The sequence below is a fragment of the Bufo gargarizans genome, chromosome 2 (genome assembly GCF_014858855.1).
Source record: "Bufo gargarizans isolate SCDJY-AF-19 chromosome 2, ASM1485885v1, whole genome shotgun sequence".
NCBI lineage: Eukaryota > Metazoa > Chordata > Amphibia > Anura > Bufonidae > Bufo > Bufo gargarizans.
The window spans coordinates 22,739,989-22,812,077 of record NC_058081.1 but is presented as its reverse complement, the minus strand read 5'-3'; the positions used below and the strand labels follow the sequence as shown (position 1 = coordinate 22,812,077).

The 72,089-nt window shown below is 46.8% G+C and overlaps 2 protein-coding genes across 2 annotated transcripts; both read left to right on the top strand.

Moving 5' to 3' along the window:
- The first annotated feature begins 43,641 nt into the window (after nucleotides 1-43,641).
- Nucleotides 43,642-44,592, top strand: LOC122925519 (olfactory receptor 6F1-like). The gene has a single exon (XM_044276876.1). The coding sequence runs from the start codon at nucleotides 43,642-43,644 to the stop codon at nucleotides 44,590-44,592; it is 951 nt and encodes a 316-aa protein (XP_044132811.1).
- Nucleotides 44,593-51,281: 6,689 nt separating this feature from the next.
- On the top strand, nucleotides 51,282-71,833 carry LOC122925518 (olfactory receptor 6F1-like). Its single transcript, XM_044276875.1, has 3 exons — nucleotides 51,282-51,396; nucleotides 70,662-70,753; nucleotides 70,880-71,833. Exons 1-3 carry the CDS (start codon nucleotides 51,282-51,284, stop codon nucleotides 71,831-71,833), a joined length of 1,161 nt encoding a protein of 386 aa, XP_044132810.1.
- The last annotated feature ends 256 nt before the right edge of the window (nucleotides 71,834-72,089 follow it).

Genomic DNA, 72,089 nt, shown 5'->3' with positions numbered 1-72,089 from the left:
GGATCAACACATGAGTACAAGCAGCACACAAACTCAAAGCCGCCATCCTCCTCCTGGTCCAGCATCTTCAGCCACCTCAACCACTGCTGTCCTACTTGCCCCCTCTCAACCACCCGCCACTCCGTCTCTCACCTTGAGCAGTTCCTGCTCATCTGCCCACAGTCAGGTGTCTGTCAAGGACATGTTTGAGCGTAAGAAGCCAATGTCACAAAGTCACCCCCTTGCCCGGCGTCTGAGAGCTGGCTTGTTTGAACTCTTAGTCCGCCGGCTTTTACCATACAAGCTGGTGGAGTCTGAGGCCTTCAAAAAATTTGTAGCTATTGGGACACCGCAGTGGAAGGTACCCGGCCGAAATTTCTTTGCACAAAAGGCAATCCACAACCTGTACTCGATTGTGCAAAAGGAAGTAATGGCATGTCTGGCACACAGTGTTGGGGCAAGGGTCCATCTGACCACTGATACCTGGTCTGCAAAGCACGGTCAGGGCAGGTATATTACCTACAGTGCGCATTGGGTAAACCTGCTGACGGCTGCCAAGCATGGAATGCGTAGTTCTGCAGAGGAGTTGGTGACACCACCACGACTTGCAGGCAGGCCTGCTGCCTGCCTGCAAGTAAGTGCACAGTGCAACATCACTGATGTTGTCTGTTCGCCCCAGTCCCCAGTATAACACAGCCCTACCGAAAAGTTGGGGTTGACTTGCCTGAAAGCAGAGAGCAGCGAAACAACATGCCAGTGAGGCGCTTGATTTGCGACAGCCCGACACGTTGAAATTCAACACTACTAATGTTCCACCGCCTGCTCCAACAAGAAAAAGCCGTCAACGAGTATTTGTATGACCGGGGTGCTAGGACAGCCTCTGCAGAGCTGGGAATTTTTTCGCCACGTTACTGGACGCTCATGCGCAATGCCTGTAGGCTCATGCATCCTTTTGAGGAGGTGACAAACCTAGTCAGTCGCACCGAAGGCACCATCAGCGAAATCATCCCATTTGTTTTCTTCCTGGAGCGTGCCCTACGAAGAGTGCTGGATCAGGCCGTAGATGAGCGTGAAGAGGAAGAGTTGTGGTCACAATCACCACCACTAGAAACAGCCTTATCAGCATAGCTTGCTGGACCTGCGGCAATGCAGGAAGAGGAGTGTGAGGAAGAGGAGTCAGAGGAGGAATGTGGCTTTGAGGAGAAGGAGGAAGACCAACCACAACAGGCATCCCAGGGTGCTCGTTGTTGTCACCTATCTGGTACCCGTGGTGTTGTACATGGCTGGGGGGAAGAACATACCTTTAGTGAGATCACTGAGGACGAGGAACGGGACATGAGTAGCTCGGCATCCAACCTTGTGCAAATGGGGTCTTTCATGCTGTCGTGACTGTTTAGGGACCCTCGTATAAAAATGCTTAAAGAGAACAACCTGTACTGGGTGTCCACACTACTAGACCCCCGGTATAAGCAGAAAGTGCCTAAAATGTTACCGAATTACCGGAAGTCGGAAAGGATGCAGCAGTTCCAAAATAAATTAAAAAGTATGCTTTACACAGCGTATAAGGGTGATGTCACAGCACAACGGGAATCTAACAGGGGAATAGGTGAAAGTAATCCTCCTCCTACCACGGCCATGCCGGCAAGGACAGGACGCTTTACAGATGTGTTGTTGATGGAGGACATGCAGACCTTTTTACGCATCGCCACAGCCCTTCAGGGTCCACCCTCAGAGAACGACTTGACCGACAGGTAGCAGACTACCTCGCCTTAACTGCAGATATCGACACTCTGAGGAGCGATGAACTCCTTGACTACTGGGTGTGCAGGCTTGACCTCTGGCCTGAGCTATTCCAATTTGCGATAGAACTTCTGGCCTGCCCCGCTTCAAGTGTCCTGTCAGAAAGGACCTTCAGTGCAGCAGGAGGTATTGTCACTGAGTAGAGAAGTCGCCTAGGTCAAAAAAGTCTAGATTAGCTCACCTTTATTAAGATGAATGAGGGATGGATCCCGAAGGGACTGACAGTGGGCGATACAGTCGACTAAAAAAGGCCTGGTGATGAGATGATCTGCCTTGGGCTAAAAATGGTCCACACACTGCTGTATTTCATCTCTGAATACCGGATGACTTGCGTGACTTCTCCGCCACCAACTAGGGTTCAAGCCGCAATGTTTTAGTGCACTTTCTGCCTGGGAAACAAACATCAATCTTTCTAGCTGGTGCTACAGCAGCGGCTGCAACAATACCTAATTTTTAAGGCATGTGTACATTTTTCTGGCCTCTGGTGCTGCACTGTGGCTTCAAAAACCAAACAAAAAAAAAGGCACATACATGTGTCAATTCCCCTTCGTGATCGTTACCTTGCTGTGGTGAAGGGGCTTGCGTATCACAATGAAGCGATCACCTCTATGAGTGTGTTGGCAATGGCAATGTTGGCACACCCCAGATGATAACGTCGTTGCTTCATTGTGAACAGACCAAAAGCGATCGGCTGGATAATTTTGCATAGAAAAAAATATTAATTTTCTTTGTGATCATCTAAGGTGATCATTAAAGCCTTCTAGGCCAACAATGGGCCCACACTGCAGAATCATTGTTTTCTGGGTCACTTAACTGTCACTGAACTACCTCAGCACGACCATAGGCTTTGAAAAACGCCTATCGCCTGCAATCTCCCAAAAACGTGGGCACGAGCACAGTCATCACTACAGCAAGATTGACCCATAGAGAAATAAAATTTATGTCATGGGAGTGTCAACTATTGACAACTCTTTGCGGTTGTCTAAAATCTATTTCATACACGTCCCCTGATAGGGGACGTAACAGGGATTAAACTGATAAGAATAGTACTACTTAACACACCGCTCATATCTGGTGGCACATTAGACTGCACGCGCAGTGCCCCAAATTTGAAGTAGGAGGACCAACCAAGCATCTTTTTCCATCTCCCAGTTCCTAAAATCAATGCCATATACAAGTCCCCTGATATGGGACGTAACAGGGATTAAACTGATAGGAATAGTACTACTTAACACTAGTGATGTCGCGAACATAAAATTTTCCATTCGCAAACAGCGAATTTCCGCAAATGTTCGCGAACGTGCGAACCGCAATAGACATCAATAGGAAGGCGAATTTGAAAACCCACAGGTACTCTTTGTGGCCACAATAGTGATGGAAAAGTTGTTTCAAGGGGACTAACACCTGGACTGTGGCATGCCGGAGTGGGATCCATGGCAAAACACCCATGGAAAATTACGTCGTTGACGCAGAGTGTGGTAAGTTGAAATCGCAATGCGATTTATAGAACTTGAATTAATCGCATTGCGATTTCAACTTTCTCAAATCCGACAGTACATTCTTGCATGGAGCCGTTCCCATGGTGATGGGGACGCTCCATGAGCACGGAAGTCGGCAGAAGCTCTAAGATGAAATTGCAATGCGATTAATTCAAGTTCTATAAATCGCATTGCGATTTCAACAGAACTTCTGCTGACTTCCGCTCCATGAGCACGGAAGTCAGCAGAAGTTCTGTTGAAATCGCAATGCGATTTATAGAACTTGAATTAATCGCATTGCAATTTCAACTTAGAGCTTCTGCCGACTTCCGTACTCATGGAGCGTCCCCATCACCATGGGAACGGCTCCATGCTAGAATGTACTGTCGGATTTGATAAAGGTTATATTAATCGCATTGCGAATTCAACTTAGAGCTGCTGGGTTCCTAATGGTTGTATTGCTAGAATATAACGAAGATTGAGAATATAGTGCAATATTCGTCATATTCGTCAATTCTAGCAATACAACCATTAGGAACCCAGCTCTAAGTTGTAATCGCAATGCGATTAATATAACCTGTATTAATCGCATTGCGATTACAACTTTGTGACACTGCAGCTTCAGAATTAATCTAAGATGGATGCTGTCCTTGCTTTTTGATAGGCGGTGGGAGGGTCTGGGAGGGAGGGTCTGCTGCTGATTGGCTGGAATGTGTCTGCTGACTGTGAGGTACAGGGTTAAAGTTTGCTCAATGATGACGTATAGGAGGCGGACCGAACATCGTATATGTTCGTTCGCCCGCAGCGGCGAACGTGAACAAGCTATGTTCGCCGGGAACTATTCACCGACGAATAGTTCGGGACATCTCTACTTAACACACCTTATAATAATACAGAGAGAGGAGTCTGAAGAAGAGGAGTCAGAGGAGGAAGGAGGCTTTGAGGAGGTGGAAGACCAAACACAGCAGGCGTCCCAGGGGGCTTGTTGTCACCTTTCGGGGACCCTTGGTGTTGTACGTGGCTGGGTGGAGGAAGAGACCGTCAATGACATCAGTGAGGACAAGGAACGGGACATGGCTAGCTTGGTATCCAACCTTGTGCAAATGGGGAGTTTGCGGTTGTGCAAATGGACTGTTTGCGGTTGTTTGCGTTGCGTTAAACAGGGAGTTTGGTCTGTCACTGTGAAGTGGGCGTAACCCTTAAACTACCTGATCGATACAACATCATACCTGATGTTTTAAAGCACGTTATTCCAAACAATTTAGGAATGTTAGGTGATTTATGCCCTTTATGGATTAAAACCCGACTCTGCGTCAACTATGTAATTTTCCATGGGAGTTTTGCCATGGATCCCCCTCCGGCATGCCACAGTCCAGGTGTTAGTCCCCTTGAAACAACTTTTCCATCACTATTGTGGCCAGAAAGAGTCTCTGTGGGTTTTAAAATTCACCTGCCCATTGAAGTCAATGGCGGTTCGCCCGTTCGCGAACATTTGCAAAAATTCGCGTTCACCGGAAAATTTTATGTTCGCGACATCTCTAGTGAACACCCAACTATCAGAGGAATGCGTCCTCTGCTACACATCCCTCTGCACCAATAGATAAGGATGACCACCCTAGTAGGTTAAGACAGTGTTTTCCAACCAGTGTGCCTCCAGCTGTTGTAAAACTACAACTCTCAGCATGCCCGCACAGCATGGACAGCAACAGCTGGAGGCACATTGGTTGGGAAACACTGGGTTAAGACATCCGAGGGGAGCTGTGGATGAAGACTTCAGATCTTTTTCTTGATGGCACGTTATCCCTGTCTACTCATATGTAATAAGGCTGATTTCCCCCTGTCATCCTGTCTTGTGGAGGCCAGCAGAATCCATGGGATAAGTCATGTCCTGGCTCTTCAGGACTCCACAACACAAAAAACACAGGCTACACTCTGCTGCCAATCACTCTGTGTCCAATGTCAATCAGAGCTGTGTTCGGACCAGAAAGTAAGTGCACAGTGCGACATCACTGATGTTGTCTGTTCGCCCCAGTCCCCCAGTCCCCAGTCACAGACTAATCTTTCCCCTTTTTGCCCTGCACAGGGCAAAATTTTGGGAGATTCTGGCCCTGACTTTGAGGAAAAGGAAAGGGCCGGCACCATTTTTTTATTTTTTTTAATGACCTGTTGCATGCCAGACATTAGCTGGGATCTTACAGCAACCTCTTCCTTCAATTTGTCTACCGTCACGTTAGTAGAGGCAGTCCGGTCCTTGAAGGCCTTGATCTCAGCATAGGACTGAGTCAACTGAGCCTCAATCTTCTCCTCCTGTTTCTGCAGCTCTACCAACTGTGACTCTATACTAGCCACCTGCGTATCTCGGTCAACGGTAGACTGTACATTCTCTGCCAGCTATGCCCGCAATGCCGAAACCTGGTTGGAATTACTGACATAGCACTGGCAATGAATGTTCGGAGGAATTGTCTCCATTGACCGAGACACCAGTGCAACTTGCTTTGGCTTGCAGATGCTAACCTCAAATGTATACACAAGTTTGGCTAGCATCGGAAGCCATTTGGTGGCCTTGTTCAACACCGTCCATTTGTTAACATATAGCTTGTCGTAACTACAAGCCTGGGCCAACAAATCGGACCACAGCATTTCTGCTGACTTGTAAGTGGTGGGGAGGATGGAATTACATGTACTGTGTCTTGCTAAGTGCTGTAGAGTGGAGTCCATACTCATGCTTTGTTGAGATGCCATCTTTTCTGGAGCTGACTTTTCCTGTCCTTGGATTGCTGCGTGGAGGAGGTCCTCTAGTACCCAGAACACCTTCTCCCGACCAGCCGGACGTCTTCTGTTCAGCTCCAATGGTGATGGTTCTCTTACAGCGACGGTATGCAATCCCCAAATCTAAAGATTTTAGGTTCTCTGCTGTAGATCTTACCTTGTGTTTAGCTCTGATTGAAAAATAAAACGCGTTACCTGTCCGAACTATCAGGCCCTGGACGCTCAGAATCCACTGTCCGCTTCACTCTTGCCTGACTAGTTCACAGAGTAAGCGATTTTCTTCACCAAAGCCAAACACGAAAGCAAATTCTTAGCAGTGGGCCTTGCTCGCCAATGTAAAATGGGATATTAATTATTGATATTTTGGGTAATCTCAATAATTAATATTCATAAATAGGTGTGAATCGTCTATTGATGACTCTGCCTATTTATACTTTAAAAGAAACTAACTCTGTTGCACTTACACTTTTTCCCTGAACTACGTGTGTTATACTACTAATGCAGCAGCGACTACTACAATAATAACTATATGCTGGAATTTATTAAAACAATTACACGTCTACAGTCTATTATTGCTATAATTATATATATTTATATCAATGGACATATAAATATATATACTTATAGTCGCACACAGTAATACATTAACAGCACTATAATAATACGCCTAACTACTCTAGCACATAATGCAATATCTTACACAACTCCACTACACAAACTATCTAAATAACACACTTACATTCACACTCACGTTATATCAGCAGCAGCCCACCCAACCTTGCTATGTACTGACCCTATGCATAAAGGGGTATAATGCCAATGCAGGGGTAGATGGTAGGAGGGCATGACAGGGCAACTAATGCAGGGCAGGGAGTATGGACAATGCCTTCAGTGGGGCTTCAGGGGTTAACTCCGCAATGGAGCTGCATGGTCCATCCTCCTCCCTTTCTTCCTGCTATGGAGCCTTAGCGCTGCCTGCGCTCTCCTTCAAGATCGGGCTGCAGGGAAAATTGGTGGTATAATGCATTGGTGGTATAGGAAATAGGGTGGCAGAGCAGGGGTTAATGATACTTAGCCAGGAATGCTCATTGTCCAAGGGTTAATTCCCGCTTGTAGATGCTTGTCTCACTGGAGATGATTCTCGTCTTCCAGCCCAGCGCAACACAGCGCAGTGCTGCCTGCGCTTTCCTCCTGGGGCTGCTAGGGTTAACCGGCTTGAGCACAGCGCCGCCGGGTTATTTAAACCCGGCTGCGCTCGCTCCCGACTTCCCACGTTGCAGGCATGCTCACGCCTGCAGCCGAGTACACGTGGGCTAGCGCAGTTATATGATGTCACCGCACCAGCCTGTGCGTTACGACACTGCCGGAGGTACGTGGCCTACAATGGCAGTGGAGCTCTTTGTTCTCCTGCCTTTGTAGTGTAGAACATCTCCAGCACTGCTGGAGGTGTCATCATGGGGCAGAAAATCTATTGTCCTTTGAAGTGACCGAAACTGGACATAAATGTCCAGTTTTTGGCACCTCACCCCTGCAGGCGCTGGTATGCGACTGCAGGAGGATTATTCAGCTTTCGGGGGGTGTGCCCGTGCTGGGGGACAGCATATTGGCTGCATATTAGGATAGTAAGTATACATAGATGCATGTACTAACAGGGGCATACATACATCTGTATATATATATATATATATATATATATATACATATATATAGATATATATATTCAAATATACACATACATATATATACAGATGTGTGCAAAATAAGGAGCATACATACATCTATATACATATAATAATAATAATCTTTATTTATATAGCGCCAACATATTCCGCAGCGCCTTACAATTCAGGGGTTCATGTACAAACAGTCATAAATAACATAGCAACAGACAAGTCGATTATTACAACAAGAGGAATGAGGGCCCTGCTCGCAAGAGCTTACAATCTATAAGGGGATAGGGGTGACACAGAAGGTGTACGATAGTCCAGCCATCTTGGGAGAATGGGGGAGCAGATATAAAGCCGCATGAGTCGGTCAGCAACCAATATATGAAGTGCTTCTGGGTGCAGTGGAGGCTCCGCTTTAGGGAATGATAAATGGGCTATGGGAGGTTAGATCAAGGGAGGTGATAGGCCACCCTGAAAAGATGTGTTTTTAGCAAATGCTTAAAACTGTGCATGTTGTGATTAAGCCTGATTTCTTTGGGTAGGGCATTCCAGAGAACCGGTGCAGCTCGGGAGAAATCTTGGAGCCAGGAGAGAGAGGTTCGGATTTTTGTGGAAGTCAGTCATAAGTAATTGGCTAAACGGAGAGCACGGGTAGGGTGGTAGACAGAGATGAGGGAATATATGTAGGGTGGTGCAGCACTGTGGAGGGCTTTGTGGGTGAGGACGAGCAGTTTGAAATGGATTCTATAGTGTATGGGTAGCCAGTGCAATGACTGACACAGGGCGGAGGCATCGAAGTAGCGGTTGGACAGATAGGTGACCCTGGCTGCTGCATTAAGAATAGATTGGAGAGGGGAGAGTCTGGGGAGGGGGAGGCCAATTAATAGTGAGTTGCAGTAATCAAGGCGGAAGTGGATCAGGGCAACAATGAGAGTTTTTGTTGTTTCCATAGTGAGAAAGGGGCGGATACGAGAGATAATTTTGAGGGGCAGGCGACATGAGCGGGAGAGAGATTGAATATAGGGGTCGAAAAAAAGATCAGTGTCTAAAGTCACCCCGAGACAGCGGGCCTGCTACCTAGGAGTGATGACGGTGTTGCACACCGAGAGACAAACATCAGGTTTAGGTAGGTTAGTAGATGGAGAAAACACAAGAAGTTCAGTTTTTGAAAGATTTCGTTTCAGATAGAGAGAGGACATAATGTTAGAGATGGCAGAGAGACTGTCACTGGTGTTCTGTAATACAGCAGGTGTGATGTCAGGGGATGAGGTGTATAGTTGTGTGTCATCAGCATAGAGATGGTACTGGAAACCAAATCTGCTGATGGTCTGTCCAATTGGTGCTGTGTACAGGGAGAAGAGGAGAGGGCCTATGACTGGACTCTTAGGAACTCCAACAGCGAGGGGGAGAGGTAAGGAAGTGGAGCCAGCGAATAATACACTGAAAGAGCGACCAGAGAGATAGGAAAAACACCAGAAGAGGGCGGTGTCCTTTAGGCCGATGGATTGGAACATGGCGAGTAGGAGATGGTGGTCTACAGTGTCAAAAGCTGCAGAGAGGTCAAGGAGAATGAGCAGAGAGTAGTTACTATTGCATTTTGCTGTCAGGAGGTCATTTGTCACTTTGGTGAGGGCAGTTTCTGTCGAATGCAGGGGGCAGAAACCAGATTGTAATGGATCGAGGAGAGAGTGATCAGAGAGATAGCGGGTAAGGCGAGAGTAGACCAGACGCTCCAGGAGTTTAGAGATGAAGGGAAGATTGGAGACTGGTCTGTAGTTAGTTTTGCAGGATGGGTCGAGACTTGAGAGATGTTTTTTTTAATTAATGGGGTAATGATAGAGTGTTTGAAAGAGGAGGGTAAGATACCAGAAGAGAGGGAGAGGTTGAAGGTTTTTGTTAGGTGAGTGGTGACAGCCAGAGAGAGAGAGTGAAGTAGGTGTGAGGGAACGGGATCAAAGGCGCAAGTGGTAGGACGAGAAGAAGAGAGAAGCCTGGAGACTTCTTCTTCCGTGACTGGGTCAAATGTGGACAGTGAGCCAGAGGATATGCGGGGGGGAGGTGGATGGTGGATGGTGGAGGTGGATGAATAGCACTTAGTGGCTGGGAGCTGATTTCATGACGGATATGTTCTATTTTCTCTGAAGTCTTCAGCAGAGAGGTCTGTGGTGGGTGCCTGAACTTTAGGACTGAGGAAGGATTGGAAAGTGTCAAAGAGTTTTTTTGGGCTGTTGGACAGTGAGGAGATTAGAGTGGTGAAGTAAGTCTGTTTAGCGAGGTTGAGGGCAGAGTTATAGGTCTGTAGCATGAATTTGTAATGGAGGAAATTCTAGGGTGTGCGAGTTTTCCTCCATAGGCGTTCAGCACTCCTGGAGCAACGCTGGAGGAAGCGAGTTTGCAGAGTAAGCCAGGGTTGCTTTGGTCTGTGTTTGAAGGTTCTGAGGGTAGGGGGCGCTACTTTGTCCAGGGTGCTTCTTAGGGTGTCATTGTAGTGATTTACAGACTTATCGGGGCAGGAAAGGGAAGAGATTGGGGACAATGATGTATGTAGAGTGTCTGTAAGTGTATGAGGGTCGATGGCCTGTAGGTTTCTGTGCATGTAAAAGGGTATTGTGGTCAGAAAGCGGGAGAGGAGAGTTATTAAAGTTGGAGATTGAGCAGAGCCGGTAGAAAACCAAGTCAAGTGTGTTACCGTCTTTGTGTGTCTGAGAGTTAGAGAGTTGAGAAAGGACAAGAGAGGAGGTTAGGGAGAGAAGCTGGGAAGCAGATGGGCAAATGGGGCCGTTTATGTGGATGTTGAAGTCTCCCAAGATAAGGGTTGGTATTTCTGAGGACAGGAAGTGTGGCAGCCAGGCAGCAAAGTGATCCAGGAACTGGGTGGGTGAGCCACGGGGAAGGTATACAACCGTTACTCTGAGGGAGAGGGGATGTTAGAGCCAGAGGGTGTGAACCTCGAAAGAAGGGAATGAGAGTGATATATATTGTGGGGATTAGCTCTGGTAGGCAGCTTAGCGGACGCAGTATAGAGGCAATCACAAAGTCTTTAACTTAAATAGTTCCGTGTTTATTCACACAAAAGGCAAAACAAAATAGTTTGCTGTATTGGTGTATGTTCACACCATGGAAAGTCCACAGAACATAAACGTTCACCTGGTTAGCAGTTTTTCATCAGCCATCCACTGCAGGCTTTAGGGTGCCTGTTTTCCAGCAATGCAGCTCTCAGCCCTTTAGCACGGCACACCTCATGCAGATCCCAAAACCACAGCGTCTCCACAGCTTCACTGTGAAGTGGAGGATAATCCACACAGCTGAGACTGCTGGCTGGGTTTTTATATCCCAAACCAAAACCTGGAACATGGGGAGGAACCACCCACCCTGCACTTTGGCTGCTCCCAGTAAGAGCCGGCTTGGATCGGCTCTACAGCCATACTAAATAACAAATAGTGTCAGTCAGCACTAACTGCCACTGACACTAAAAATTACCAGCTCTTACCTCACTGAGGCCAGGAATCTTGGTGACACATACCTTCCGTCAATGATGGACCCTTGCGCCTTCCTACATACCTCCCCCCTTTGTTTAACCCTGAAGGGGTGATCACGTGCCAGTGTACACGGGACAGGGCATCAGCATTTCCCTGTAACCTGCCTGCCCTATGTTACACAGAAAACTTAAAGTTTTGTAAAGACAAGAACCACCTGGTGACCCAAGCATTCCTCTCTTTGGCTTGGCTCATCCACTTGAGAGGGGAGTGGTCGGTCACCAGATGGAACTTTCTCCCCAACAGATAATAGCAGAGAGACTCGAGTGCCCACTTGATGGCCAGGCACTCTCTCTCCACTATACTGTATCTAGTCTCGGCTGGGGTAAGCTCTCGGCTCAGGAAAATAATGGGATGTTTCTCCCCATTGATGTCTTGAGAGAGTACAGCTCTGAGGCCTACTTCAGAGGCATCGGTCTGTACCACAAACTCCCTCTTGAAGTCGGGCGTCACCAATACCTGGGACCCACAGAGGGCCGACTTCAAAGAGGAGAAAGCCTTTTCCGCCTGCTCGTTCAACGGGACCGTCACTGACTTGCATCCCTTCAAAAGGCCTGTCAATGGGGCGGCGACTGTAGCAAAATTGGGGACAAACCTCATATAGTACCCCACCATACCCAGGAACGACTTTACTTGCCGAGTAGTGACAGGTCGGGGCCAATTCCGAATTGCCTCAATTTTGTTCACCTGAGGTTTGATAATATCACGCCCAATTACATACCCTAGGTACTTGGTCTCTTCTAACCCTATCGCGCACTTTTTTGGGTTAGCGGTTAAGCCAGCCTTCCTAAGGGAGTCAACTACAGCCTGTACTTTAGGTAGGTGACTTTCCCAGTCGGTGCTATGGACAACGATATTGTCCAGGTACGATGAAGAATACCAACGATGTGGATCGAGTGCAATGTCCATTAGCCTTTGAAACGTGGCGGGAGCGCCATGTAGACCAAAGGGTAATACCTTGTACTGATACAGCCCCTCTGGCGTGATGAAAGCCGTTTTTTCTTGGCAGCCTCCGTCAAGGGTACCTGCCAGTACCCTTTGGTGAGGTCCAACACAGAAAAATACCGGGCTTGGCCTAACTTCTCAATAAGCTCATCTACTCAGGGCATGGAATTCGCGTCAAACTTGGACACCTCATTTAGTTTGCGGAAATCGTTACAGAACCGCAATTGGTATTAAGAATATCGGACTGGCCCATTCACTTTTTGATTCCTCAATGACAACTAGCTGTAGCATTAGCTGCATTCCTCCGTGATGGTTTGTCGCTGACCCTCGGGTACCCGGTATGGTTTTAACCAGACTTTTGCCTGAGGCTCAGTAACAATGTCATGCCGGATTATGGACGTGCCTCCAGGGAGGTCAGAGAACACATCCGTGTTCCGACTAATGAACTCCCTGGCTTCTTGAGCCTGTTTAAAGGAGAGGCTGTCAGCAATTTCCACTGTGGCAGCCGCTTGCCTTACATCAGACAGAGGGGCCGAAACCGCTTCCCCTAGGAACCCTGGTTGTGGGCTGTCTTCCGTACAGGTTTCCCTATCTTTCCAGGGTTTGAGAAGATTCACATGATACACCTTATCTGGCTTTCGCCTCCCTGGCTGGTGTACCTTGTAATCTACCTCTCCAATTCTTTCAAGTACCTCGTAGAGCCCCTGCTACCTAGCTAGGAACTTACTGTCTACGGTCGGTACCAGAACCAACACCCGATCACCCGGGTTAAAGTTCCGGACCCGAGCCTGCCTATTATAGACCCTACTCTGGGCTTGCTGTGCTGCCTGCATATGCTCCCTAACCAGAGGCAACACTGTTTCCATCCGTCCCTGCATCTGGGTAAAATACTCAACAACACTTTTGTGCGGTGTGGGCTGTTGTTCCCAAGCCTCTTTGGCGACGTCTAACAGACCGCGAGGGTGTCTGCCGTATAGCAGTTCGAAGGGCGAGAACCCAGTAGAGGCCTGGGGCACTTCTTGCACTGCGAACATGAGATAGGGCAGAAGAAGGTCCCAGTCCCTCCTATCCTTAGACACCACTCTTTTTAACATAATTTTGGGTGTTTGATTAAACCTCTCTACCAGGCCATCCGTTTGCGGATGATACACGGACGTCCGTAGCTGTTTTATGTGGAGCAACTTACAGAGTTCCCTCATGACCTTGGACATAAATGGGGTCCCTTGGTCAGTCAGAACCTCATTAGACAGACCCACTTGAGAAAACATCTCCATTAACTCCTTAGCTATGAGTTTGGCTGATGTATGACGCAGTGACACCGCCTCCGGGTACCAAGTGGCATAGTCGAGGACGACTAAGATGTGTTGTTGCTCTCTAGTGGACTTCGGTACTGGGCCTATTAGACCCATAGCGATCCGCTCGAATGGAACCTCAATAATCGGGACAGAGACCAGGGGACTACCGAAATGTGGCTGGGGGCTGGTTATCTGGCAAGTTGGGCAAGACTTGCAATACTCTTCCATCTCTCTGAACACACTGGGCCAGTAGAACCGCTGTAGAATCCGTTCCTGCTTTTTCTGCTGGCCCAGGTGTCCCCCAAGAACATGTTGGTGGGCTAACTCCAACACGAGCTTGCGATACGCCTTGGGCACCACCAGCTGTTCAATATGCTCACCCCGAAGTTGATTTACCCAGTACAGCATCTCCTGTTGAACCACAAAACGGGGGAACATAGACTCGGCCCCGGTTGTTGCGGCTCACCCTCAACTACTACCACATTTTCCCAGGCTCAAGATAGAGTCGGGTCCTGGTGCTGTGCTGTACCAAAGTTATCTCCGGAGACGTTGAGGTCTGCCAACTCCGGACCCGGCGGCAAGTCCTCCACGTCTCCCACCATCACACTTAGTGGGGTTGTCTCCCCCTCTTCCACCGAAGTGGCGGTCACCCCTACCGCTGGCCCTTCGGACTCAGGTTCCCAGGGTTCTGGTCTCCCCCCTGAGCCGGGCCACTCTGCTAGGGTCACATCTGTCTCCCGGGTATCGGTAACTTTCGTATCCGGCCATAGTGCCGGGAAACCGGGGAAGTCTCTCCCAATTATTAGTTCATAGCACAACTTTGTGACGCCGGCCACCTCATGAGTCCACGTGCCGGCCACCGTGGATAGTGACACCAGGGCGGTGGGATAGTCCTTTAAGTCTCCATGGATGCACACTACACCTACTTTTCAGCTAGTATACTCGGCGGGCCGCACCAGGGCAGCTCTTAACAGGGACACCAAGCTCACTGAGTCCAGCGGCGCCACTGCCAGGGTATATCCCACTTGCATCTGGCACAGGTGACTATTGTCTATTGTCTCGGAGTTACCAGATGCACACAGACTCCTGGCTACATTGAGGGGCGGTAGCCAAAGTTAGTGTCCATGGGTTCACCCCGATGGGGACAGTCGGCCCTTATGTGTCCAGGCTTGTGACACCGCCAGCAGACCACTGGGGCTGGGTCTGCAGGGGGCACGTCCCGGGCAGTTTTGGCTGGCACCAGCCACAGGGCCTGGGGTGGAGATTTCTGGGGTTTGACTGGCCCCCTCCCAAAATAATGCCCCTGCAGATTTCTGGTGGCTTCATAGCGCTTCACCAGGTCGACCATCTCTAGGGCATTAACAGGAGACACCTGGCCGATCAAGTGCTGGAGAGGGTACGGCAAAGCTCTCCAGAACACATCCGCCAACAGGCGGTCCAGCATAGCAGTGGGACTCAGTATGTCAGGCTGCAGCCATTTTTGCAGCCGGTGTAGCAGATCATAATACTGCGGTCTACAGGGTTCAGCCGGGTTAAATTCCTATTGATGCACTCGCTGGGCCCGGACCAATACATTCACCCCCAGTCTTGCCAGAATCTCACCTTTTACGGTCAGGTAGTAGGCTGCTTGGTCAGCTGGTAGGTCAAAAAACACCTGCTGGGGTCCAGACACCAGGAACGCCAGCAATGGCCTCAGCCCATTGGTCTCGTGGCAACTTCTCCCGCACGGCCACCTTTTCGAACACCGCCAGATACGTCTCGACGTTGTCCGATTGGGCCATCTAAGGGATCGCCGCACGAACAGCTTTCCGGGCATCGTGGATGTTCTGGGACGCTCCTGCCGCTTGTAATGCCATCACATGCTGTAATAGCAGCTGGTTGGTTTACTGCTGCTGCTTGTTTGCCTCCTGCTGCTGCAAGTTAGCCTCCATGAGGGCTTTCATGACCACCTCCATTTTGTCAGGGGATACAGGTTGTAACCTTGCCGGCTTGATTAAAGACCTACACCGGTGCCTGGGGAAAAAAACAAACTTTTCGGCCTTCAAGCCAGCCTCACTGCGTTTTCCCACATCCGACACCGAATGTGGGGATTTGCTCTGGTAGGCAGCTTAGCGGACGCAGTACAGAGGCAAAAACAAAGTCTTTAACGTAAATAGTTCAGTGTTTATTCACACAAAAGGCAAAACAAAAGAACAGTTCACAGTATCGGAGTATGTTCAAATGATCGAAAGTCCACCGAACACAAACGTTCACCTGGTTAGCAGTTTTTCATCAGCCATCCACTTTTCCAGCAATGCTGCTCTCAGCTCTTTAGCACGGCACACCTCATGCAGATCCCAAAACCACAGCGTCTCCACAGCTTTACTGTGAAGTGGAGAATAATCCACACAGCTGAGACTGCTGGCTGGGTTTTTATATTCCAAACCAAAACAAGGCCTGGAACATGGGAAGCAGCCACCCACCCTGCACTTTGGCTCTACAGCCATACTAAGTAACAAATAGTGTCAGTCAGCACTAACTGCCGCTGACACCTAAAATTACCGGCTCTTACCTCACCGAGGCCAGGAATCTTGGTGACATATACCTTCCGTCAATGACAGACCCTTACGCCTTCCTACAATACATATATATATATGAGCTTCAGAGGTAGTCACCTAAAATGGTCTTCCAACAGTTTTGAAGGAGTTCCCAGAGATGCTTAGCACTTGTTGGCTCTTTTGCCTTCACTCTGTGGTCCAGCTCACCTCAAACCATCTCGATTGGGTTCAGGTCCGGTGACTGTGGAGGCCAGGTCATCTGACGCAGCACCCCATCACTCTCCTTCATGGTCAAATAGCCCTTACACAGCCTGGAGGTGTGTTTGGGGTTATTGTCCTGTAGAAAAATAAATGATGGTCCAACTAAACGCAAACCGGATGGAATAGCATGCCGCTGCAAGATGCTGTGGTAGCCATGCTGGTTCAGTATGCCTTCAATTTTGACTAAATCCCCAACAGTGTCACCAGCAAAGCACCCCCACACCATCACACCTCCTCCTCCATGCTTCACGGTGGGAACCAGGCATGTAGAGTCCATCCATTCACCTTTTCTGCGTCGCACAAAGACACGGTGGTTGGAACCAAAGATCTCAAATTTGGACTCATCAGACCAAAGCACAGATTTCCACTAGTCCATTCCTTGTGTTCTTTAGCCCAAACAAGTCTCTTCTGCTTGTTGCCTGTCCTTAGCAGTGGTTTCCTAGCAGATATTCTACCATGAAGGCCTGATTCACACAGTCTCCTCTTAACAGTTGTTCTAGAGATGTGTCTGCTGCTAGAACTCTGTGTGGCATTGACCTGGTCTCTAATCTGAGCTGCTGTTAACCTGCGATTTCTGAGGCTGGTGACTCGGATGAACTTATCCTCTGCATCAGAGGTGACTCTTGGTCTTCCTTTTCTGGGGCGGTCCGCATGTGAACCAGTTTATTTGTAGCGCTTGATGGTTTTTGTGACTGCACTTGGGGACACTTTCAAAGTTTTCCCAATTTTTCGGACTGACTGACCTTCATTTCTTAAAGTAATGATGGCCACTCGTTTTTCTTTACTTAGCTGCTTTTTTCTTGCCATAATACAAATTCTAACAGTCTATTCAGTAGGACTATCAGATGTGTATCCACCTGACTTCTCCACAACGCAACTGATGGTCCCAACCCCATTTATAAGGCAAGAAATCCCACTTATTAAACCTGACAGGGCACACCTGTGAAGTGAAAACCATTTCAGGTGACTACCTCTTGAAGCTCATTAAGAGAATGCCAAGAGTGTGCAAAGCAGTAATCAAAGCAAAAGGTTGCTACTTTGAAGAACCTAGAATATGACATATTTTCAGTTGTTTCACACTTTTTTGTTATGTATATAATTCCACGTGTTAATTCATAGTTTTGATGCCTTCAGTGTGAATCTACAATTGTCATAGTCATGAAAATAAAGATAACTCTTTGAATAAGAAGGTGTGTCCAAACTTTTGGTCTGTACTGTATATATATACAGTCAGGTCCATAAATATTGGGACATCAACACAATTCTAACACTTTTGGCTTAATACACCACCACAATGGATTTTAAATAAAACGAACAAGATGTGCTTTAACTGCAGATGGTCAGCTTTACAACGGTGTAGGATTTACAACAGTTTGCATATGTGCCTCCCACTAGTTAAGGGAGCAAAAGTAATGGGACAGAATAATAATCATAAATCAAACTTTCAATTTTTAATACTTGGTTGCAAATCCTTTGCAGTCAATTACAGCCTGAAGTCTAGAACGCATAGACATCACGAGACGCTGGGTTTCATCCCTGGTGATACTCTGCCAGGCCTCTACTGCAACTGTCTTCAGTTCCTGCTTGTTCTTGGGGCATTTTCCCTTCAGTTTTGTCTTTAGCAAGTGAAATGCATGCTCAATCGGATTCAGGTCTGGTGACTTGACTTGGCCATTGCATAACATTCCACTTCTTTCCCTTAAAAAACTCTTTGGTTTCTTTTGCAATATGCTTCGGGTCATTGTCCATCTGCACTGTGAAGCGCCGTCCAATGAGTTCTGAAGCATTTGGCTGAATATGAGCAGATAATATTGCCCGAAACACTTCAGAATTCATCCTGCTGCTTTTGTCAGCAGTCACATCATCAATAAATAGAAGCAGTTCCATTGGCAGCCATACATGCCCACGCCATGACACTACTACCACCATGCTTCACTGATGAGGTGGTATGCTTAGGATCTAAATTCTTAAATTTTATGTCCATTTGCCATGAAGCTTTGTGGAAGACCTAAAGGGTTAACGACGTTTGTAAAATCAGTTTTGAATACCTTGAGAGGTGTAGTTTCTAGAATGGGGTCATTTTTGAATGGTTTCTATTACGTAAGCCTCACAAAGTGACTTCAAACCTGAATAGGTCCATTATAAAGTGGGATTTGGAAAATTTCTGAAAAATTTCGAAATTTGCTTCTAAACTTCTAAGCTATGTAACATCCCCAAAAAATAAATCATAATTCCCAAAATGATACAAATATGAAGAAGACATATGGGGAATGTAAAGTCATCACAATTTCTGGGGGTATTACTATGTATTACAGAAGTAGAGAAACTGAAACTTTGAAATTTGCTAATTTTTCAAAATTTTGGGTAAATTTGGTATTTTTTTATGCAAAAAAATAAATTTTGACCCAATTTTAGCAGTGTCATGAAGTACAATACGTGACGAAAAAACAATCTGAGAACGGCCTGGGTAAGTCAAAGCTTTTTAAAGTTATCAGCACTTAAAGTGACACTGGTCAGATTTGCAAAAAATGGCCAAGTCCTTAAGGTTAAATAGGGCTGAGTCCTTAAGGGGTAATCATGCATGGGATAGGCATAAGGCCATCCTTCATATAAGATAGGGACGAGGACCATTCATAGTATTCAGTATATTGGGCAGATGTTTCTCATCTGCCGACACATTCTATGTTTCTATGTTTACGTAAATATATATAAACACTCACCTAAAGAATTATTAGGAGCACCTGTTCTATTTCTCATTAATGCGATTTAGTCAACCAATCACATGGCAGTTGCTTAAATGCATGTTGGGTTGTGGTCCTGGTCAAGACAATCTCCTGAACTCCAAACTGAATGTCAGAATGGGAAAGAAAGGTGGGCTACAACAGCAGAAGTCCCCATCGGGTACCACTCATCTCCACTACAAATAGGAAAAAGAGGCTACAATTTGCACAAGCTCAACAAAATTGGACTGTTGAAGACTGGAAAAATGTTGCCTGGTCTGATGAGTCTCGATTTCTGTTGAGACATTCAAATGGTAGAGTCCGAATTTGGCGTAAACAGAATGAGAACATGTATCCATCATGCCTTGTTACCACTGTGCAGGCTGGTGGTGGTGTAATGGTGTGGGGGATGTTTTCTGGGCACACTTTAGGCCCCTTAGTGCCAATTGGCCATAGTTTAAATGCCACGGGCTACCTGAGCATTGTTTCTGACCATGTCCATCACTTCATGACCACCATGTACCCATCCTCTGATGGCTACTTCCAGCAGGATAATGCACCATGTCACAAAGCTCGAATCATTTCAAATTGGTTTCTTGAACATGACAATGAGTTACTCTGTACAAAAATGGCCCCACAGTCACCAGATCTGAACCCAATAGAGCATCTTTGGGATGTGGTTGTCACGAGGGTGTCAAGAGCCACGTCTGATTCCGTTATACCCGGGGTCAGGAAGTCGCAGCGGGTGGCTGCGCGCTCTATGTCTAAAGATCATGGTGTTTCTTAGTGTTTGTTTTCTGTGTTTGCCTTGCTATCCTTTTTGTCTCACTCAGGGATCCGTAGCTTCTCCTCCTCAGCTGTTTCTTGTCTGCCACTCCCAAACTCCTTATATTCTCCTCTCACACTTCTCTTGTTGCCAGTTATAGAGCTTCCTGCCTGGACATCTATGCTGACCCACTGGAGCTGAGAATCTGGTTGTTGTTCCAGAGTGCTACCCTCCGGATCCCTGTTGGGCTTTTGTTGTCTCCAGTTGTTGCCCTCCTGGGATTATATGTTTAGTTTGTATTGTCTGTCCTCCCCTTGGTGTTTTCCTTTAGAGCTAGTGGTGCGGACTACTGTTCCCACCGCCCTGTTCACTATCTAGGGCTCATCCTAGGGAAAGCCAGGGTTTTAGGCACGTGATCGGCGTACGGGTGAGGAACCCGTCTAGGGACGACAGGGCAGCCAGGCGCCAGTCGCAAGGTGAGTCAGGGGTCACCACCTTCCCTCTCACTAGGGCAGGGCCTCCCTCTTTTCCTCCCTCCGTGTCACGTATGTGACAGTTACGCCGATCGTGATATTATAACTGGCCCTTATTTTTTTTTTGAGAAAAAAAAAATATATATATATAATTTTTTTTTTTTTTTCTCTACTTAGAATCCAATATGGATCCTATTGCTGCTTTGGCAAAACAGCTTCAAGGCCTGTCTTTGGAGGTGGCGGGATTGAAGGCGTCTGTCCTCCAACAGCAGCAGCAAATGCAGCAGACCGTAAGCCCAGCGGTTGCTATGGGTAACCAGGTTGTTAATGAACCCAAGGTTGTTCTTCCTGACAGATTCTCTGGGGGAAGGGACAAATTTGTGTTGTTCCGTGAGGCCTGCAAATTATATTTTAAGCTGCGCCCTTACTCCTCAGGTAATGAAGAACAGCGGGTGGGGATTGTTATTTCCCTGCTTCAGGGGGACCCGCAAACCTGGGCGTTCTCGTTACCCCCTGGTTCCCAGGCTCTCCGGTCAGTGGAGGGATTTTTTGGGACTTTGGGTCTCATATATGATGACCCTGACCGAGTCGCCCTGGCTGAGTCGAAGTTACGGAGACTCCTACAGGGAGATCGGCCAGCAGAGGAATATTGCTCAGAGTTCCGCAGGTGGGCTACGGATACTCAGTGGAACGACCCGGCTCTCAGGAGTCAGTTCTGCTCTGGGTTATCTGAAAGGGTTAAGGATGCGCTGGCGCTGTATGAGACCCCCCTTTCCCTTGATGCTGTTATGTCCCTCTCTATCAGGATAGATAGACGTCTTAGGGAGAGATCGAAAATTCCTGAGCAATCGGTAACCTCTCCCAAGCAGCAGTTAGTCTGTACTGACTTGGATGAGCCTATGCAGCTAGGAGGAACTTCTCGTCAGGTCCGTCCTCCTGAGGTTCGCCGTAGGTGGGGGGCTTGTTTTTTCTGTGGGGGGAAGGGTCATTTCATTAATGTCTGTCCCTCCTTTTCCCAAAAACAAAAGACCGTCGGAAAACTACTAACCCCAGGCTGTGCGGAGGATGTCAGCCGGGGGGTATACGTTTCCTCCATACGAACATCTCAATTTGTGTTGCCAGCGGTTATTGTTTTTGGTGTTAAGACGGAGTCTATTTCTTTTTTTCTAGACAGTGGTGCAGGGGTAAATTTGATAGATGCCCATTTTGCCCGCACTATGGGTTTGTCTCTCTGTACGCTGCAGAGACCCATTCCCATATTCGCTATTGACTCTGCTCCTCTGTCTCAGAGAAACCTCACTCACGTTGTCCATAACTTACATCTTCGGGTAGGGGACCACCATAAGGAGCGTCTTTCATGTTACGTTCTGGAGGGCCTTCCCTCTCCTGTGGTATTGGGTCTTCCCTGGTTGGTAGCGCACAATCCAGTGGTGGATTGGCAGGCCAGGGAGATATTGGAGTGGAGTGAGCATTGCAGAGAGAATTGCTTAAATAACAATTGCTTAATCGCCTCCATAGCTTCCCTACCTACATTTATTTCGGACTTTGAGGACGTTTTTTCTGAAAAGGGTTGTCAGAAGCTACCACCTCATCGTCCTTATGATTGCCCGGTTAACCTGATTCCCGGTGCAAAATTACCCAAGTCCAGGTTGTATAATCTTTCGGGTCCCGAGAGACAAGCCATGAAAGATTATATCTCCGAGAGTCTGGCTAAGGGACACATCAGACCCTCTTCTTCACCCGTGGCTGCAGGGTTTTTCTTTGTTAAAAAGAAAGATGGGGGCCTGCGTCCTTGCCTAGATTTCCGTGAGCTAAACCGGATAACCGTCCGAGACCCATACCCTCTTCCTCTCATTCCTGACCTTTTTAATCAGATTGCGGGTGCTAGGTGGTTCTCCAAACTTGATCTTAGGGGGGCCTACAATCTGATTCGTATCAAGGAAGGGGATGAGTGGAAGACAGCTTTTAACACCCCTGAGGGGCATTACGAAAATTTAGTCATGCCTTTCGGTCTGACCAATGCCCCTGCTGTCTTCCAACATTTCGTTAATTATATTTTTAGTCATCTCATCGGCAGGTTTGTAGTCATATACCTAGATGATATCTTAATTTATTCGGCTGATCTGAAAACACATGAAGTACATGTCAGGCAAGTACTGCAGGTCCTACGGACGAATAAATTAAATGCGAAAATTGAAAAATGTGTCTTCGCCGTTCAGGAAATACAATTCCTGGGATATCTATTATCTGCTTCAGGTTTCCGTATGGATCCTGGGAAGGTCCAGGCAATTTTAGATTGGGATCTTCCTGAGAACCTTAAAGCTCTACAACGGTTTTTGGGTTTCGCAAATTTCTACAGAAAGTTTATTAAAAATTATTCAGTGATCGTTAAACCCCTTACTGACATGACTAGGAAGGGGACTGATTTTTCTAAATGGTCTGACGCCGCTAAAATTGCATTTTCCTCTCTAAAAGAGAGATTTACCTCGGCACCTGTCCTAATTCAACCTGATGTCTCCCAGCCTTTTATTGTTGAAGTTGATGCGTCGGAGGTGGGAGTGGGGGCTGTATTGTCTCAGGGTCCGTCTCCTGGCAAATGGCGTCCTTGCGCTTTCTTTTCCAAAAAATTATCTGCAGCAGAAAAGAACTATGATATTGGAAATAGGGAACTGTTGGCGATTAAACTGGCGTTTGAAGAGTGGCGTCACTTCTTAGAGGGAGCAATCCACCCCGTCACGGTAATTACGGATCACAAAAACCTTCTGTACCTAGAATCGGCTAAGCGTCTCACCCCTAGACAAGCTAGGTGGTCGCTATTCTTTACCAGATTTAACTTTGTAATCACCTATCGTCCTGGGGCAAAAAATACCAAGGCAGACGCATTGTCTCGTAGTTTCCCTGGAGGGGGTAATGTTAGTGATCCGGTACCTATTTTACAAAGAGGAGTGGTTGTCTCTGCTGTACACTCTGTTCTAGAGGGAAAGGTGTTAGAGGCCCAGGGGGACGCCCCGGCCTCTTGCCCCTCAGAGAAAGTGTTTGTACCGTTAAACCTGCGTCTGGAGTTATTGAAGGAACATCATAATTCGGCACTTGCTGGGCACCCGGGTAGTAAAGCAACCTTGGAGCTATTGTCTCGTCGTTTTTGGTGGCCAAGGTTGCGTCAGGATGTAATAGATTTCGTGTCTACTTGTTCTACTTGTGCACGCGCAAAAGTCTCTCATACACGTCCAGCAGGGTCTTTATTGCCACTTTTCATCCCCAATAGACCATGGACACATCTATCAATGGATTTCATCACTGACTTACCTTTGTCTGCGGGTAAAACAGTTATCTTGGTAGTAGTAGACAGGTTTAGCAAAATGGTACACTTTATTGCGCTACCCGCACTTCCTAATGCTAAGACTCTTGCTCAGGTGTTTATCAGTGAAATCGTGAAGCTTCACGGGGTCCCTTCCGATGTGGTTTCGGATCGGGGAACCCAGTTTATTTCTAAGTTTTGGAAAGCTTTTTGTACCCGTTTAGGGGTACACTTATCCTTTTCCTCAGCTTTCCATCCTCAGTGGAATGGACAGACTGAGCGTACCAACCAAAACCTAGAAACATATTTAAGGTGTTTTGCGTCTGAAAACCAAGAGTTGTGGTCATCATATTTACCGTTAGCCGAGTTTGCCATAAATAATCGCTGTCAGGAATCCACTGGCAAGTCACCATTTCTTGGTGCATACGGTTTTCATCCCCAATTTTGTACTTTCAAAGAGGGGGGGTCTTCTGGGGTTCCCGAAGAGGAACGGTTTTCTTCATCTCTTTCATCGGTATGGCAGAAGGTGCAAGCTAACTTGAAAATAATGAGTGGTAAATACAAATGCATGGCCGATAAGAAACGGTCGCCAGGTCCGGACCTAGGAGTGAATGACTATGTGTGGTTGTCTACTAGGAATATTAAGTTGAAGGTTCCCTCTTGGAAACTGGGTCCTAGGTTCATTGGTCCTTATAAAATTGTAGCCGTCATTAACCCTGTGGCTTTTCGCCTGGAGCTACCTCAGACTTTTAAGATCCATAACGTCTTCCATAAGTCGCTGCTCAAGAAGTATGTTCCACCTCTAGAACCATCACCGCTGCCACCTCCTCCTGTTGTTGTGGATGGTAATCTGGAGTTTCAAATATCCAGAATTGTTGATTCTCGTCGGGTCCGCCGCTCTCTTCAGTATCTGGTGCATTGGAGGGGTTACGGTCCCGAGGAACGAATGTGGGTTCCAGCGTCAGAGGTAAACGCCAACAGGTTGATTCAGGCTTTCCATGTCTCTCATCCGGAGAGACCTGGTCCTGAGTGTCCGGAGGCCCCTCGTGAAAGGGGGGGTACTGTCACGAGGGTGTCAAGAGCCACGTCTGATTCCGTTATACCCGGGGTCAGGAAGTCGCAGCGGGTGGCTGCGCGCTCTATGTCTAAAGATCACGGTGTTTCTTAGTGTTTGTTTTCTGTGTTTGCCTTGCTATCCTTTTTGTCTCACTCAGGGATCCGTAGCTTCTCCTCCTCAGCTGTTTCTTGTCTGCCACTCCCAAACTCCTTATATTCTCCTCTCACACTTCTCTTGTTGCCAGTTATAGAGCTTCCTGCCTGGACATCTATGCTGACCCACTGGAGCTGAGAATCTGGTTGTTGTTCCAGAGTACTACCCTCCGGATCCCTGTTGGGCTTTTGTTGTCTCCAGTTGTTGCCCTCCTGGGATTATATGTTTAGTTTGTATTGTCTGTCCTCCCCTTGGTGTTTTCCTTTAGAGCTAGTGGTGCGGACTAGTGTTCCCACCGCCCTGTTCACTATCTAGGGCTCATCCTAGGGAAAGCCAGGGTTTTAGGCACGTGATCGGCGTACGGGTGAGGAACCCGTCTAGGGACGACAGGGCAGCCAGGCGCCAGTCGCAAGGTGAGTCAGGGGTCACCACCTTCCCTCTCACTAGGGCAGGGCCTCCCTCTTTTCCTCCCTCCGTGTCACGTATGTGACAGTTACGCCGATCGTGATAGTGGTGGAACGGGAGCTTCGTGCCCTGGATGTGCATCCCTCAAATCTCCATCAACTGCAAGATGCTATCCTATCAATATGGGCCAACATTTCTGAAGAATGCTATCAGCACCTTGTTGAATCAATGCCACGTAGAATTAAGGCAGTTCTGAAGGCAAAAGGGGGTCCAACACCGTATTAGTATGGTGTTCCTAATAATTCTTTAGGTGAGTGTATATATATATATATATTAGAAATAAATACATATATATATATATATACAAATCTCACCCTTCCCTCTAATCTCTGCCCTGGAGTGCTCATGGTCACACAAAGGGCCCATTAATCTTGGACTGTAACTTCTTGCTGGAGCAGACTGCCAAGAAGAGAATCAGCTGCTTCCTTTCTGTAGGACAGAAAGAGTTAGAGGCTAAGTTAGAGAACCGGGTGAAAATAAGGTCAAGTGTGTGTACCTCTTTGTGGTTGACTTTAGGGGGCCATTGTGAGAGTTCAAAGAAGAAAATATAGAAGTTTGAAAGAAGCAGAATGATGTGTGTCAATAGGAATGTTGAAGTCCTCTCATAATGGTGGTGGAAACTGGGTTTATAGGAACTGTAAGAGCCAGATGCAGAAGTTATCAATAAAGGTGGTGGCAGAGATAACAATAGCCACTTGGAGGGTGGAGGGAAAGTGAATGTGGAAAGAGTGAACTTCAAAAGAGGGCAGGGTGAGAAAGTGTGAAGTGCACTTGAAGGAGAATTTGTCTGATAGGAGGCCAACACCTAGTAATGTTATGGAGGCACTGTGTCATTGATATGAGTGACTTCTGTCAATGTTAAGGAGATACTGCGGTACTGCACTGTTATGGCGACAACGTCAATGACAGTGTTACAATGCCATTAAGACTATCTTTGTTATGGGAATACTGTGGTACGGTAATATTACAAGAAATGTGTGTTTGACACTCTTATGAGGCAAGATAGCAACTGGTCTCCATGACTGTGAATGTCTAATTGATGTAGTAAAAAACTTTTAACAAGTGGTGGCTATAGTCCTTCTCTACTTTCAAATGTTACTATAGCCAAAGAAATTCGCATATGACTTGAGGATGTGTGGATTGGAAGATTTTCTTTTTCCACTCTTATTATTTGCTCTCATAGATATAATTACACGTGGTTGGCAATGCCTGGTTAATCCAACACTACAGACTTGTAGAAGTATTGTGTTACTTTTCTCCTGCTGTCAGAGGCTGAGGTGAGAGCTCTGCCTGGTCTTCTAATGCAAACACAGCAGTTGGGAAGGGCTCCTCTTGTAGTCAGTTGTCTTACTAAAAAAAAAGAAGCCTGAAACTAGACTTTTGGCATTTGAGTTGGAGGAAGAGACAGTGGCTGTTCTTCTGGGATATATAAAAAACTATATTAAGATTTTTTTCAATTTCTTTGGCCTAATATATTTTCATCTTGCTAATTTTTCTGCTCCGTAGGGAATGAACAAGATGAACCAATCAACAATCACAGAATTTCTCCTCTTGGGGTTTGGAAACCTCCACAACTCCAAGATTTTAGTATTTACTTTGTGTTTGATCGGCCACATCATGGCTTTGGCAGCAAATGCAATGGTGATTCTCCTGGTTGGGGTCACAAAGAGCCTCCACTCCCCTATGTACTTCTTCCTCAGCCAGTTGTCCTTGTCTGAGATCCTTTTCACCACTAACATTGTTCCCAGCATGTTATGGCTGATACTAAAGGAAAGGGGTAAAGTATCGATTGTCAGGTGTTTATCTCAGTTCTATTTAATGGGTGTTCCAACCATTGCCCAGTGCTTGTTGTTGGGGGCCATGTCCTTTGATCGATATGTGGCCATCTGTAGACCATTACACTATGCCACCATTATGACCTTTACTCATCAGCTGCAGATGGTCACCTCCTGCTGGTTGTTTGGCTTCAGCTTGACCCTTTGTGTATACATTTTATTAAGCAAGTTAACATTTTGTGGACCTAACGCCATCAATCACTTCTACTGTGATGTTGCTCCTCTTCTACAATTGTCCTGCTCCAGTACATCTTATATAGAACTGGCCACCGCTGTGTTGACATTGCCCATCCTTTTGTCACCATTCATGTTCATCATAGTCACCTACATTTCAATTATTCGTGCCATCCTCAAGATTCCTTCCAGCAGTGGAAAACATAAAGCCTTCTCCACCTGCAGCTCCCACCTGATCATTGTGTGCATGTACTACGGAACACTGTCATCCATTTATATCTTCCCACCAAGAAATAATTCCATAAATCTGAACAAAGGTCTATCTGTTTTATACACACTTGTGACTCCATTGCTTAACCCCTTAATCTACAGCTTAAGAAACCAGGACATTAGAGGTGCCATTTTTAAGCATATTCAATATTTGAGGCTATGAAAAGATTATATAGCCCTGCTCTTAATGCAGAGAACCATTTCCTATATTGATATCTAAATCACTTTTTTTAATTAGAGAACTCTTTCTTTCCACTTATTAGTCTCCTCTCCTGTCTTGGAACCTTTATTATCTGTCCTACATTCTTTTTAAAATGTGAAACCTAAAATTGCATCCCGTTTCCTGCAATCTGCCCGTGTAAAGGTGCAGTCAATCACCCAATGAATGAGCGAAATTTGAATTCTTCAGTAAAAAAAAATTCTGTAGCACCACTGTCATTGCTTCCTGCCCTACATTTGCAGCACAAGGTGCAGGCCTCCTGGCTACAGGGACCCTGCCTTGCACTGTAAAACCATTAACATCAAGGGCACCTCGACTGCCATCAGGCAGAACACCAGTACCAACCAGAGTGTGCCCCAAAGGGAACAATCAATGCATCCTTCCCATCACTGTACGCCAGCACAGGGAGCTTCAGAACAGTGAGTATGACTACTGCACTCACCTGGCCACCCACATTCACATGTGCCCCTGCGGCACAGTCGCTGCAAGTCTGTTCCTTATGCCAGCCAGTTTACCTGCTACATCTGAACCTGATTAAGTCTGTTCAGACGGCATCCTGACTGGTCTTCTGCTACTCCAAGCCAAGACCCATAGGCTCCTGGTCAAGTCTGTTTCTGTTACCAGCCAGCCTGATATGTCTGATCCTGATCTGTTCGGATGGTATCCTGACTGGTCTTCGGCTACTCCTAGCCAAGCCATGTAGGTTCCTGGACAAGTCCTTTTCTGATACCACTTGGCCTGCTAAGTCTGCTCTTGGTTAAGCCACAGTTCAACTACCCCAGATGTGTTGCTGCTCTGCTTCATTGCTACATGTCCACAGTTTAGTATTGTGCATCTCCAAGCTTGAGTTCAACTATTCAACTACTCTAGGTGGGTTTCAGCTCTGCTACATTGCTGCATGGGCACAGCTCTAAATTAAAATGCAATACTCCCATTTAGCTATTTCAAGCCAAGTCAAGTCTTGTTTAGTTTGATGCATTTTTTGATGCTAGCCTGGTTGTCTTAGGCCACTCTAAGTCAAGCCAGTCTTATTGCAAGTATGACTGTGTTACTCCATGTGTATAGATGGTTATTCTACAGTATGTTGCATGTAAGAGGCTGCTGTTTTATTTGACTATATCATTATTAAGCATTTTCTGCTACTACATGTGTCAATTTGGCTATTGTATGTTTCTACTGCAAAATCACCTGAACTACAGATACTGCTCACCTGAGCTTGCTTGTTTCCTCTTCACTCTTGTTGGCTATCCTACGTTGGCATTGGCATGACAACCATACAGACTCTGCTCAGCTGAGCCTGCTTGACTTCTCTAGACTCTGTATTTAGTCTTGGACTGTGTTCATACCTGCAGGTTCTCCTTTTATCCACATAAGGATCCGCATTTGTAATGCCCCCAAGTGGCATTACCACTCCTACTCCCTGGTTCTATCTGTGTATGCTAATATAATTTCATCTATGCATTTATTCCAAGTCCTCCACATTGTGCATTTCTTATTTCTATGCAACTGTATATGTTCATGTAATGTAGCTGGTTCACCAGTAGGTGGAAGATGGCAGAGCTACAGTCAGAGAGAAACCTTCTAACCCTCTCTCTAAGGAAGGGTGGAGACTAGTTAGTTAGAGGTCAGTCCTAGCTTACCCCAAGCTAGGTGAAGGTGTGCAGGGCCACGTCTCTTCGGAACGTACCGAAGCCCAAACCAAGCCAACCAGAGCACCCTAAGCTCAGCTGGACATGGAGGCAGAAGCTTGAAGCCTCAGAAGCCAGGTAGAAAGTTTCATGGTATAACTTAAGAGACAGACTACAGAAGGAAAGTGCAGCATACAGCAAAAGCTGAGTTATATAGCCAGCCTGTCAGTACAACAGAGCCAGAGAGCAACAGATGTAGCAGAAACAAGTTTGCCTGCCAGTTTTAATGCTAAAGCCTGCTGAGACCAGGACAAAGTTTGAAGACTGTTTCTGATGAACGTTTATTCAAGTAAAGCTGCTGTTCAACTATATACAAGGTCTGGACTTAATCATTTCTTCAAATCCCTCAATTATACACCCTATTTGTCTGCTTTGGAGCCAACGCCTGGGGTCCAGCCGTCTCCAGGTAGGAGCACCGTGACACACTACATTATAGGCCACCCTATACCACTTAGCCATTCCTACAACTGTACCCCTGTTCCACATCTAGTTGGGCCCTGGAAAGCGTCCCGTTGCACATTCATATCTTATGTTACTCTATGCTGAATCAGAATTGTTGCTTATCTGTACCATCAGCTTTCAATAAAGTATCACAGAACCGTAAGGCCTCATAAACATGGCCGTTGCATTCACTTGACTGGGTCCGCAATCCGGAAGATACAGTGCAGAACGGAGGCACGAATCAGAAGCCCACGGAAGCACTACAGAGTGCCTCTGCACCACAAAAAACTAGTGCATGCACTATTTTTTTGCTGTGTAGACTGTCGGATGCAGTTCGCAGACCCCATTTAAGTTTAAGGGTCTGCAGATGGCGGTCCCTCAGCCAGTGCCCATGTGCAAATTGTGGTCAGTAGCATGGGCGTGGCCAACACACGTGTGCATGAGGCCTAACAGATGTGCAAAATTGTGCCATAAATGTGCCAAATTTTGGAGCAATTTGTTTCAGAATTCAGGTACAGCCACCATAATAAATGTGAACCTCTGAGCCTCATATTGTGCTGTATCCTCAAAGATTGTGCCTTTACTGTAAGCGATTTCCCTTCAGGGACCCTTTGGACCCGGGATTTAAATTTATTGAGGTTCAGATAGCCAAACGGCTAATAGATTCACGTTTACGGTCTAATTTAAAACGTTTATTTTATATTCTTTAAAAAAATAAAATATATACGGGAAGACAAAAAAGAAAAAAGTGTCTTAAAATTTAAGTGCTCTTGTGCTTGGCAGCAATGAGATGTTTTATTTATTAGTAATTACTGCTTTTGTTTGCAGTCTATTTTCTTAGTGTATTTAGGTCCGTACTTAGTAATTCCTGAGGTTGTGATTCTTACTCATCACTTCTTCTACACATTCAAAGTCTGGGCGCACGCGTCTATACGCTGATTAAACCTCATAAGTCTGAATATATTAAAGAAAATCTTGATAGAGGATTTATCCGGAAATCATCTTCTCCGGCTGGCACTAGCTTCTTTTTCGTGAAAAAAAAAGATGGTTCTCTCCAGCCATGCATCAATTATAGGGGTCTCAATAAGATCACAGTGAAGAACAAAGAAAAAGAGACCAAGACTGCTCTGAAAGAAGCGTCTGTTCAGATGAATGTTTCTGCTGATATGAGGTGCAGAAGTTCTATTCAGTTCCGTATGGCTTTCCTCCAAGTACATCAGAATTAAAGTACCCTCTAATAAATTGGGTCCTTGGTTCCTCATTCCATTTGAAGTTATTGTGAAGATTATGATATGTGCTACAATTTAAAGTTGCCTGCCTCTCTCCAGATTCCAAAATCTTTCCATGTCTCTCTGCTGAAGCTTGTCATCCATAATCGCTTCTTCAAGAAACCTGTTCCTACTCCTGCTCCTGTCTGTGCAGAGAACATCTACTGTTAACTCGGCTTCCGGTGCCTGCGATTCTGTCCCCACATGCAGGTATGGACGCCTGGCTCTCTCACTCTCCCCGCTGCTGCACGCCGTGTTGACAGGCGCAGCCAGTGGGGTTCTTAGCTATGGTCTGTGCTCCTGCCACTAGCATCTCTCTTCTGGCTCTGAGCAGAGTTTGCACCCAGGCTCAGAGTTCCTTGTGTGTATTTAGGGTGTGTGCGGGCGTGTCTCTCTTATGTGAGGCAGCCTGTGTACACCTACTATCTTTCCCAGCCTATGGCTGGCCTGCAGCAGGTATTTAGGTGCACCTCCTTCTACAGGAAGTGCCTGAGAAACTTAGGTTCTTAGCTTGTCTAGTTTCCTGTTTGAGAGAAGGTGTTCTGTTGGTTCTTGTCATTCTGTGTATCGGACTTCGCCTGTGTAGCGAAGTAATAGTATAATTCACGGTATCTCCGCTAGTAGTCCTATCCAGCATACAAGATATGGGTAGCGGAAGTATAATCCCTTTGTCCCAAGAACTGTCCAACACACAGTCTGGGAGTTAACAACCTTTTATTGTAATGTAAAAGTTTATATACGAGTCCCCATGCAAGGGGTTTCCATAATGGCCTTCCAGGGGTTTCCTCTTGCAAGGGGTTTCTATAATGGCATTCCAGGAGTTTCCCCATGCAAGGAGTTTCCATAATGGCCTTCCAGGGGTTTCAGAAAACCACAGAAATAAGATAATAATGCACTTATTAAAGCAGATGCAAGCACTATATATGGAATAAGTCCTCACTCTGATATGATAATGTCTGAGACACTTAGTCAATATATTTTGATCAAAACACATCTAAGCCCGCCTACCGAACGTCAAGGTGGTCTCAGGTCAGGCGGGTCCTACGCTAAACCTACCTAAGCCGTTGGGCTTCTATGTTCAGGAGCGCAGACGCTGCACATATGGTGTGCTGCTCCTAGTAACCTCCATGTGCATCAAGCAACCAATGGGAGGAGGAGCAAGCACAGCCACATGTACCACCTAATTAAGGCGCTCATTGGATAGGGGAGGGGGCCAAGTGCAGAGGAATGCTACTCCCAAGATACTAGGTGCGCATTCACACTTGAAGGTGCCACTCCCTCAAGCAAACACTACATAAACAAAAAAATCACAGAAAAAACTAAGATAAAAACATCCTGCACGATATGATACAAATTTGCGGATGTCCCTGGCCATATTATTGAAGAAAACCACAGAAATAAGATAATAATGCACTTATTAAAGCAGATGCAAGCACTATATATGGACTAAGTCCTCACTCTGATATGATAATGTCTGAGACACTTAGTCAATATATTTTGATCAAAACACATCTAAGCCCGCCTACCGAACGTCAAGGTGGTCTCAGGTCCAGGGGTTTCCCATGCACAGGGTTTCCACAATGGCATTCCAGGGGTTTCCCCATGCACGGGGTTTCCATAATGGCATTCCAGGAGTTTTCCCCTGGTGGACTCTGTGGAAAACTTAATCTGCAATGCTATTCCCTTGTGGTTCGTTACTTGTAAGACAAAAGTAATCAGGGACCCACCAAGCCCTCGTCTGGGTATTCAGCAGAAACACAATGGCTACAATTGTCAATTGGGTTATCCATCAGCTGAGGGGAGGGGATGTGTGGCATACAACTTTTGTTCGTGAAACTAGCATAGGAATGCCCTCAGTCTTGTAGAGTGTAAAATTTAAACATGAACCCAGTCTTTGATATACCGAAGTGGCTAGGTTTGCCAGAGCCTGATTACCGCCTGCCCTGACCCATATCTTACGTTTATGGACTTTGCCTGACTAAGCTTTCGTCTGATCAGCCTCTGGCCTCCCAGCATCCACTGGGTGTATTGTATCACCTGGAGGTCAATCCAGTGGGTTAACACTCTGGTCCCAATTCCCTCGTGTTCCAATTCCCGTCTGAGGTAGCACCTGGTACACCCCTCGGGAAAGTCTCTCGTCACCATCAGAGGTATCGTGTGAAGAACGAGGGGTGTGCTTAGACATCGTCCCCAGGGGGAGTTGGTCATGTGGGGCAGCGGTTTCTCACCTGCTGGTCATAACAGCTACCTCTTGAGGAAGATTGGCACACGAGGCAGTTGGTCCACGCGAACCAGGGAGGGAGTACCAATGCAAGGTACTGTCGTAGTCAGCAGGCCGAGCGAGTCGTAAACAGGAGCAACAGTACAGGCCTGAAGGATAAGGAAGTGGCCAAGTCAAACAAGCAATGGGTCAGGGCAGGCGGCTCAGGTCAGACAATCCAGGTCAACAGGAGAGTTGAGGCAAGCATAAAACAGGTAGTGGAGTCCAGAAACAAGCATGAATAGGGTATACAGTAACACAAGCATAAATAACAGCAATCTTTGAAGGACACAAAGAATTTGATGCTCAGGCATCTGGGAAGGGGGCTGGACCACTCTTATAGGTGCAGGAGGGCTACAATTGGTCAGCATGGTCACATGTGTTAAACCCACAAATCAGAAGAAGTGAAGTGCGCTGGCCGAAAGGAAGTGCTACAGAGAAAAAGTTGGAAGCATGCTGCGCCCAGGGCTGGAAGGAAACCATGGAGTGGATTCCAGGACGGACAATGCCTGCAAGGACAGATCCCAGGACTGCGGAGGTGAATGGGGAAACATCGGCAGCAGATCACCGCCGAACATGGAGCCCGGGATCGCAGCGGTACACCGGCGGACAGCAACCGCTTTAGCTAAAAATACACGAGCACCTCACTTACTGTATGTTATACTGCTTTTACATGTTACATGATTGTATCGCTGCGCTGGGGTCCTAGGATCTAATCCAACCAAGGACAACATCTGCATGGAGTTTATATGTTCTCTGGGTACTCTGGTTTTCCTCCCTCAGACACACTGATATGGACCTTAGATTGTGAGCCTCATTGGGGACAGCTTGATGCTAATGTCTGTAAAGTGTAGCGCTATATAAGTGCATAAAATAAATAAATTGCACTGTACACTAGTGGTAGTAAAAGGATAATGGACAGAGCTGAACTGAGTCAGAGGCCAGATCACCTGTGACCTCATGCTAGTGAACAAGCTCCCCACAGTTAATAAATAGATCTGCCTGAGAAGACAAGAGTAGAGGCTCAGGATCAGAAGAAGGGGAGGGAGACATGGGAGATGCCTTATCTGAGATTACAGTAATCTGTTGCCTCCTGTGAGAAACTTGTAACCGTCAAGTTTGTTGCCCATGAGTCCAGTAAAAATCCATTGTTCAAATGTAACTGTGCCCGACTGCTTCCCTCCACCATTATTTAGTGGGAAACCATGTATACAGGTCTAAAAGATCTTCCATAAGAACTGACCACCTTACAAACTAGAAGGCCACCTCCACACTCTATCATAAACATTTCAAGCTTAGGCTAATATGAACAATATAATTTCACAAATATGAGATAATTAATATTTCTAGAATATGGATAAAACCACCAACGAACTGGTCTTCTGAGAATAGTGCGTGCGATGAAGATTCCCAGTAGGGCCTCCTGTCATTATATAAAATTGCTTCATTTCTGTAATTGGAAACAACACATCTGCTCTTCAGCATCACAGATCATGTCAGGTAAGACACAGCAGGGTTTACATGAAATTCCTACACCCAGATATCATCAGCTTTTCATTCCAAGAAGTCAACCTGGATATGGACAGATCTGATGGTCATCTTCGACGAATGACTACAAACTATTATCATTTGTAATATTCTGTACCTCACTGTATTTTGTGTAAAATACATCAAACCTATTGACGCTGCTTTCATAGTATCTTCTTTTTTAACCATAGGACACACTGTATAGCTCCCCTGCAGAATGTGACCTGTTCATTATTTTCTATTGATCCCTCAATCGGCTTGTTTTTGGAGCTGTGAGAGAGATGACACTGGGTTGCTGGTCTTGAGTGACTGCTGAATGATGTGCAGAGGACAGGCGTTAAGCTGCTCTTACTAGAAGAGTAGGTGCTCACTTTCTCAGGTTCCTTCATCTCCGACCTTCTGCAATTCTATACTTGGTGCAGGTGTAGTTACGATTGCAGGGTAGTAGCTGTAGGTTATCGATTATTTGGAGTAAAATAACCTTATTTAGGAGCTGTCTGCAGAATCATGAAGACTGGTAATTCACCAGTCAACGTGTACTTGGAATGGCAGGTGAGTAGTAATGACACTTCAGAGCACACAGCACCAGCGATCAAACACATGGCTCCATCTTCAATGGTCTGGATGATGAGAGAGGTGCACAGCTAATCACAGACAATGAGCTGGCAGACAGTGTTATATACAGGGTTAAAAATGACTATGGTACAGAGCATTTTGTCTATGGGGGCATCTCCCCATCAATGTCTACCACATGTCGCGCTGCCCCAAAGCTCCTGCCCCCAGTCACTACCACCACAGACATGCTACATTCCATGAGTTAGTAGTATTGGGACCACAATGTGAGAAAACGGTTTTCAGAGGCGCTGATTCGTGACAGGTAGAGTATGAATGAGACGGAGAGTTACAGGTATCACAAGGGTAATATTGCTTTCAAATGTGGCAGAAAAAATCCTCCAGAAAATATACTGTACCACATGAAGACTTGTTATCCTATGGGGCTGAAACGTGTTAGTCCTTGTCCCACACACCATCGCAGAACAGCCTTCTGCTGCATAAATAATGATGTGTTGCAGCTTGTCTCCTTCCATTTCAGTGGGGGATGTCATCTGTACAGAAATCGGCATCAAATTCCGCACAGAAATCCACACTTAAAAACCCTGCATGCTTTCTGACTGATTTTTCCACCATGTGTGGGCCTCTTTCACACGAGAGATATGGATTGGGTCAGGATCTGTCCAGGGAAAAAAAATTATGGATTTGATGGAGTGTGAAGAAAAACTGAAAAATAACACTCAAGATCTAACAAGCATCAGTGAAAAACAAATTTCATCTGGGGCCAGGGCTGTGTGAAACATGCACAATATAGACCATGCTGCGAGTCAGGATTCAGTCCGGATGCTATGCATTTACTACACGCATCGCATCCAGATGGAAAACTCACTCCTTTGAAATTAGCCTAAGGCCTCTTTCACACGTTGCACGATGCAAGTTGTATTGCCGAAAACTAGCTGCTCTTTGGCGCATGTAAATGCTCCTTAAAAGTGGAACTTTCAGTTAAACCTAATGCTGTTGTCCTGGCGATTCCATGGAATTTACCCTGTACAGGGATCTGGACTTAGCTGTAAGGAAACAACCAGGCCACTACCTCCTGGAGTAATCCTAGTGTAGTTGGCAGCTGACCCATGTAGAAAACCCAACCAAACGTGGAGAGAACATACAAACTCCATGCAGATGGTGTCCTTGGTCGGATTCAAACCTAGGACCCCAGCGCTACAAGTTTCCAGTGCTAACCAATGAGCCACCGTGCTGTAGTCTAAATACAGTCCAAGGCTGAGAACTTGCACAATCTAGAAAGGAGATCTGTGGTTAGTGCAGGCGGCAAGGAGCAAAACGAGATACAGGTGATGATCGGGACAGGTGACGTGAGAGCAGAATCAGAAGTCAGGCTGGGTACAGTACACGGGTAGTCAGACACAAGAGCACACCTTCACTGATTACTAGACACTAGAACAACCTAAAGCTCCTACTAAAGAGGGTGCCAGCAGTAGCCAGGCAGAGAAAGCCATTGGCTGGGGACACATTTGGAAGTGCTCACGCTAGCTCTTTAAGAAGCCAAGAGTGAGGGTGCATGCACTAGGAGACAAGCTAGGAGGCCTAGCAGCACATGCAGGCATCAGCCTACAGGAGCAAGTCCGCACCAGCATGTAGAAGCGCTGCCGGCTAGAAGAAGATAAGAGAGAATACAGCAGCAGACAGGGACTGGCAAGAAAACAGATGCAGCATCTGTGCCCACAGTAGAGAGTCGGAGCACGGACCATTGGCATACCAGTCGATTTTGTCGGGGAGTTTGTATCTAGTTAGTAATCTAGTGTTACATGGTGGCTAAGGATGAGCGGACCCATGGATGTTCGGGTTCGCCGGGTTCGGTCAAAGTTCGGGTTCGGGACCCGAACTTGACCCGAACTCGAACCCGACCCCATTGAAGTCAATGGGGACCCGAACTTTGGTGCACTAAAATGGCTATAAAATAGTCATAGTAAGGGCTAGAGGGCTGCAAAAGGAAGCAAAGTGTGGGTAAGAGCAGGACAATTACCCTGTAAACAAATGTGGATAGGGAAATGACTTAAAAAAAATAAATAATAATAATTGAAAAATAATAATCTTGAACTAGGAGGCGGAGGTCAAAGTGGAGTAGGAGGTTGAGGAGGCGGTGGATGTGGTGGTGGAGGAGGAGGTAGCCAACACTGTTTTTGTTGTTTTTTTATTTTTATTTCCTTTATTTTTTTTTCTAAGTTTAGGAAGACCCCAAAACATTGGGAAATAGAAAGAGAACGCAAAGAGAAAGTGCGCTGGAGTCTAACAATAGCTGGGTCCGACCGATATACATGTCTATTCAGCACAAAGTACGGACAAGTCTTTAGAGATCTCTGCCTGGTTCATTTTAATGAACGTGAGCTTGTCCACATTGGCTGTGGACAGGTAGCTGCGCTCATCTGTGCTAAACACACATTCGGACAATACACTGCCCACAGGGCAGGCCAGCACCTCCAAGGCGTAAAGGGCAAGCTCAGGCCATGTGCCCAATTTGGAGATCCAGAAGTTGAATGGGGCAGACCCATCACTCAGTACGTGTAGGCGTGTGCACAGGTATTGTTCCACTATGTTTCTGAAATGCTGCCTCCTGCTAGGACGTTCCATATCAGCTGGTGGTGCTGGTTGTTGTGGCGTGCAGACAAAGCTTTTCCACATTTCATCCATGCTAACCCTCCCTTCTGAGGTGCTGGCGGTGCCCCAGCTACATTGGCAACTTCTTCCTCCTCCTCCTCTGCCTTCGCCTTGTGCTTCCACTGGGCACCCGCTGTCAGGTGGGAATGCCATCAGCAGCATGTTATGCAGCCAGCCAGTCGCAGGGGCAACACGTGAGGTGCACGGTGGACCGATGAGGGGCCAAATGATATAACACACAGTTCATCAGTTTACTCACGGTTAGCAGATACAGTGGCAGTTGGCAGCACAGTGTTGAGGTGGACAGCACGAAATCCTCCGGGGCACGCTCTGATGTAGGAAGCATCAGCCAAGATGGTGGTTGAGGTGCCCTTGATGTTAGGGGTGCTTAGGGTGCTTGTTGTGGCTGAGTCCCTTGATGGTTTTTGTCGTGACGCCAGTACCGTTAATGGTGGTACAACCATATCTAGTAATAATGAGGCAGACAGTGGTAAGATGCAACTCACAACTTTTACTTTGGATGTCTCTTGGTTGCAGTAGTACAATTATGCAGTCTCTAGATGGTACAGAGTAAATTCTGCAAATCCACTGTTTTAGGCTTGTCAGGTTTTGTTTCTTGGTTTTTGGAGCAGTGGGTTAGGTGTACCTGGTTCCCTTAGATGCTTTGGATCCTATTCCTTGTCTTTCCCAACAAGCTAAATATTTTTAGACAGGTAAACTCAACTGTCTCTTAGAAGGTTGGTGTGGCTGCCTGAAGCTATAAAACCTCCACCATGCAAAAGGTGTCTGTGGCCCTCAATAATGGCTCTTATCACTGATGAATTCCTAGGAATGCTTGTTTCTTTTCCAGGGAGGCAAACTCTTCTCCTACTGGTCAGGGATGCAAGTCTATAGTCCAGCTACAGAAGGAAAACGCTCTTCTGCGCCTCACATCTGAGTATCACCTATTAGCGAAGTTGGCTCCACTCACTAATCTGTGTTGCGAAGTCTTCACTCTACATTTTCTCCCACTAATTTGATCTGACTACCTCAGATCTGCTCTCTTCTGACTACATTTTTCAACTGTCTAATCTCCTCTCATCTCAACTCCTCAACTGAACTAATCTGAACTAACCTGTCTCACTAGGCCTGACCTAGATATATATATGACCTGAACTCTATCCCCATCTAGTGGTGGGATGTATAAATTACACCTAATAGGCCTGTTAACAGGGATTTTGCAGATACATAAATGCAAAAGTATACATTACAACCTAGTGCTTTTAATAAAGTAAAAAGTGCTTTTAAGCAGGGCCCACACACACACATAGTGGGATGCTGCAGTTGCACAGGCACTGCAGCATGTAGTCGCTCATTTGTGCCAGGCTGCCCAGAGGCAACGACAAGCTGTCCTCTGTGGGAGATGTATCGTCTGTGTCCTCTGTATCCCCCCCATCCACACTCCAGTGATGTCCATGAGCTGCTTTGGGTGCCATCCTGCTGTGAAAACGGTTCCTCCTCCCCATCATTCTCCTCATACTACAGAACTGTGTCCTGGTTGGACAGTTGTGTACCTGGCCTCTGTTGGTGCAGGAACCCATCCTTCGAGCAACTTGTGAATGACTGGTCTTATAACCGTGGAAATGACCCCTCTTCCTCCTGTGCCATATCCTCTTCCATCATCACCCGAACCGTTTTTTCAAGGATACATAGAAGTGGGATAGTAACGCTGAGGACGGCGTCATCGGCACTGGCCATGTTGGTGGAGTACTTGAAATAGCGCAACAAGGAACACAGGTCTCTCATGGAGGCCCAGTCATTGGTGGTGAAGTGGTGCTGTTCTGTAGAGCGACTGACCCGTGCGTGCTGCAGCTGAAACTCCACTATCACCTGCTGCTGCTCGCACAGTCTCTCCAGCATGTGCAAGATGGAGTTCCACCTTGTGGGTACGTCGCATATGGGGCAGGGAGCAGGAAGACTGAAGTTACACTGCAACACAGGCGAGCAGCAGGGTGAGAAAGCTGAAAGCGCGCAGAGACGGCCCGCACTTTCTGCAGCAGCTCTGACATATTGGGGTAATTTTTAAGGAATTTCTGCACCACCAAATTCAGCACATGGGCCAGGCAAGGGATGTGCACCAAACCGGCTAGTCCCAGAGCTGCAACGAGATTTTGCCCGTTATCGCACACCACCAGGCCGGGCTTTAGGTTCAGTGGCACCAACTACTCATCGGTCTATTGTTCAAGGCCCATCCACAGCTCCTGCACGGTCTGGGGTTTGTCCCACACCAGGCGGTTTTAAAACTGCCTGCTGTCGTTTCCCCCTGGCTGTGCTGAAGTTGGTGGTGCAGGTGTTACGCTGACCGGATGCGTAGGCGGTAGAGGAGGAAGCGGAGTAGAAGGAGGATGCAAAGAAAAATGTCCTGCAATCCCCGGTGGGGGAAGGACCTGCGCCAAACTGCTATCCGCCTCAGGCCCAGCCGCCACTACATTTACCCAGTGTGCAGTTAGGGAGATATAACGTCCCTGCCCGTGCTTACTGGTCCACGTATTGGTGGTTATGTGGACCTTGCCACAGATGGCGTTGCGCAGTGCACACCTGATTTTGTCTGCCACTTGGTTGTGCAGGGCAGGGATGGCACGCCTGGAAAAGTAGTGGCGGCTGGGAACCACGTACTGTGGGACAACCACTGCCGTAAGGTTTTTAAAAGTCTCCGTCTCCAACAGACGGAATTACAGCATTTCAAAGGCCAGGAATTTTGAAATGCATGGCATCGCGGGTAGGTAGGGGGGTACTTCCTCTTTTTCTCCATTGTTTGGGGGATGGACAGCTAAACGCTTCCATGGGACAGTGTGGAGATGCTTGGTGACGGTGGTGGTGTTGCTGCCACATCCTCTGTTTGCTCGGTGGCAGGTGCCACTGTCACTCCAGAGGGGGAGGAAGAGGCCGAGACTGCAGCAGAAGAGGGAGCTGGAGGAGCCTGAGATCTTTTGTAGTTGTTGAGGTGTCTACTCCACTGCAGCTTGTGCTTTGCACTTAGATGCCTGGTCATGCAGGTTGTGCTCAGGTTGAGAACGTTTATGCCTCGCTTCAGGCTCTGATTGCACAGCGTGCAAACCACTCGTGCCTTGCCGTCAGCACATTGTCTGAAGAACTGCCACACCAGGGAACTCCTTGTAGATGGCTTTGGTGTGCTCAGTTCCTGGGTGTGGTGGGCAGTAGCAGGCGTACTGGCTATGGGACGGCCGCTCCGCTTTTGTACCCTGCTCCCTCTTCTGCTGGTGCCTCTGTGCGACCACGGCCTCTTCCTCCGAACTGCACACGTCACACGCATGTCCTTGATTCCATGTGGGGTCTAGGAACTCATCATCCTCCACATCATCTTCCACCCAGTCTTCACCCCTGCCCTCCTTGCCGGTCTGCACACTACAGAAAGCCGCAGCAGTTGGCACCTGTGTTTCGTCCTCATCCGAGACGTGCTGCGGTGGTCCTCCCATGTCCACATCCTGAAACATAAGTGGTTGGGAATCAGTGCACTTAATGTATTCTACTTCAGGGGCAGGGCTATGTGGACAGCCCTCGGAAATCCTGCCAGCAGAGTCATCAAAAACCATAAGAGACTGCTGCATGACTTGGAGTTCAGACTGCTTGCCTGATTTGCAAGGGAGTGAGGTGAAAGACAGATGTCCATGGGCTACAGGTGCAAACTCTGCAGTTTCAGCAGGGGACCGGGTGGGAGCCAAGTGAAGGAACTTGAGGCACTGTCAGCCACCCAATCTACTACCGCCTCTACTTGTTCTGGCCTCACCATTCGTACACCGGTATTCGGGCCTACAAAATAACGCTGAACGTTCTGTTGCCTACGTGTACCTGAGGAAGGTGTATCATTTGAGTGTGTAGCTGGCACAGATCGACCACGTCCTCTCCCTGCAACAGGAGCTGCCCCAACACCAGCAGGACCACGACCAGGGCCACGTCCCTTATTTGATGCTCTCCTCATTCTTTGAGGTCACCCACCGAACTAACAGATGGATTAACTATATTAATTTCCCTGTCACGTATGCAGTGCAGGTGTACTTCACACAACAATTGGTATATGTCACCCACCGATGTAATAGACAGATTAACTATTATATTTCTGTGTCAGGGGTACAAAGATGGGCAATTGCACCCACAAAAAATCGCTATAGGTCACCCACAGAATTAACAGCTAGATTCATTATTACATTTCTGTGTCAGGGGTGCAAAGCTGGTGCATTGCACCCACAAAAAAATCACTGTAGGTCACCCACAGAATAAATAGCCAGATGAGATTCCTAACACTCCTCCTCACTTCAGCCGCCTGCTTCCTGTCCCTGCACTACTCAGAGCTGATGGGCGGTGCAACACATGAACCAGCTTTTATAGAGGCTGGGTCACATGATGCACCGGCCAATCACAGCCATGCCATTAATAGGCATGGCTGTGATGGCTTCTAAGTGTCTGCAGCCTTTCAATAAGCTTTATTAAATGCCCAAACACCGAACTCAAACCCGATCCTTTCCGGGTACTTTGCAGTTTGGGTTCGCTCAACACTAATGGTGGCCACTCATGAAATTCCCATAATACAGTTTGCAAGAGTGGAAGCGGCTCTTATGAAATGTCTTTCCATTCTGTCCTACATAGGGGGTCACAAGGAAACCAAAATCTGACTATAAGTTTTCTGATACTCCAGCTCAAGTAAATGGGGCTGTTTTTGGAACTCAACAACCATGTTTTTCTAATCCTGGCCAATGGCCATGCCAACAATATAGTATTGAAGAAATCTTGAGTTACTTTTATCCTGTTCCTCTCATTTTTAGGCTGGCAGGAGGCTACGATGGGGGCTACATTCAAAGATGGATCTTTAAGTGCTTTGTCTGCCATTGCAGACAGATAAGTGGGGGAGGGCTCCTATTGCAGCCAGTTGTCTTACAGGAAAAGCTAAGCCTGAAACCAGATCTGAGTTTTAGGCCTCATGCACACGCGGCCTACGGATGGAGTAGAGTTAACACTCCTGTTTTCTGAGAGTTGTGTTATCTAATCTAAACACCTTCAATTACTTTTCAATGGCTTTTGTCCCAAGATAACGCGATGAGTTAAGAAATTTGAATTAAGAGCTGGAATGCTAACCGTGCTCCATCTGTACAATATGCGGGCACCGGCCGTATGCTCCCCGCATCACGGATCACGCATCACTTTACTGGGTCCGCAATCCAGAGCTGCGGTACAGAACCTAGGCACGGAACCCTACAGAAGCACTATGGAGTGCTTCCGTGGTGTTTCTGTCCGTGCCTCCGCACCGCAAAAAAAAATAGAACATGTTCTATTTTTTTTACGGTGCGGATGGATCATGGACCCATCCAAGTTGAATAGGTCTTGATCTGTCCCGGCCGTCGCACGGATGCTGCCCGTGCACTGGGACCGCAAATTGAGGTCCGCAATGCACAGAACAGCTGTGTGCATGAGGCCTTATGAGGAGGAAGATAAAATGGCTTATTTCTTTTAGTTTTCCTCTATCTTCTGCTCTCTAGGAAATGGAAAAGAGAAATCAATCAACAATCACAGAATTTCTCCTCTTGGGATTTGGAAACCTCCACAACTTCAAGATTTTAGTTTTTACTCTTTGTTTGATCATCCACATCATGGCTTTGACAGCAAATTCTCTGGTAATTGTCCTGGTTGGGGTCACAAAGAGCCTCCATTCCCCCATGTACTTCTTCCTCAGCCAGTTGTCCTTGTCGGAGATTCTGTTCACAAGTAACATTGTGCCCAACATGTTATGGCTGATATTGAAGGGAGGAGGAAAAGTATCAGTTATCCGGTGTTTATTCAAGTTCTACTTATTGAGTGTTCTAACGATTGCTCAGTGCTTTCTGTTGGCAGCCATGTCCTTTGATCGGCATGTGGCCATCTGTAGACCATTACACTATGCCACCATTATGACCTTCACACATCAGCTTCAGATGATCATCTCCTGCTGGTTGTTGGGTTTCACCTTGGCCCTTTTTGTATACATTTTCTTGAGCAAGCTAAATTTTTGTGGCCTGGACACCATCAATCACTTCTACTGTGACATTGCTCCTGTTCTACAATTGTCCTGCTCCAGTACTTCTTCTGTAGAACTAGTCCTTGCTCTGATAGCATTTCCCGTCCTTTTATCACCATTCATGTTTATCATAGTCACCTACATTTCCATCATTCAGACCATCCTCAGAATTCCCTCCAGCACTGGAAGACATAAAGCCTTCTCCACTTGCAGCTCCCACCTGATTATTGTGTGCATGTACTACGGGACACTGTCATCCATTTATATCTTCCCACCAAGGGATAATTCCATAAATTTGAACAAAGGTCTATCTGTTCTATACACACTGGTGACTCCATTGTTTAACCCTTTAATCTACTGCTTGAGAAACCAGGATATTAGAGGCGCCATTTTCAAATACATTCAATATTTAAAGCTGCGGAAAGCAATGGACACCTAGGGACATGAATCCATAGTCCTGCTCTTACTGTAGAGAACCCTTTCCCATATTATTCTCTGTAGTACCTTACTCCACATGTCATGAACATTCCACCACTAAGGCATATTTTTTCATAGGCTGTGCAAGCTTAATATTTGGAACCCTGCCCAGATCTCTTATGTCTTTTTTACATGGTGGAGCTTAAAAGTGAATCCTGTATTTTGAGATGGCTCAGAAGCGGGTGAATGGACACATGGATTTGCTGCAGAAAATTTCTGCAACTAAAAATCAGCTTCATGTATGTAAATGGGGTTGCTTCTGCTCATGGATTTCTGCAAAGTAAGTCCCATTCAAATAAGCAGAAGAGTCACAGGAACCTCTGCCGGAATTCACCTTTAAAGGGGTTCTGCACTTTGTTTTAACTGATGATCTATCCTCTGAATAGATCATCAGCTTCTGATTGGTGGGGGTCCGACACCCGGGTCCCCAGCCGATCAGCTGTTTGAGAAGGCAGCGGTGCTCCAGCAACGCCGCGGCCTTCTCACTGTTTACCGCTGGCCCAGTGACGTCACGACTAGTATCAACTAGCGTGGGCGGAGCTAAGCTCCATTCAGGTGAACAGAGCTTAGCCCCGCCCACGCTAGTTGATACTAGTCGTGACGTCACTGGGCCAGCGGTAAACAGTGAGAGGGCCGCGGCGCTGCTGGAGCGCCGCTGCCTTCTCAAACAGCTGATCGGCGGGGGTCCCGGGTGTCGGGCCCCCGCCGATCAGAAGCTGATGATCTATCCAGAGGATAGATCATCAGTTAAAACAAAGTGCAGAACCCCTTTAAGCATCTATTGACCGTCTTTACATTGGAGGCTGGCTTCATCAGTGGAATTTCAAAGATCCAAGCAGCACTGTTCTTATGGAAGTAACACAATATGAAGGTTGACTGAAAGGAGGAGGATAGCCAAGAATCTGTAGAGAGAGGTTCTGCAATGGGCGATGATCAAAGTAATGTTGGGTCTGGAGATTCGAGGTCTATGGGAAAGTAAGAGATCACGCTTATCTAGATCGGAAAGAATAACATTACATATATTCAAAGGTCAAAATTTCCACTAACAAAAGCAAAGAGCATAGTCCTCCTCAGGGACCCTGTACTGCCCCTTTGTTTTTGAACCTTAGGACTAGTTCACACATCCGTGATTTGATCAATGTTTTCCATTAGTGATTGTGAGCCAAAAGCAAGTGAGGGTTTAGAACAAAGAACAAGTCCAAATCTTTACATTATACCTTCTCTCTGTGTAGTCACCACTCCTGGTTTTGGTTCACAATCGCTGATGGAAATCAATGTCCAAATCAGAAGCGTGAACTTAGCCTAAGGTTCAAGAACAAAGGGGCAGTACCGGGACCTTGGGGAGGACTATGCCCCTTGCATTTGTTGACCACAAAAGTCATACAGCCACTGACCACATGGCTTGTCACTCTCTTGGACAGCACACCCATCTTCTGAAATATTCAGGGTCCAGCAAGCACCTGAGGAGGCAGTGAAGTGAGTTACATGGAGGGGATCCGTGTGGGATATGCAATACCCCAGACCTTTGGGTATCTGCAATGGTTATGTTATAAATTGTTATAGTAAGTACACCAGCAGATGGGGTATGGATGGTGTGGTTGGCAGGGACACGGTTAACCACCGTGTTTGTCCCCTCTAGGTAGCTGGTCCTGCTTCCTGCCAGGATGGGGAGTTCTAGCCAGGACAGTGAGGAGGGTCTTAGGGATCAAGAGATCCAATTCTCTTAGGAGACCACTAGTCCAGAGAGACTACAAGAGCACCAGGATAACTGAAAAGCTTCAGTGGTGACAGTCATCAGAGAGACCAGTGCAGAGTCCCACATATGTGTGTGTAAAAGGGACACTTTAAACATCTGCCTATTTATGTATTTATTTTCATTGTATGGTATTTCCTATTATCAGGCTGGCATTGCCATTTCACCGATTCGCCCTTAGGTGGTGCTGGGGTGTGCTAGCTTAGAGGATAGATAACAGGAAGTGAAGTTAGTACAGAGTGGATTGTAGAGAGGAGAAGCAAGTGTATGGAGGAGAGAAACCGGCATCGTCCACCATGTAGTCCGCTATTTCTACCCCTTGGTCATGGCCAGGCTAAGGGAGTACAGCGAACATTTATCTACAGCAGCCAAGCACCAAACAGTAAGTCTATGTCTAAATATGAAGCAAGCCTAGTGAGGGTTACAGCTAAATCCAGCCGATGGACCTCACCAGCACAAGTGCCTGAGAACAACTTTCCAAGTGCCGGGACACAAATGGATAATTAGTGCAAAGAATTGTCCTTATTCACTAGAGGCCTTCCGGGATATAGTGGAAACCTAAAAACCTGATTACTTCAGGAGAGCATCCTGTAGCAGAAGACTGATGCCTGCCACAAGGGAGAATGCCCTATTTGGATAGCTCAAGATAAGTAGAAAACAGTATATTTAGTACCAGTGCTATAGTTGGGACTTAAAGTAAATATACTCTTTGCCTGTCAAGTAACAACATTAGAAAATCCCTCCATTGAGAATTGCCTAAACCTGATATAAGGATTACAATTACATCTGAATCATTACTGGTGCTATATGGATGCACTTTATTGATGCACTGTAACATCTGCCTTGAGACTATTGATTCAAGTAAATGTTCAATTGTTTTACAACAACTGACTCTTCATTACTACTACTACACTCAACATTTGCACCTTACGGTGCCGGCGTCACGAACACAGGGGCCCAGCCACCAAAGCACTTTAAACACCTACACCATCAAGGGCACCTGAACTTCCATCTGGTTGGTGTTGCCTGCAATAGAGAGTGCCCCGGAGGATTTAGTGCAGTCTTCTTATCCACTGCACGCCGGCCCCAGGGGACAACTTAACTGTGAGTACTACTATCCTCGGCACCTCATCACTAGTACACTCACTCAACCACTACACCCCTGTGGCTCGGACATTGCACCAGCGAGACACAACTTTCCAGACCCTGCTGCAGGTGAGGGACTACGGTTCAGACATCCACCATCTATATATAGCAACCAGGCCATAACAACTCAAAACCTGCATTACTCAGTGGACATATATATAATCATGGGAAAGCTTACAGCTGTTAGCCAGAAGGGCAAAGTAGAGTTATCTGCAACATAGCATATGTGAGGTGCCCTAAATTGCCACCTGACCTGACACTATACCTCATCTGCACACACAAACTGCACTTGTAACTACTACAGTTGGATGTACTACAAGTTATATTTTGCATTGAGAAAAAAGAGAATTGTATTCTTTTACTTCTGGCTTGAATCTTTAAACCAGTTTCCACTGCACCGATCCTCATGGAGCAACAGTCTGGGGGAGTACACGGTGACACCACACCTCATCAGGGCCACTACCACTCTCATCCTCTGCACCGGCTCCTCAGGGATTTATTGCAGATTCTAAGTTGTGTACTGCATAGATATACAAGCAGTGATCAAAAATAGGCATTCTATTTTTAGCCATCATAAAAGAAGTCTTTGGCGAAGCATAAAGGATTCGTCTGGTTTCTGCTTTGCAGGACTTTGTTTTTCGTCCTTCATAACGGAAACCAGATCAATCCATTATGCTTGGCCATAGACTTCTATTATGGCTCCTGGAGCTTCACTGAACGTCCACCTAGCACTTGGAGCATCATTTACATGTCATAGGATGCTTTACGGATGTCACTACCAAGTGTCTCTTGACTCAACATCTGTGGGTGCTTTCCCATGGAAGACGCTCACAATAATAAACTGGATTGTGTAAAATTGCAGGAGGATGAGGTAACCAGGAGAGCCAAGCGTGATGATGACCATGCTGAGATCCTTCTGCACATGAATCAGATCCTCTCTCAGGAGCATAACTAGAAGGCTGAGCCCCACAGCAAAAATGTCCCCCCGCTGAGCAACTTCCCTGCAACCCTACTCCTATGGCTAACCAAGATCTCCCACACTTTGCAAATCCCCCCACCCACTCAATAGTTATGTTTTCTCAGTCCATCCTCACAGTAGTACTCCTCCTTAATACCCCTACAAAGTAATGCTCCCCCTTAAAGGGGTATTCTGGTTGTTTCAATTTATCCTCTATTCTCAGGATGGGTGATAACTATTAGATCAGTGTGGTTCCTACCCCTGGGACCCCCACCAATACTGAGAAAGGTGGCCCCGTACCTCCTACAGCCCCCCTGAAATGAACAGAGTGGCCATTTGGGCATGCGTGCAGCCACTTCATTCATTTCTATGGGAGTTCTGGAGACAGCTCTTCAATATCTCCAGAATTCCCATAGAAATTAATAGAGCGGCCACACCCATGCCCGACCGCCAGCTCCGTTCATTTCAGGGGGCTGCAGGGGGGTATGGGGCTCCCATTCTCGTGATCAGTGCGGGTCCCTTTGGTAGTACCCCAACCAATGTAATAGTTATCCCCTATTCTGTGCATAGGGGATAACCGGAATACCCCCACACAGTAGTGCTCCCACTAATATAAATGAAGGCCCCCAATGTTGTGAATAAAATAAAATTCTGTATTATTTATCCAGCCCTGATAAGAGGAGCACATCCCACTCTTCCCGGCAGGCACCATGCAGGGACATAATGAGGACAGGCCGGGGATGATCATCTACTTAGTCCAGCAGATAATGTCACTACATCACCCCTGCTGGAGAAAGCATGGCCAGCGAATGAGGTCCGGGCTGTAATGGATGAAAGACATTGCCTGAGCCTCGGCTGGGCACACACACTGTAGTCATGATTACTGTGTCTGCACAGGAAGTAGGTGGGCCACTTTCAAACCCCCAAAAATGGGGACATCACACTCTCCAAGAGGAGGACATTACACCCTCCAAGAGCATCTGGTGGCATTAGAGGTGGAGCTTGTTAAGAGCTCATTTGCATCATTTCTCCTAGAATTCCAGAGGAGCATGTATGGCCAATAAGTCTCTTCACACCGACTAGGGCGCTCTCTCCCCAAAGAGAGATAGTCCCCCCCCAAATCCTCCAAGAGCAGCACATCACACCCTCCAAGAGGAGTGTCAGGACCAGAGGATGTGGATGCTCTGGGTCAGCTGATAGTGGACTAGGAATTAGCCCAATATTGCTGACTCCCAGAGTCAGGACACCGGTGTTTACACCCGTCACCCAGAAAGCAGCTAACTGCAGGAGTCCAACAGAGGCAGAGTAACGAAACAGATGCTCTTTACTGGCAGAAGGTAGACAAAAGTCACTTGATACCAAAGCAAAACAATGTTCAGAGTAATACAATATACTGGTTCAGTTGGACTCACAGTCAGGCAGTGCATGGTCAGAGATCCAGACAAACTTACAGATGACGGCAGGCAGAATTGAAGTCAGGCAATGCAGGGGTCAATAGTCCAGGTAATCCAAGTAGCAGACGGAAGGCAGAATCTTATTTAGGCAATGCAGGGGGTCAAGGCTGGAGAAGCAAGAAGCTTCAGCAGAGGTTAGCAGGTATAACAGCCACGGTTGGGTTCTTTATGGTCAGTGAAGCCGCCTTAAATACCAGTAACCCTGCCTCCGGACGAAGACAGCAATCAGGAAGTGTGCTCTCCTCTCCTATAACTAGGGGAGAGGTGCACGCGCGTGTGCTACTGCGCAAGAAAACACTTGGCAGTAAGGGCTGATGCGACAGTATGCTGGCGGGCACCTGCCCGCGAAGTAGGCCAGAGCTGGGACCTATGGCGCTGCAGTGTGCAGACGACGGTCTGTGACACTGTTGTGACACCACAGCACAGGCCGAATACTGAAAGTACGTCCCTCCTTACGTCCCCTCCTCCACACAGCCAACTTGGAGAGGAATTCAATAAGAGAGGGCATGAATATTCTCCGCAGGTTCCCAAGAGCTCTCTTCAGGCCCGTAGCCCTTCCAGTCCACTAAATAGAAGTTCTTACCCCAGATGATCCTCCTGTTCAAGATGTCCTTGACTTCGAATTCATCATCCATAGTGACATGAGGAGGGGTCTGTGAAGTGCCTTTGCAGAACATGTTAAAGACAGCTGGTTTAAGTAAGGATACATGAAATGAGTTGGGAAACCGCTAGGTAGCTGATAGCTTGAGCTTGTAGGCAACACGATTAATTTTCTTGATTTCTGGAAATGATCCCAAGTTTGTAAGAGGGAAGTCTTAGAAGGATATTTCTAGAAATCAGCCATACCTTGTCTCCAATGGAAAACGAAGGAGGAGGTCTGCGTCTCTTATCCGTGGATCTTTTCATCTGCTCTTTTGGTCTCTGAAGAGATTCCTTAGTGTCAAACCAGACTTGAGAGAACTGCTCCACACAAGAATCTGCTCCAGGAACCCCTGAAGGAGGCTTCACAGAAAGAGAAACACTTTGATCTTGACCCTTGACCACAAAAAATGGAGATTTACCTGTGGCTTGGCTGGCACGATTGTTTTGAGCAAACTCCGCCCAGGGAAGAAAATTCACCCAGTTGTCCTGATGGGTATTGGTGAAGTGTCGCAGGAAGTTGACCAGTATTTGGTTAATGCATTCCACATGGCCGTTAGACTGTGGGTGGTAAGCAGAAAATAAGTCCAAAGACACATTCAGAGACTTAAAATAAAGTTCTCCAGAAGCGGGAGATGAACTGTATTCCTCTATCCGAGATGATGTGGCGAGGAAATCCATGCAGGCAAATAATATGAATAATGAATAACATAGCCAAACGGGTAGCAAATAACAGATCTGGATGTGGAATAAAATGTGACATTTTGGAAAAATGGTCAACGACAAACCAGATGACTGTACAACCATTAGAGACAGGTAAATCTGGCAGAGGCAATAATAGACCCATAGGTTTCAATCTAGGTGACTTGTTCTGGGCACACAAAGTACAGGAAGCTATGAATGGCCACCAGCAATGTCGGGAGATGAGATTCAAGGTCCTACGTTGACCTGGATGGCCAGCAATCTTGTATGCATGTCCCCACAGCAAAACTTTCTTGCGTTCACCTCCAAAAGGAGGACATCACACCCTACAAGAGGAGGACATCAAACCTCCAAAAGGAGGACATTACAGCCCCCCAAGAAGAGGACATCACCCCCCTCCACCCCAAGAGAAGGACATCACACTCAGGAAAGTGGGTGACCATACAACACACAGAAAGGAAACCATTGGGGACCTGCACACATAGCGGAGTACAGCGCCAGCACAGTGTATGGGACTAGAGAAGTCTCATGGACACTTTGTGGATATTTTCTGTGTGGATTTAAAAATCCTCGACATCAACTGTTTGTGGTTTTAGTTGAGAATTTCCCCCTTCTCTAATAAAGGCTGAGATCTGTGGAAAAACTGCATCAAATCTGCACCAAAAACTACTGTTTGAAATAGCAGTTTTTGGTGCCGTTTGGGTGCAAAACCCACAGAAATCTGCATGGAAATCTTCAGCACTTTCACCCTGTGCCCCCGTGTGCAGGTCCAAGAATCTATATATCGTCAGATAAATCATTGCTTTACTCACCAGACCTTCTTTACTGCCTCCAACAGTTTGCTATCGGACATTACAAGGAGGAGGTATAAGAGGAGAGGACTACAACTCCCAGCATGTTCAGGCTAATATTATGTGATATCAGAGCACATTACAGGAGAAGATATGAGGAGAGAACTGTATTTGCTTCCAAATACGCACATTATAGTCTATGGGAGTAAGGAATACGTATGTAAATGGCGATGAAATACTGATGACAATCTTGATGGGTGTATCATCTGGAATCCATGCCAGAATACAGACAATATGCTCATGTGAAAGCAGCCTAAGGGTGAGTTCACACACTGCAGTACAATGGAAGTGAATAGAGGCTGAAATTTTAGCCCATTCTTTTTTGCAAAATATCTTACGCTCAGTCAGATTGGATTGAAAGTGTCTGTGATGAACAATTTTCAGGTCTTGCCTTAGATTCTCCATGGAATTTAGGTCTGGACTGTGACTGGGCCACACATGAATTTGCTTTGACCTAAACCCTTCTATTGTAGCTCTGGCTGGAAGTTTAGGGTCGTTGTTCTGCTGGAAGGTGAACCTCCGCCCAGTCTCAAATAATTTGCGGCCTCTACCAGGTTTTTCTCCAGATTTGCCCTGTATTTAGCTCCATCCATCTTCCCATCAACTCGGACCACCTTCTCTGTCTCTGCTGAAGAAAAGCCTCCCCACAGAATGTTGCTGCCACCACCATGGTGGGAATGCAATAGTGTTTTGCATTTAGGACAAAAAGTTCAACTCCACATGTTTTCAGTGTCCAATACAGGGTAGATGGACTAGGCCAGTATATTTATAGCATCAAGATAAATAGTCAATTATATCCCAATATCAAATAGAAAAAAAAATTGCTGAAAAATATGCTAAATCATAACTATATATATATACACACTGCTCAAAAAAATAAAGGGAACACTTAAACAACACAATGTAACTCCAAGTCAATCACACTTCTGTGAAATCAAACTGTCCACTTAGGAAGCAACACTGAGTGACAATCAATGTCACATGCTGTTGTGCAAATGGGATAGACAAGAGGTGGAAATTATAGGCAATTAGCAAGACACCCCCAATAAAGGAGTGGTTCTGCAGGTGGTGACCACAGACCACTTCTCAGTTCCTATGCTTCCTGGCTGATGTTTTGGTCACTTGAATGCTGGCGGTGCTTTCACTCTAGTGGTAGCATGAGACGGAGTCTAGAACCCACACACGTGGCTCAGGTAGTGCAGCTTATCCAGGATGGCACATCAATGCGAGCTGTGGCAAGAAGGTTTGCTGTGTCTGTCAGCGTAGTGTCCAGAGCATGGAGGCGCTACCAGGAGACAGGCCAGTACATCAGGAGACGTGGAGGAGGCCGTAGGAGGGCAACAACCCAGCAGCAGGACCGCTACCTCTGCCTTTGTGCAAGGAGGAACAGGAGGAGCACTGCCAGAGCCCTGCAAAATGACCTCCAGCAGGCCACAAATGTGCATGTGTCTGCTCAAACAGTCAGAAACAGACTCCATGAGGGTGATATGAGGGCCCGACGTCCAAAGGTGGGGGTTGGGCTTACAGCCCAACACCGTGCAGGACGTTTGGCATTTGCCAGAGAACACCAAGATTGGCAAATTTGCCACTGGCGCCCTGTGCTCTTCACAGATGAAAGCAGGTTCACACTGAGCACATGACAGACGTGACAGAGTCTGGAGACGCCGTGGAGAACGTTCTGCTGCCTGCAACATCCTCCAGCATGACCGGTTTGGCATTGAGTCAGTAATGGTGTGGGGTGGCATTTCTTTGGAGGGCCGCACAGCCGGAGGTAGCCTGACTGCCATTAAGTACCGAGATGAGATCCTCAGACCCCTTGTGAGACCATATGCTGGTGCGGTTGGCCCTGGGTTCCTCCTAATGCAAGACAATGCTAGACCTCATGTTTCTGGAGTGTGTCAGCAGTTCCTGCAAAACGAAGGCATTGATGCTATGGACTGGCCCGCCCGTTCCCCAGACCTGAATCCAATTGAGCACATCTGGGACATCATGTCTCGCTCTATCCACCAACGTCACGTTGCACCACAGACTGTCCAGGAGTTGGCAGATGCTTTAGTCCAGGTCTGGGAGGACATCCCTCAGGAGACCGTCTGCCACCTCATCAGGAGCATGCACAGGCGTTGTAGGGAGGTCATACAGGCACGTGGAGGCCACACACACTACTGAGCCTCATTTTGACTTGTTTTAAGGACATTACATCAAAGTTGGATCAGCCTGTAGTGTGTTTTTCCACTTTTATTTTGAGTGTGACTCCAAATCCAGACCTCCATGGGTTGAAAAATGTCATTTCTAATTTTTAATTTTTGTGTGATTTTGTTGTCAGCACATTCAACTATGTAAAGAACAAAGTATTTCAGAAGAATATTTAATTAATTCAGATCTAGAATGTGTTATTTTTGTGTTCCCTTTATTTTTTTGAGCAGTATATATATATATATATATATATATATATATATAAAATGAGCATGAACCATATAATAATGCAGTGTAAAAATTATACTCATGAAGCAAAAGATAGGACGATTAAGTAAACCATCAGTGAAATACATTAAAAAAATATAAATCAAAAATACACATAAATACCCATGATGGCGATAGTCTAAACAACCCAGTAGAGCAGACACCCTCGACGTGCGTTTTGTCAATTAATAGTTTTGTCAGGAGGCTCTTCCATAAAGGCCAGATTTGTAGAGTACACAACTAATAGTTGTCCTGTTGACAGATTCTCCCACTTGAGCTGTGGATTTCTGCAGCTCTTCCTGATGATGGATTGAACAGTGCTCTGTGGGATGTTCAGAGCTTGTGATATTTTTTTTATAACCTAACCCTGCTTTACACTTCTCTACAACTTTATCCCTGACCTGTCCGGTGTGTTCCTTGGTTTTCATGATGCTGTTTGATTACTGATATTCTTTAGCAAACCTCTGAGACCTTCACAGAACAGCTGTAGTTATACTGAGAATAAATTACACACAGGTGGACTTTATTACTAATTAGGTGACTATCAGAGTACAGGGGGCTGAATACAATTGAATGCCGCACAGATTATTATTTATTAAAAATGTTGAAAACTATGTATCATTTTCTTTTCACTTCAGACATACTTGCTACTTTATTTTGGTCTATCACAGAAAACACCCAATAAAATACATTTAGGTTTGTGGGTGTAACAATAAAAAATATGGGAAAGTTCAAGGTGTATGAATACTTTTTCAATGCACTGTACAAAGCACAGTTTCTGGCACCAAAAGATGAGGTATGGGGGCTGATTGGAAGGCAATAGGTTGGAACCAGCAAGCACTTTTGTATATATGTGTCCAATGTAGTACAGGCTTGATGTTAGCCTGGCCTAGCGGTGGTTTAAAGGGAGTCTGTCACCACTTTTTTGCATGTTAGACCATTAAAATAGGGTTATTTGATCCAGCCAGAACATAAAAACGGTACCTTTGTGGTAGAAAACGGACTTTTCAATTTGCAGAAAACGAACTTATAAGATTATTTTCGGAGCCCTCTCAAGTGCCCAGGGCGGTCTCTCAATCCTCAGAGCCCAGGCAGGCACCTCCTAAACGGCTGATAACGCCGCCCTCCGTGCGCCTCTGCCCGCCCGTTTACTCCCCTCCCCTGTCCCTTTCCACTGCGGCTGTGCGGTACAAATCGTAGCGGGCGCATGCGCAATGCGATGCCCGCTCCTGGCAGGGCATCGCAATACCTATTGCGCATGCGCCGGCTAATCGCCGTTTAGCCGGCTCATGCGCAATAGGTATTGCGATGCCCTGCCAGGAGCGGGCATCGCATTGCGCATGCGCCCGCTACGATTTGTACCGCACAGCCGCAGTGGAAAGGGACAGGGGAGGGGAGTAAACGGGCGGGCAGAGGCGCACGGAGGGCGGAGTTATCAGCCGTTTAGGAGGTGCCTGCCTGGGCTCTGAGGATTGAGAGACCGCCCTGGGCACTTGAGAGGGCTCCGAAAATAATCTTATAAGTTCGTTTTCTGCAAATTGAAAAGTCCGTTTTCTACCACAAAGCTACCGTTTTTATGTTCTGGCTGGATCAAATAACCCTATTTTAATGGTCTAACATGCAAAAAAGTGGTGACAGACTCCCTTTAAGTAGGTAGTGGTGTCTTAAAAGTAGTCCATCACCTCAGACTGCCGTTTCTGTAAAGCTGTCATTTCACTGATCACACTGGCGCACTTATGCTTTCTTGAACCTGTTCTCTCTGTAGTGTTGGTCTCACAGGGGAATAAGATAGGGTTCCTGCGAGTGGGAGCTCTGACATGCGCTTCCTTACTTCCCCACTATCCAAACAGGAACTGTCTCTCCTCTATTTTCCCTGTCCCACTAGACTGGAACTCCCCCTCCTGGCAGGAAGCAGGACCAGCCTACTCCTAGCAAGAGAGGAGGAACAGGGTGCTTAGCCTCAGTCCTGGGCTCTGTCCTTGTAGGTACTGTTTGTTCTGGGATCCGCTCCAGTTTCCTTTCAGCCCTGGTCACAGTATGCTTGCTGCTTGTGACCTGCATCACTTCCTTAAAGGGAACCTGTCACCAGGATTTTGGGTATAGAGCTGAGGACATGGGTTGCTAGATGGCCGCTAGCACATCTGCAATACCCAGTCCCCATAGCTCTGTGTGCTTTTATTGTGTAAAAAAACCGATTTGATACATATTCAAATTAACCTGAGATGAGTCCTGTCCCTGACTCATCTCACATACAGGACTCATCTCGGGTTCATTTGCATATGTATCAAATCGGTTTTATTACACAATAAAAGCACACAGAGCTATGGGGACTGGGTATTGCGGATGTGCTAGTGGCCATCTAGCAACCCATGTCCTCAGCTCTATACACAAAATCCCGGTGACAGGTTCCCTTTAAGGCCCTGCACGTGTCACTTCCTGTGCTTTATGGGTTAGATCATGTGACCTTGCTGACCAATCCTCAGTGTCAAGGTCTTAGTGTCCTGCAATGGTTGCTGTTATCTCTGCTTGTGTTCCTGTTTACCTGACCTGTGCTTGTATTCCTGGACTCTGCTACCTGTTTGATCCCTGCCTGCTTGCCTTGACTCTGTTGCCAACCTGGATTGCCTGACCTGTACCTGTGCCACCTGCCCTGACCTCTTGCTTGTTTGACTTCGCCTCTGCCTCATCCTTCGGTCCTGCACTGTTGCAGCCTGCTGACTACGTCTGTACCTCTGGTACTTTACCCTGGTACCTCCTGGTCCGCCTGGACCAGCTGCCTTGTGTGCCAATCCATCTCAAGAGGTAGCGACCTGGTGTTCCCCTCTGGAAAGACTATCCCCACCATCAGGGGTACTGTGAAGAACGAGGGGTGTGCCAGCAGCCAAAGAAAACTAAACATCAGGTGTGTTGCCCATGTGGGTCCAGTAAAAGAAGTTCAGCTGTCCGACTGCCCTCTTTCCACCATCCTTGGCCATGCACACTGCACACAAACTTGAAAAATCCTAACCCTCTAACAAACGAGGAGGCCACCACCAACCATGTGTTATAAAATGGTCAATATAAATCAGTTAATTTCACAACTATTAGATAATTAATAGCTGTTAGTGAAACCACTAATGAGACTACTGACAATAACAAGGACGGCAAGGACTCCCAAGAGGGTCTTGCTTCACTATATAAAATGGTTTCACTTCATTGAATATAGCACATCTGCTCTTCAGCTTTACAGGTCATGTCAGGTAAGATACTTCAAGGTTTACAGTCATTATGTGACCGATAGCCTTTCATTTAAAGGAGTCAATGTGGCCATGGAAAGATTTGATGGTGGGTCCGATGAAGCAGATGACAAAGTTATTCAAGACCAGAAACCATATAAGCTTCACGTCTAAAGGAATATTATGGACCTCTATTAAACGGGTCTGTAATAAGGCATCTATAGAAATCTATGGGCTCCTACGGTATCCCAATGTCTTACAGAGGTAGGGATACTGCTTCTTTAGAAGTGTCACTACTATAGAAGAATGCTGTGAAATACGTAGACGCCATAGGGTGGAACAAGAAATGCCTATGGCTAAGAGTGGAAAAGCAGCTTCATGATTTCACAATTCTTAAAGGGGTCATCTCAACAGAAACATTGAATGCAGCTCTTGGCAAAAGAGTGTATGTAACGGGGAGTGGGTGTGGACCCACTGCACCAACTAACCAATTTGACTTTAGCTAAACTTAAGGGCGTCATCCTGGCCATTCTCTGGCATTCACCCTTCAACTCGTGTTGATCGAGCACCAAAGTGCTTGGGTGCTTTGGCTGAACACATCGGGATGCTCGGTACAATGGAAGTCAATGGGAGAACCCGAGCATTAAACCAGGCACCACTGCTCTGAGGAGGGGAGGGTGCCTGGTTCATAGGAAAAGGTCAGAAATTGATGGAAAGACCATCGAAATGGTTCGGGAACAGCATGGGGAGGATGTCTCGATGCATCTTGGACTCCCAGGTTGCTGCTGGGAACCATGTTGTCCGAGTAGTACGCCACTTTTACAGACTGACAATAATACGCACAAAACCGGAAAAAAAATAAAAAAATTTTGAGGAAAAATTGTTAAGAAACATTCTTGAGAAGTTCTCTTTGTGGGGGGGGGGGGGGGGTCGAGAAGGGTGAACAACCAGTAATCCGTGTTGTCTAAAATGTGTATAATGCGCGGGTCATGGGAACGGCAGCCTAACATGAAGTCAGCCATGTGTGCCAGAGTACCCTGTCAGATGAGATGACCCTGTAAAAGATTGTAGGTGAGGGCCTGCAGGTGAGTTTACCCTGTAAAACATTATATGCGAGGGCCTGCAGTTGACCTGACCCTGTAAAACATTATATGTGAGGGCCTGCAGGTGAGCTGACCCTCAAAAAAATTATATGCAACAAATAAGCATGTTGATTTGATGGAAGAGGAGGATGAGAAAAGGGAGATTTAACCATATACCCTTTTTTGTGGTGGAAGGGGTGCATGGGAATACCGTGTATTGAGTATTAAACAACACATTTAAAGTGCCTTTGTTTATGCGCTTTCCCCTGGTGGAGTCGAGAAGTCAGGGGCAATCCAGGCCTTGTTCATTTTCATAAGAGTCAACCTGTCAGCATTTTCAGTTGACAGGCGGATACGCTTATTTGTTATAATGCCACCAGCAGCACTAAAAACCCGCTCAGACAAAACGCTGGCGGCAGGGCTGGCCAGCACCTCCAAGGCATAGAGCGTCAGTTCGTACCACGTGTCCAGCTTGGACACCCAGTAGTTTTAAGGCACTGAGGGATCACTGAGGATGCTGACACTGTCTGCTACGTACTCCATCACCAACTTCCAAAACTTTTCCCTCATTGTGACACTAGGCCACGCATCAGGGTAAGGGTGCTGGCGGGGTGTCATGAAACTGTCCCAGGCCTTGGAGAGTGTTGCCCTGCCTCTGTTGGAACTGCTGTGTGTTCCCCTTGTCTCCCCTCCTCGTTTGCTCAAGGAAGTGCGGACTCTGCAGCCAGCGTTGTCAGATGGAGATTTTTGGAGCAATTTTTCAACAAGGATCTTCTGGTATTGCACCGTTTTGCTCGTACTCTCCACCTGAGGAATGAGAGAAGAGAAGTTCTCTTTGTATTGGGGGTTGAGAAGGGTGAACACCCAGTAATCCATGTTGTCTAAAATGCGTAAAACGTGCGGGTCGCGGGAAAGGCAGCCTAACATGAAGTCAGCCATGTCTGCCAGAGTACCAACAGGCAAGACTTCGCTGTCATCATCAAGAGGATGACTGTCCATCTCCTCATCCTCTTCTGCCTATTCACGCTGAACAGATGAAATTTAACTTCCATGGGTACTACCCTCTGTAGCGGAGGCAACCGTCTCCTGCTCCTCCTCCTCTTCATCCTCCAATTCGCCCTGAGAAGACAGACGGAGGGTGGTCTGGCTATCACCCTGTGTAATGTCTTCTTTCCCCATTTCCACTTCTTCCACATGCAAAGCGTCGTCCATAATTGTGAGCAGCGAGCGTTTGAGTAGACACAGAAGTGGAATGGTTACGCTGATAATAGCATTATCGCCGCTCACCATCTGTGTTGATTCCTCAAAGTTTCTTAAAACCTCACAGAGGTCTGACATCAATGCCCACTCCTCGCTTCTGATTAGTAGAAGCTGACGGTAAATGCGATGACCATGTAGAAACTGGTATTCCACTACTGCCCTCTGCTGCTCACAAAGCGTGGCCAACATGTAGAACGTGGAGTTCCAGTGCGTGCTCACATCGCACAACAGCCGGTGAGCTGGCAATTTCAAGCACTGCTGCAGCGTTGACAGACCGTCTGAAGCTGTCAATGATTTGCGGAAATGTGCACACAAGCGGCACACCTTCACCAGTAGCTCAGGCTAATTGGGGTAGTTTTTGAGAAACCACTGAACCACTAAGTTTAAGACGTGGGCTAGGCATGGGATGTGTGTGAGCTTGCCGAGCTCCAAAGCCGCCACAAGTTATGGCCATTATCACACACAATCATGCCTGGTTGTAGGTAGAGTGGCGAGAGCCACAGCTCTGTCTGGTCTCTTATCCCCTGCAACAGCTCTGCAGTGGTGTGCTGTTTGTCCCCTAAGCAAATCAGCTTCAGCAAAGCCTGTTGACGCTTCCCCACTGCAGTGCTACACTGCTTTCAGCTACCGGCTGATGGCTGACTGGTGCTGCACACGGATAATTCTGAAGTGGAAGAGGAGGCGGAGGAGAAGTGGGGGTTGGAGCCACTAACGTAGTTGCTGGCAGAAACCCTGATCGACGTAGGGCCCGCAATCCTCGGCGTCAGTAGCACCTGTGCCATCCCAGGGTATGACTCGCTCCCGGCCTCCACAACGTTTACCCAGTGTGCAGTTAGGGAAATGTAGCGTCCCTGGCCAAATGCACTTGTCCATGTGTCCGTGGTTAAGTGGACCTTCCCAGTAACTGCGTTGGTGTCACGCCCTGCCCTGTGGGTGGTTTGAGGAGATCTGTCAGAATTGCTGCACATGACTCGACGTGATAGTTTGTTTGTTGTGGGTTTGAGCACAGTTCCACCTTCTCCCAGGTGGTGTTCTTTTGGTGATTAGTGAAGCTATTTGTACCTCCCTTTTTCCCTATAGCCTTTACAGGTTATAGTTCTACCTTGTGTGACCTTTGGATGCTTGTTGGATCATCTGCTCCTTCTCGTATCAAAAAAGTATTTTACCTTCTCTTTTCCCTTTTGGTTTCTGTTTTGTCTAGGCATCTATTGGGGACGCTAGCGCTTTTGGTGGTAGAAGGCGCTGGGTGCCTCTTACCCTTTTTTCCTATTGCTGAGGGTCTGTTTAGTGTGTTATAGTCTTAGGCACAGGGACAGGTGTATATCTACCATTGAGGTATGCACATGGGCTTAGCAGCCTAGGGAAAGTGTGTCAGGGATTGCTAGGAGGTGAACTGGTTTTTCCCTAGCTTGTGGGTCCTAGTCCATTGTTTAGTTTGTCTTTTAGTTTGCTGTTCCCTTCCCTACCTATCGTGACAGTTGGTCAGGGCACGAGTGACATTTCGGGACACATGTTGGTGTAAGGAGGGCATGGCCCACCTTGAAAAATAGTGGCGGCTGGGGACAGAGTACAGCAGGACGGCTGCCGACATCAGGCTGCGGAAGGCCTCAGTGTCCACAAGCCTAAATGGAAACATTTCCAGGGCCAGTAATTTTGAAAGGTGTGCATTTAGTGCTATGGCCTGTGGGTTGGTGGCTGGGTATTTACGCTTGCGTTCAAATGCTTGGGTTAAGGACATTTGGACGCTGTGCTTGGACAGGGAAGTGGATGTGGTCGCTGATGGTGCTTGCGAAGGTCCAGGTGCAGGGCGGGAGCCATCTTCGCCTGCATCTTTGACAGGCGATTGGCCAGCACGTACCATAGGGTAGAGAGGAGGCAGTGGTATGACCCGCAGACACAGATTGTGGACCCAGAGGTTTGTCCCACTTATTATGGGGCTTGGAAGCCATGTGGCGGATCATGCTGGTGATGGTGAGGTTGCTAGTGTTCAAGTCCCGGCTCATTTTCGCGTGGCACAGGTTGCAAACTACTATTTTTTTGTCGTCCACACGTTCCTCAAAAAAGCGCCATACTGCGGAACATCTACCCCTTGGCAAGGGAGATTTCAGCAAGGGGGTGCTCCGTGGAACAGTTGCGGGCCTGTGTGGTGTGACCCGCCTTCTCCCTTTTGCTACCCCACTGCCTCTTCCAGCCTGTTGCGGTGCTGCAGATCCCTCCCCCTCTGTACTGCTGTCCTCGCTCAGCTTTCCACCTTCCCAGGTTGGGTCAGTGACCTCATCGTCCACCACCTCCTCTTCCACTTCCTCATTCTGATCATCCTCTTGATTTTTTAACCTAACTACAACCTCAGTGATTGACAACTGTGTCTCATCCTCTTCATCAACCTCTTGAGACAGTAATTGCGGTTGACTCATTGGCAACTGTGTCTTATCATCATCCACCTCATTAAACACTAATTGCCGTTCCCCACCATCATGTTCTTGTGACTGTGGATGCTCAACAGGTTGGGAATCAGGGCACAAGATCTCATGTCCCTCTTCAAGCGTGCTTGGCCAGAGGGCCAAATCAAGTAATGGCAATGAGCTCCTCGGAATATGCAAGTGTTTGGCCAGAATCTCCATGGTGGGAGGAAGGAGGATCAGGGTGATGATTCTGTTGACCAGACTCTTGGCTACTGAGACTGGACTTGGTAGAAGCTTAACTGACTGGAAGCATTATCTGCTGCAATCCAACCGACCACCTGGTCGCACTGGTCTGACTTCAAAAGTTTTGTCCTGCGACGCCCTGCAAACTGGGACAGGAAGCTAAGTATCGTGGATGATTGTTTTTCTTGTGCTCTGGCAGCAGGCACAGATTCAACGCGCCCAGGGCCAAGGCCTCTGCGTGAACCATCAGCATCATGGCCATTTTTCCGTCTCTTAATTCTCGCCTTCTTCATATTAAATGTTATATGTGCAGTGTCCCACTACCCTCGTGGGTACTGCAAAGTTGTTGTGTATTGCTTTGTATTCCTTGTATAGCCTGTTTTATGCTGCAAATGCATCTTTATGCAAAATCCCTGCCAACAGGTGTATTAGATTACATTACACGGAGCCTACCACTAGGGGGAGATAACACCTCCCATATATAAAGTCCAGCTCAGGCCTAGTCTAGGTGTGTCAGTCTCTAGTTCAGTTTGTTCCAGACCAGTTGAGTTCAGTCAGCAGTCTTGAGTTCTCAGCCAGTCTTCAGCCCAGAGCTGAAGTGCTCCACATACCCAGAAGTATATTAACTCAGAGAATACTTAAGAAAGGAGACCCCCCAAAGGGTTGCGGCCATCTCTACAAGCGCCTTAGGACCTTTGGATTTAAAAGTGAAGGATTTACCAGCGTCCGGCAGCCTCACTAACCTGCACTGGGATAACAAGGACCAGCATAAAAGTCCTCTACCAGTAAGCATAAATTCTATATCATTTATCAGCCTGAGAGACAGACATTACACCTGTAAACAGTGGACCTCTTGCAGCTTTACCTCTGTCCATCTTAAAGAGTCTGTTTTCTATATGGATGTAACCGTTACTAGGAGCAACGTTCAGATAAAGTTATCAGTTGAATTACACCATCCTCGTCTCAGTCTTCAGTTCCTCAATTGACACTACAGTAAATCGGTGCAACACCACAAAAGGTATTGGCGTCACGACTACAAGGGACCTTGCCATAGGCACATTAATACAGACCATCAAGGGCACCTCGAATCCCCATCTGGCCTGTATCCCTTACACCAGAGTGTGCCCCAGAGAATCCCTGTGCCGTTCGCCTGTTCACTTATGCGAGCCTGCCCAGGGACGACGTAACCTTGAGTAACCAGAACTGTATTTACTTCGGCCCACCTATTGCTCACACTGTGACCTCACACATAATTCCCTTGTACAAGATGTGGCACGGATGTCACAGTTCACAGCAAGCACAGTATATAGAAAAAGTACGTAAAAGTATAAAAACAGAAAAATTGATTTCACTTATATTTCTTCTATCTCTCGTCCTGACACACAGAAGGTATTGCACAGATGTCACAAGTCACTGCACTCTATGGAAAAGTGGGGAAAAAAATTTTATGTCTATATTAAAATGCCTGCCACCACACACAATAGTCCTTCAAAGGACTTTTGGGTCTTTGAAACGTTTTTCGACTAAATTGATTGCAATCACACTCCCTACACTATCTGTCCCTGACTAATAATGAGCCAAACATGCGTCATCGGGTGCCATATAGCACCCGATCACTTGTTGCGGCCAGCCAATCACTGTAATGCCAGTAACCAAGGCTACGGCATTACAGTGATGGCAGTATTTACCTGCACGTTTATTGGCTGCATAGCAGCCAAGAAATGTGCGGGGAGGTGACTCGTACATGGCGCTTGAGCTCATGTGGTACTCGGCCGAGTACCGCCATGTGCCGAGCATAGCGATGCTCGAGCCGAACAGCAGTTCGGCCAAGCATGCTCGCTCAACACTACCGTTAACCTCTGTACAGAAAACTGGACTTTGCTGCACTGAACCAACCAGGCTGCTACCTCCTGGAGTAGTCCTGGTGTAGATGGCAGCTGACCTATGAGAGTCAGAGACAACAATGTAAAAAACCAAGGGATCAGGCAAAATGCTTTGTCTGCATACAGTCCAAGCTCAGGGTAGACAGAGTATGTGCGTAATCAGGAGCAAAACGAGACACAGGCAATGGTCGGGACAGGAGACATGAGATGAGAATCAGTAGTCAGGGTGGGTACGGTGCTCAGGTAGACAGACACAAGAGCACACCTTTGCTGGCTACTGGACACTAGAACAACCTAAAGCTCAGGAACCGTCCTACGAAGGTGGGCACCTTAACCGCCTCCGGACCGCCTAACGCAGGATCGCGGTCCGGAGACGGCAGTGTCAGGCAGAGTCACGCCAATGATCTTGGCTGGCAGGCTGATGATTTAAAAAAAAAACGAATCAGAAGCCAGTTAACACATTATATTAGTAAATATAATGTGTTATATGGCTGGCCTGCTCCTCTGCTGGTCCTTTTGGTCGGTTGGTCTCAGCAGAGGAGCAGGAATCACAGTGAGTAGCACCAAACACCAACACTTAGCCCCAGATCACCCCCCTGCACCCCAATTAACCCCTTGATCACCCCTTCTTGCCCCTGTCAATCACCTAGTGAAAGGAAAAAAGTGATCAGTTTTTTTTTCACTGGTATTGACTGTTAGGTTTTAGGGATAGTTTAGGCCCCTTGGTTAGGTAGTTTAGCGATTGTTTAGCGCCCAGCCCACCGCACCGCAGTCACTTATTCGCTGATTAGCGTATCGCTAATCAGCATTTGTACTTTTATAGTATCTGTAAGTTATCAGAACTGATCACAGTCAGATCTATAATAGTATTAGTGTCACCTTAGTTCGCCCTCCACCCAAAACGCAGTGTTTGCCCGATCAGGCCTGATCGGTCGCCCACACGTGGGTTCACCCACGCCCGCCCCGCCGCAGTGACAAGATATTTTTTTTTTATCACTGCACATTCACTTTACACGCGCTGCGGCGATAAAAAAATCAGTTTTGATATTTTTTATCAACCTCAGCGGCCTCCGGTACTTCGCTAACCTCCCATTTGTAAGACAGGCTTTTTTTCTTGGGTAGTCTCAGGGAATACCCCTAAATTTAGTAGTCCAAATGTCAAACAGGGGGTATTCTTCTGAAGAGGCCTACAGGCTTCTGACCCAGTCGGATGAGGAATGGGAACCCTCATCTGATGAATCTAGCGGGTCAGAATATGAACCTGTAGAAAGCAGTGGCACTCTGACCCAAAGTTCGGACGAGGAGGTTGAGGTCCCTGATACCACCAGGCATACCCGGCCCCGTGTCGCTAGACCACAGGTTGCGCAGGATCCGCTTCAAGGGCAGCAGAGTGGGGCTGGCGCTGTCGGATTACGTGGTGAGGCATACACCAGCAGCGCAGCCCTCCCTGGACCTAGTACCAGCACTGCCGTACAACATGGTGAAGTGGCGAGCACCAGAAGGGCAGTTGAAGCTGGTACGGTGGCACGTGCAGTAGTTACCCCGTCGCAGCCACCGCACAGACAGGCCCGTAGACCCCCTAGAATCCCTGAGGTGCTGGCAAATCCTGATTGGCAGTCCCCAACTTCAGCCGCACCTGTAGTTCCCCATTTCACCGCCCAGTCTGGAGTTCGGGTTGAGACAGCTCAGATCGGTTCGGCCCTGGGATTTTTTGAGCTGTTCTTGACTGCGGAGCTCTTGGACTTAGTCGTGGCAGAAACAAATCGGTATGCCACACAATTTATATCCGCCAACCCGGGAAGCTATTATGCCCAGCCTTTCCGGTGGAAACCAGTCCAAGTTTCCGAAATTAAAATTTTTCTGGGCCTTCTCCTCAACATGGGTCTAACCAAAAAGCATGAATTGCGGTCATATTGGTCCACGAACCCAATTCATCACATGCCCATGTTCTCTGCTGCTATGTCCAGGACACGATTTGAGACCATCCTGCGTTTCCTGCACTTTAGCGACAACACCACCTCCCGTCCCAGAGGCCACCCAGCTTTTGACCGGCTCCACATAGACCACTTCAACCAGAAATTTGCAGATTTGTATACCCCTGAGCAAAACATCTGCGTAGACGAGTCCCTAATACATTTTACCGGGCGCCTTGGCTTCAAACAATACATCCCAAGCAAGCGCGCCCGGTATGGGGTCAAATTGTATAAGCTCTGTGAAAGGGCCACAGGCTATACCCACAAATTTCGGATCTATGAGGGAAAAGATCAGACCCTGGAGCCGGTCGGTTGCCCTGACTACCTGGGGAGCAGTGGGAAGACAGTCTGGGACTTGGTGTCACCCTTATTTGGCAAGGGGTACCATCTTTATGTGGACAATTTCTACACAAGTGTGGCCCTCTTCAGGCATTTGTTCCTAGAACAGATTGGCTGCTGTGGCACCGCGCAAACTAGTCCGCGGGGCTTCCCCCAACGGCTCGTTACCACCCGTCTTGCAAGGGGGGAGAGGGCTGCCTTGTGTAACCAAGAACTGCTCGCGGTGAAATGGAGAGACAAGCGTGACGTTTACATGCTCTCCTCCATTCACGCAGACACGACAATCCAAATTGAGCGAGCAACCAGTGTCATTGAAAAGCCCCTCTCAGTCCACGACTATAACCTTCACATGGGAGGGGTGGACTTCAATGACCAGATGTTGGCTCCGTATTTAGTTTCCCGACGCACCAGACGCTGGTATAAGAAGGTGTCTGTATATTTAATTCAATTGGCTCTGTATAATAGTTTTGTTCTCTACAGTAAGGCTGGGAGAACAGGATCCTTCCTCAAATTTCAGGAAGAGATCATCGAGAACCTCCTGTATCCAGGAGGTTCCGTGGCCCCATCCACCAGTGTAGTTAGCCGTCTACACGAGCGACATTTCCCCAATGTCGTTGCTGGTACCTCAACCCAACCGTCACCCCGAAAAAGATGTCGTGTCTGTAGCAGGAGTGGAATAAGGCGTGACACCCGCTATTTCTGTCCTGACTGCCCTGACCACCCTGCCCTATGCTTAGGGGAGTGTTTCCGGAAGTACCACACACAGGTACACTTAGCATAGGGATCACATCTCACAGGACAGGTACACAGGGCTATTAGGGCCCATTCACACACAGCTGCTGTAAACCTCTCCTTTCACCTGGGACAAAGTGCATAATGCACTTCGCCACATCTTTGGGCGATTTGCGCTTTGCACATTGTCCCATGGGAAAGGAGAGGTTTGTCCTATAAAAGGTAAAAAAAAAACAAAAAAAAACACCAGTAAGCAAAAAAGTTAACGTTCAGTTCCAAAAGTTAAATAAAGTTTATATGTTCTGTTCAAAGGTTATTATAAAGTTAATAAAATTTATTGCGTTGCGGCCTGGTTTTTTCTTTTTTGTTTTGTTTTTTTTACCTTCCAGGTGGACCAACCGATCGACTAGCTGCAGCACTGATGTGCATTCTGACAGAAGCATTGCGCTGCTGTCAGATTACACAAAAGTCAGTGTGTGCGGCGCTGCAAGACGAGATTTCTCCTCTGCAGTAAAAGATACGTTTGCCGAGGCTTATGAGCTGAGGAGGCGGCAGTGTTCATATGCTTTGGCAAACACTTTGTATATAAAAAAATAAATAATCCTGGCAATGATTTATTCATCCACATCGATTGATGTGAATGGAGAAATCGGGTTTGCCAGGACATACGAGCTAAGTGGGTATGGATGTTGGGCGGAGCTCCTATGTCCTGGCAGACGCCTTTCCCCTCCTTTTTTTTTTTTTTGGCAGAGATTTTTTCATCCACATTGATCGATGTGAATGAAGAAATCTGTGCCGTTCATTTTTTTCTTTCAGCCCAGAGGCTGAACGAAAAAAAAAATCTTATTACCCGTATGCTCAATATAAGGAGAATAGCAGAAACTCCTAATGCTGGCCATACATGTAATGATTGCAGAGACCCTCAAATGCCAGGGCAGTACAAATACCCCACAAACGACCCCATTTTGGAAAGAAGACACCCCAAGCTATTCGCTGAGGGGCATATTGAGTCCATGAAAGATTGAAATTTTTGTCCCAAGTTAGCGGAAAGTGAGACTTTGTGAGAAAAAACTAAAACAAAAAAATAAAAATAACAATTTCCGCAAACTTATGCCAAAAAAAATAAATATTCTATGAACTCGCCAGGCCCCTCATTGAATACCTTGGGGTGTCTTCTTTCCAAAGAGGGGTCACATGGGGGGTATTTATACTGCCCTGGCTTTTTAGGGGCCCTAAAGCGTGAGAAGTCTGGGATCCAAATGTCTAAAAATGCCCACCTTAAAGGAATTTGGGCACCTTTACACATGTAGGCTGCAAAAAAAGTGTCACACATGTGGTATCACCGTACTCAGGAGAAGTTGGGGAATGTGTTTTGGGGTGTCATTTTACATATACCCATGCTGGTGAGATAAATATTTTGGTCAAATGCCACCTTTGTATAAAAAAATGGGAAAAGTTGTCTTTTGCCGAGATATTTCTCTCACCCAGCATGGGTATATGTAAAATGACAACCCAAAATACATTGCCCTACTTCTCCTGAGTACGGCGATACCACATGTGTGACAATTTTTTGCAGCCTAGGTGGGCAAAGGGGCACACATTCCAAAGAGCAACTTTCGGATTTCACAGGGCATTTTTTACAGATTTTGATTTCAAACTACTTCTCACGCATATGGGCCCCTAAAATGCCAGGGCAGTATAACTACCCCACAAGTGACCCCATTTTGGAAAGAAGACACCCCAAGATATTTCATGATGGGCATAGTGAGTTCATGGAAGTTTTTATTTTTTGTCACAAGTTAGTGGAATATGAGACTTTGTAAGGAAAAAAAATAATAAATAAAAAAAAAAAATCATTTTCCGCTAACTTGTGACAAAAAATAAAAAGTTCTATGAACTCACTATGCCCATCAGCGAATACCTTAGGGTGTCTACTTTCCGAAATGGGGTCATTTGTGGGTTTTTTCCACTGTCTGGGCATTGTAGAACCTCAGGAAACATGACAGGTGCTCAGAAAGTCAGAGCTGCTTCAAAAAGCGGAAATTCACATTTTTGTACCATAGTTTGTAAATGCTATAACTTTTACCCAAACCATTTTTTTTTTTTACCCAAACATTTTTTTTTTAATCAAAGACATGTAGAACAATAAATTTTGCGAAAAATTTATATATGGATGTCGTTTTTTTTTTTTTTAAATTTTACAACTGAAAGTGAAAAATATCATTTTTTTGCAAAAATTTTGTTCAATTTAGATTAATAACAAAAAAAGTAAAAATGTCAGCAGCAATGAAATACCACCAAATGAAAGCTCTATTAGTGAGAAGAAAAGGAGGTAAAATTCATTTGGGTGGTAAGTTGCATGACCGAGCAATAAACGGTGAAAGTAGTGTACTGCAGAAGTGTAAAAAGTGGCCTGGTCATTAAGGGTGTTTCAGCTAGGGGGGCTGAAGTGGTTAAGTATCCAGGCAGAGCCAGCCATTGGCTGTAGACACATTTGGAAGTGAGGGTGCATGCCGCAGGCGGCAAGCCAGGAGGCCAAGCAGCACATGCAGCCACCAGCGGCTGGAAGCGCTGCCACCTAGAAGGAGATGAGAGAAAGTGCGGCAACAGGTGGGGATCAGCAGGGTAAGAGATGTGGTATCAGTGCGAACAGGAGCGAGCATGGACCCCTGGCATAGGGTGGATTTTGCCAGGTGGGTGGGTGTCAGGAGTTTTTATCTGGCTAGTAATGTAAAATTACATGGCACTGACCCATGCATGCCATGTGTGTTATACATTTTGCAGGAGTGGAAGCGGCTCCTATATAGGGGTCACAAGCAAACAGTCCAATATTTGACTGCAAGTTTTCTGATACTGCAACTTAAGTAAATGGGGCTGTTTTAGGAAGTCAACAGCCATGTTTTTCTGAGTTACTTTCATCCTATTCCTCTCCATTTTAGGCTTGCCAGAGGCTACGATGGGGGCTGAATTCAAAGATGGATCTTTGGTGCTTGGTCTGCCTTTGTGGGGAAGAGCTCTTGTTGCAAGCCAGGTGCCTTACAGTCTACCTTGGATCTGAAACCAGATCAAAAGTTTTTTTGAGATGGAAGAGAAAATGGCTGTTCTTTTTTGTTTTGGTCTAATGTCGTTTGGTCTTCCTCTATCTTCTGCTTCTTAGGAAATGGACAAGAGAAATCAATCAACAATCACAGAATTTCTCCTCTTGGGATTTGGAAGCCTCCACAACCTCAAGATTTTAGTTTTTACTTTCGGTTTGATAGTCCACATCATGGCTTTGACGGCAAATGTCCTGGTAATTGTCCTGGTTGTGGTCACCAAGAGCCTCCACTCCCCCATGTATTTCTTCCTTAGCCAGTTGTCCTTGTCGGAGATCCTGTTCACCAGTAACATTGTGCCCAACATGTTATGGCTGATACTGAAGGGAGGAGGGAAAGTATCGGTCTTTGGATGTTTATTTCAACTGTACCTATTAGCTACTCCAACAGTTGCCCAGTGCTTGTTGTTGGCAGCCATGGCCTTTGATCGGCATGTTGCCATATGTAGACCATTACACTATGCCACAATTATGACCTTCACACATCAGCTTCAGGTAGTCACCTCCTGTTGGTTGGTGGGATTCACCCTGGCCTTCTTAATATACATTTCATTGAGCAAGCTAAAATTTTGTGGCTTCAACACCATCAACCACTTCTACTGTGACATTGCTCCCCTTCTACAATTGTCCTGCTCCAGTACTTCCTCTGTAGAACTAGTCACCGCTCTGATAGCATTTACCATTGTTTGGTCACCATTTATGTTCATCATAGTCACCTACATTTCCATAATTCAGACCATCCTCAATATTCCCTCCAGCACTGGAAGACATAAAGCCTTCTCCACCTGCAGCTCCCACCTGATCATTGTGTGCATGTACTACGGGACACTGTCATCCATTTATATCTTCCCACCAAGAGATAATTCCATAAATCTGAACAAAGGTCTATCTGTTCTATACACACTGGTGACTCCATTGTTTAACCCTCTAATCTACAGCTTGAGAAACCAGAACATTAGAGGAGCCATTTTTAAATATATTCAATATTTGAGGCTGTGGAAAGCAAAGGACACGTAGAGACAAGAGTCCATAGTCCCGCTCTTACTGTAGAGAACCCTTTCCCATATTGTTGTCTGAAGTACCTTCCTCCACACGTAATGAACATTCCACCTCTAAGGCATATTTTTTCACAGGCTGAACAAGCTTAATATTTCCAGGCTCTTCAATAGGGCTCTGGTGGCCTCTGGCTTGCCTAAATTTGTGCAATATGTGAGATGTGACACTAGAGACAATATCCTGGATTTCCTATTTGCCAATGTAAAGGATGCATATG

Bases quoted from the DNA above. Each gene is read 5' to 3' on its own strand.
- LOC122925519 (XM_044276876.1), top strand. From the start codon at position 43,642: ATGGAAAAGAGAAATCAATCAACAATCACAGAATTTCTCCTCTTGGGA.
- LOC122925518 (XM_044276875.1), top strand. From the start codon at position 51,282: ATGAATAACATAGCCAAACGGGTAGCAAATAACAGATCTGGATGTGGA. The intron at 51,397-70,661 runs GTAAATCTGGCA...TCTCCATTTTAG, and splicing joins TGTACAACCATTAGAGACAG to GCTTGCCAGAGGCTACGATG. The intron at 70,754-70,879 runs GTGCCTTACAGT...TCTGCTTCTTAG, and splicing joins GAGCTCTTGTTGCAAGCCAG to GAAATGGACAAGAGAAATCA.